This window comes from Pithys albifrons, chromosome 16 (assembly GCF_047495875.1).
Source record: "Pithys albifrons albifrons isolate INPA30051 chromosome 16, PitAlb_v1, whole genome shotgun sequence".
Lineage (NCBI taxonomy): Eukaryota > Metazoa > Chordata > Aves > Passeriformes > Thamnophilidae > Pithys > Pithys albifrons.
The window spans coordinates 8,885,791-8,941,705 of NC_092473.1; the positions used below are offsets into that span (position 1 = coordinate 8,885,791).

The 55,915-nt window shown below is 46.5% G+C and overlaps 2 protein-coding genes across 2 annotated transcripts; both read right to left on the bottom strand.

Annotated features, from left to right (window-relative positions):
* Window positions 1–329: 329 nt before the first annotated feature.
* SYT17 (synaptotagmin 17) lies at window positions 330–35,029 on the bottom strand. Its single transcript, XM_071571057.1, has 8 exons — window positions 34,922–35,029; window positions 31,668–31,685; window positions 30,194–30,342; window positions 24,936–25,084; window positions 23,890–24,509; window positions 14,583–14,703; window positions 13,735–13,890; window positions 330–1,501 (listed from the first exon to the last, which is right to left on the bottom strand). The coding sequence occupies exons 1-8, from the start codon at window positions 34,934–34,936 to the stop codon at window positions 1,305–1,307; spliced, it is 1,425 nt and encodes a 474-aa protein (XP_071427158.1). The 5' UTR covers window positions 34,937–35,029; the 3' UTR covers window positions 330–1,304.
* A 12,281-nt stretch (window positions 35,030–47,310) lies between these two features.
* On the bottom strand, window positions 47,311–52,725 carry ITPRIPL2 (ITPRIP like 2; the record flags this gene model as incomplete). Its single annotated transcript, XM_071571530.1, has 1 exon — window positions 47,311–52,725. A coding segment is annotated over one exon (1,716 nt), but the record flags the coding sequence as incomplete, so codon positions are not given.
* Between the last annotated feature and the right edge of the window lie 3,190 nt (window positions 52,726–55,915).

Below are 55,915 nucleotides of genomic sequence, written 5' to 3' on the forward strand. Positions count from 1 at the left end.
TTTCATTCTGGGCTTCATTTAATTAATAAAGGAGGGAAATGACTGCTGCCCTCCCTGCCACGTGCCAGTTCTGGAGTTTGGCAGGTCCAACCCGCAGCGCATTGGGTGGGCTCTGGGTGGGAACCACCACGGCCAGACCAAGGCATCCAGCTCCCTCTCAAGACCAGCTTCCATCATCAGGTACCCAGTTTCTCTCAAGTTGCTCCCAGTTAACTTGTAGTGAGGAACAAGGGGGAAACCACCAACATTTTGGATTTTCTTCTGCCATAACTGAGGGAGTTCAACCCAAAAATGAATTCTGCCAGCAAGCATCACCTCAGTCTACATGGCACAATTAAATAGAATTTTATTTTCAATAAATATACAATCTGCATCATACCAGACAATATGCTGTGAAAAAATAAAATATACAGAAGCAACCAACAGGACAGCTTGACCATAACTTAAGTTTGCTTGGTGACCTGGAGAACTACTAGGGTTAACACACACAACACAGAAAGAGCCACTGCAGTCTGTAAGAAAATTAAAACTGTGTATTTTGGGTCTTCTTAACTGCAAAAGTCCCTGCAGCAGGTTTCTTTTGCACAGCACAGGTTCAAAAAGATGTGAGCTGTTTTTTCTGGTACAAATGCTATTGGATATGTTTATTTTGCTATATCATCACTGTATCTACTACACAGACTGCTATGGAGAGTGGCAGGTCTCACTGCTGACAGGACATCAGATCCATCTGACGTGGGGGCCGCACAGCCACACGTGTGCCCCAGCACACAAACGCACACACACGCACTGACAGGAGCTTAATTCTGTTGAAACTAGTACAAGGACAAAACTGGAGCCCAAATCGATTTTGCCACAGGTTCTACTGTTTAAAAAATATTCTAGCCTAATTACCACGTTCACCAACGAGAGCACATGAGTACTTGTATCTCTTAGAGGATGAGCCATGGATTTGGATTGGAAGGACAGCAGAGGCAACTCCCCAACTCCTCCACCCGCTCTGTGCTTACCATGGCACCTCTGTATGCAGCCCATGCCACCCGGTCACGCACTCCACCACGTGGGATGCAAACAGCTGAGCAGTGCCACAGGCAAGCAGCGAGAGGTCTGGCCCCAGGGGAACAGCCAGAACCCAGTGGGACATGGCTCAAAGTGGCCAGCACGGCCAGTTGGGTGCTGGCAGCTGCTTCAGTCCAATGGAGCTGCTGTGGGGTGTGTGTGGGGTGTGAGGTGGGGTGTTTCAGTCATTGGTTTATTTTTTATCTTGTTCACCTGCTTGGTCTGGCTGCTGTCAGTCTTCCACCTCATGTCACCTCTAGGGATGCAGGAGAGACACGGTCACACTCCTCCCGGGACCGCAGGCTGTGCCACTGCTCCACAGCTGTCCGGTGTGCGTTGAGCATCCGGCGCCAGTGGTTGGACTCAGGGGCACCTGTCGAGTACTGCCCGATCACGATCCTCCCAATGAAGTCATTGCTGCTCTTCACGTTGTGCCCGTAGACTGGGGAGAGCAGAAACAGAGACCGGTCAAGGCAAAAGCATCACCCACCCACTCAGAGCCCTGTCCCAGGAAACCAAATGCCCCACAAATCTCCCCTCAGACCAACCGTCTGTGCCAGATACCATCATTTTTGGTATGTAACTCAGCATCTCAAAAATGTCAAGAGACCAAACCAGGAGTTTGGAAGGCATAAAATAAGCTGCAATACAGAATAAAATACAATTCAAATAAGCAAGACATAGATCCACAGTTATAATGGAATTTAGCAAAAATAGATGAAATAGAATCATAAAATGGTTTGGGTTAGAAGGGACCTCAACGACAATCCAGTTCCAACCCTCCTGCCATGGGCAGGTATATCATCCACTTGAGCAGATTGCTCAAAGCCCTGTCCCATCTGGCCTTGGAGCGGAATTACATCATGCAAAGAGGTGCCAAAAGCTCTGCCTAGGAATCATGAAATTACGACAGCAACCCAGCAACCTGAGCCTGGGGTAATGCAGAAGCCGCATCTCAACTTCTCCTCCTCTAAATGCACGTGGCTCAAACCACTCCGGTGCAAATCAACAGCCTTCCCAACTGGAAGACAGGAATTACACACATCCAGGCTGTCAGCAGGATGTTTACATGGAAACGATTTGCCATAATTATCACTGCAGCTACTTGTTAGAAGTCCAGGAAAGAAACTGAGGGAGAGACATCAGTCCCACACCCCGTCCTTTGGATTAGCTCAGTCTCCTGGAACAAAAGATCGCACACAGCAGCAAACCCTAATGATGGGCCCAATCCTGGGAAAGGCTGAACACTCCCACCAGACAGAAGCAAAAGCACTTTGTGTGCTGCAGATTGAAACCCTGCCTAGACTTATTAGAAAGTTGAATAAAAAGTCTTTTGCAAGCTGAAGCCGGGATATCCACAGGCAGTGGATGGAATATTAAGGATTAAAAGATCTCCTCAGGAAAGAGAGAGATTTTTAAGAACAGATGTCTGCAGGAGCTCCAAATCCAGCCAGGCTTGCACAGCAAGAGCATGTTCAGCGTGGTGTGGAGCTGTGAGGCCAGCATGGATCTGAGCACTGCCATCGCTGCTCCTGCCAGCACCAGCTCTCCAGGGTTGCCGGAAACCAGCACTGGCAGCAAAGCTACATCTGGCATCCCTCAGGGCAGCACCCCAAGGCTGCACACACCCTCCCAGGCAGGCAGGACACCGAGCACGATGCACTCAACCTCACTTTTAGACAGGCACCTTTGTCATGGCTGCAGATTTCCTATTACCATATACCCCACAACTGAATAGTATTACTTTAATGTGCCACTCTGTCATCTTCACACTCTGCAAAGGATGGTTCCTCACTACTGCACCAGTCTGGAATCTTGCTCTGGGTGACTCAGGCACCACCTGCCAGTGCAGTCCCAAAATCAAGCCATGCAAAGTTACATCTCGCTTTATCCCATTCGACACCTCTGACACACACAGTTTATGGGCAGAGATGCTTTTGCCCACAAAATTACCCATGGTTATTTTAGGTAACAGCAAACCTTCAAGTGGCCAAGTAATTTGTTCAAATAATTGCCCTAAAAACCTACTCTGCAGCTCAGAGCACTGTGTTTATCTTCAGACGACAGTTAGAAAGGATTTGGGGTTCACCACCCCAGCAGGCAGACAGCATCATTTCTGCCCATCCCATCAGTTATCTAGGGGTGATGCCGTCAACCCTCTGAGACCTGCTGCCAAGCAAGTGCCCCTGTCAAGAGGCCAGGCTCATGTTATTTGGAAAAGCCACCTTCTGAAGATGCAGTGAGAAATTTTAGGCCATCCATCTCCAACTAGTACACAACTTGTCATGGTTATTAACGAGTTCTCCTACAAGGCAATGGATCACAAGCATAGCTAGCAGGACTACACTAAGTGTCCTGCTATGATTTATTAGTCTAGAGAAATCAAATATTGTGATAAAACTCCCTAAAAGTACCCTCAAACCAAATTTTTTAACAGGATTTCCTTCCATCTTTATGTTTTTCCATTCTTTTTTTCCAAAATTAAATAAGATGAAGCCTGATCGTGGGAGACAATACCAAGTAATTTAAACCAGGAAGTTTTACAGGCCATCAATTAGTCACAGTATAAATTAACAGTGGGGAAGTACCCCAGGCATATAAATTCTTCAAAAATACTCCATGCCAGGACTGTAAAACAAGCAGGTGTGCTAACTAAGGGGACCTGTTATTTTACTGTTGATCCAAGTATTTTGAATTCTTGTAATGCAACTTGCTTATCTCATCGTGTCAGGTAATTAGCATGCTGAATTCCTTGGGGTATTAATGAGCTAATTATACAAGCATTGTTGCTTCTATCATTAACTAGTGTAGAGAGCACAGAGACTTATTGCTGAAGAACAGGGAAGACATTTTCCAAGGCCAAATGCTCATTCACACATAGACTGTAAGAGATGGCTCCAGATTGACCTCAGGCTGACAAACTCACAGCTTCACCACAGCAGCTTTCTCAAAAGATGAGAGATCTTTGTGTGCCAAAAATGCAGCTTTACTCACCAGTCCATGAGCCTTTTAAACTCAAGGACATGCCTTTCTGGGAGGCTAACTGCTGAATTCCACTCATAAATGGCCAGGATTTGCTGAGCAATTTGCTGATGGCTGAGTTGTACCGAGCTGTGTCCTGGACCTTACCCAGGAGCAGGGTATAGAGTTGGTATTGCAAAAATAAACCCTCTCCTTCGTTCACATTCAGGAGAACAATTTGCCCTGTTGCTGTCACTGGTTCTTTCAAGAACAGCTTGGAAAAGAGAACTGTAGGAGCCCAGAGGCCCAGGAGAGCAGCAGAAAGCAGAGGCTGGCTGTGTCACCAGCACTCATCACATGCCGTGGGCTCCTGTCCTGGCACGAGGAGGGGGAGCAGCTCCCCTGGTCCTCCCTCAGCTGCAGCAGTTATTTCTCAGAGGAGGAACCACTTCCTTGATCATCAACAAGCAAGCACCAGCCACTGCGCTGCACTGCTTACACTCATGTCTGACCCTTCAGCATGCTCCAAATCCCTGCAGAAGAAGTTACCACCACTCTCAATACAAGCCCCTCATGCACCACTCATGGACTGACTAGGACTCCACTCCATGTGCTCAGCCTTGGGAGTCAAAAATCCTGCTTTTTCCTTCCAGCTTCTTCCACAACAGGTAGAGGTTGAGAAGCCCCTGTGGTCCAGCCATGGGCAGGAGTTGGGCACTGCTCCACACTCCAAGCTCAAATGACAGCACAAGTGGACTGAGCTGTGTTCCCTGATGTCTGAGCATCCTCTGACAGAGTTTGAAAGGAGCTCAGAGTAAATTTCAGATTAAATCTGCTCTTGGCCACTAAAAACAGTAACTCCATGGAGCTGCTCAGAAGCAGAAAATGAAGTAATTATCAGACTGACCCAGACTCTAGTTATGAACAGATAGATGCTGCTTTCCATTTAAGAAACCTATTTTCCTGACAAAGTATACACCTGATCTCATGAGCTCTTTTTCCACCATTGTGGTAATTTACACAATAGCAACATCCATTTCTAGGCCAACACAGAGCAAAAAGCAATTAAAGAAGCAGAGGTCAAACTAATTCCTTCCGCAGCTGTTCTTTACCAAGGGATGCATTTAGAAACAGAAAGGCTTCTTAAAAAGAAACTCTTTAAAATAGAAATGCTGAAATACAGAAGAAAATTGTGTTCACTTATATCCATTAAAAGGGCTAAATTCTTGACAAGTTACATGATGTAAATAAAACATTTTCATGTTATATACTTACTGATGCAGTGCTCCTAAATGATTCACATCCAAGTGATGGGGTGCCACATGAAATGTTTATTTGGGGTAGGGGCCCATGTCCCCCACAGGGCTCCTGCACAGGAGGTGTGGCCAAGTGCCCTCCAGCCTGGCTGCCTGCTCCCTGCAGGGCTGAGAGCACAGCGTGGTGGGTGTCAGGCACTGCACAGCCCAGAGCTTCTCCCCAGCAGGACAGTGACTTCCAGGAGATGCGATGACACTTGGAGCTCCAACAACTGGTTCCAGATGCAACTCCAGCCTGAGCTTTCCCTTTTCTCCTACCAGCCTCAGTCACGTGGAATTGCTTTTCACCAGTCAACTGTTCTGCATGTCACCAACCAACTCATGAGGTTGCCTAGGTGGTATCAGCCCTGGCACCAGATCCAGATGAGAAACCCTTTACCTTTACCTTCCCCTTTGCCTCTACATTGAGACTTGGAAAATGACTACCCGTGAAGAGCACAACTGCAAAGCATTTGTCATCTATGAATTATGTGCAATAGTAAAATTTACACTGGCATTTCAGATACTAATTCATGCTCTAATTGAACATATTAGCAGTCTTGAAATGACCAGAGAGGGGCACTAACTCAGAAAATTTCCTTAAGCTAACTTGAAGGTTATCAGTACTATTTATGTGATGGTGACAAGCTTGCACCTTGCAGGTGGGGCCACGAAAACTCTGCATGTCCTGCAAACCCTTTGCCAGATGTGCTCAGCAGTTACTCAGCAGTTAAGGCTGTGCTGCACCACTGAGCACAGCCACACAGCGCCTCTGCTGCTGCCTCTCCGGGAGTAACAGCAGAGGAATCTCAGCATGCTGGAACAGCTGAGAGCTTCAGCACAAATAATTAACTCTTCTTCAGTTATCTACATCATTACCTGCAACACAATTAAAACCATTTAACTCAGAGAAAAGCAAAATAAGCAAAAACATGCCTAAGGTCATACACAGGCAACTGAGGGGCAGAGTCTCCCTGAGGACACATCTCAGAAGGTTCTCTGGTAGAACCACAATGCTGTTGGTACTGACCCATCAACACTTCCTGCACTTCCCACTTCAACCCCAGTGCCTGGCAAGGTCTCAGAAGGTGCCCCCTTTCACACACTTGCCCCACCTGGGTAGGCAATGCCTCACCCCAGCCTTGGCAGGCAGGAGCCTGTGCCCTGGAGCCAGTGCCCAGCCCTATCTGTGCCGACTGCCGAGTGCTGCCACCAGCCAGTGGGGCTGAGCTGTCAGGTTAAGTAGGACTGGAAACTAATTCTGAACTGCTTGACATCAATATTGAAAAGCTGTTTAGCACAAAGAGGTGCTGCAAGGAGCAGTAGCAGCTGTGCTAATGATGCACACTGAGAAGGTCACAGGTATGGACCAAATCCTGCCCTTTGCTCCCTGAACGAGGTCCATCATATTTAGTAGAGAGGAGAGAAAAGCAGAGAAGATGCCATGGTTTCATATTTATCAATTTAATCTCCATCAGGCTGTGATGTGCATGTAAAACTGGCTTCCCAGCCCCTCCTCTGTGAGACTGCTCCCTGCAATGTCTGCACCTGCCCAGCTCCAGAGGGAGCTGGAACTACCGGAGCGCATGGCTGAATCCTGGCACAGCTCCAGCATCCAGCCACTGCTCCTGAGGATGAATGGCAACACACTGAGAAACTCACTTTGGAAAATCATTTCCCTCCAGCAAGGGCAGCTCCTGTGCTCTGGCTGGGGCAGCCAGGGAAGGGGACCCTGCAGATACGCCTTGTGCCAGGAGTTTGGCTGAGCAGGGTCTGGCCTCAGATAGGGAGAGGAAAGTCCTGTGGGAGACAGCAGGGACCCAGGGTACAGGGAAACTGCAAATGCACAACTGTGTCTTGCTGAGATCTCAAGGGCACACAGGGATGACACCTCATGAAATTACCTCATCAGGTGAAACTGGAATAACCGGCTGGATGCATCTTTTGCAGCAGCCTGGAGGATACTGAAAAGGAGTATCTACAGCTGGCTTTTTTCACTTCCAATTCCTCTTTTTTTTTTTTAAATTGCATCTTGATTCTCTGCACTATGAACCCCAGATCCAACAAAGCACATGGTTGGTTTCATGCATATTTACACACATCACACGAAGAGGCTCCAGCACCAAAGCTGTATGACACCTGCAAATGAAGGCGGGGATGGCTGTGAGGGAGAGGCAGCCTCTGCCTGCACAATCATCCATCTCCTCTGATGGCTACAGGGCCAGGCACAGGCATTCCATTTTCAGACACTGCCCTGCCACCCACAGCGGCTCCTGCCACCAAGACTTTTCTTCATTTGATACACAGGGAGATTACAGCCTTGTGAGACGTTTGAACAATTCCTTTCACCGCAGCATGAGCCAAACAAGATGAAGTGCAGAGGTCAGGAGAGGCATGACACTGCTTAAATTAAGGGGCTTGGCAAAAGGAACAAGCACTGATCGGTCTGGAGAGAGGAGGGTTTGCTCGTTTCTTTAGGAGAATAAGATTTCAAAAAGATTCCAGAGAACTCCAGGACAAGCCGTTTCTGCCACGTCTGATGCGGTACATTTTTTAACTAAGTCAGGCCATATGAAGAATCTAATTTTGCCCACTAAGCAAGCAGCAGATTGGCTCAGGAAGTGCCAGCAACTTGTTGCTCTCACCGGGATTAATGGTGTTTCTCTCCTCATTAAAGAAGCCAGTGTGCTGCAAAAAGCCAAATCTACCCATGGAGCATCTTCCCTGAGTGACCCCGGACCAGGATCAGGGCTGCAGGACTCCACTCAGCACCTCTAACCCACCCTCGCTGCCTGCTCTGCTGTCACCTCCTCCAGGCTGACAAACAGCATCTATTATGAAACTGGGACACTGTCAGTCCCCCACAGATGGGAATTGAGCAACAGGGACCTTCCTCCTCCCAAAGGGGATTTGGAGCCTTTGCATCGTACCCTCTGCAGACAGGCTCTGCCAGACAGGGCAGGCTGCAGGAGGCCAATGTCTCCCCCTACCAGCACATGCCACTCTCCTGCCACCCCAAGGGTACTCAGGAGACCTGCTGGGACACCTCATGTGGCCCCAGGACTCAGAGCAAGGTCTGGGATGGTGGGAGGCACCGGCTGGGAATGCACTGCTCTGCCCAGACCTGGGCATGGACCATATGGTGTCTGCTGTATAAATGCATCAACTGTTCTATAACACCAGACACAAAGGCCATATTCTGATCTAAATTAAACAGGTATAAATCCCCAGAAACCCAGTGCTGACATCAATAGGTTTTTTCCATTTTTTCTGCTTTGGCTAATGTAGGATTACACAGGTTTAAGCAAGGATTAGATTTTGCTTCTGAGCTCCAGATATGGGAAATATACAGACAGGCCAGTACTTCAGAAAGACACGTCTAATAGAAAACAAGAAACAATTTTCTAGCAGCAAATTGTCTAATTATCCATCCATCTAAGAGATCTTACAGTGCCCAACATGATAGTGTTTCAAAAGAGAAACCTCTTCTTCCTTCTGCATTCAAGTATGGGAAAAAATCCCAGGTTAATTTTACACATATATTAAAGAAGTTTTTTCCCTCATATATGTGTGCAAAAGACAAAGTGCCTGAATGTTTGGGGGGGGGGTGTGGCAAAGAAAAAGCAACAGGAGAAAGGAGAGATGAGCACCTGAGTTGGCAAATCCAAATGTAGATGTGTGATGACTCCAGACACATGGTGGTTTCCATCTCTGCAAACAGGTATCAAAAGATAGTCCTGGCATCTCAAGGTCAGGCTTCCACACAGCCAGGAAAATCAACCACCAAAAGCATCACCTTGTCTCCAACCACAAATCTGACTACCAGAGCTGATGGTGACAAACAAATACTGTTAAGGGCTAAGGAGCTTCCAATCCTGGCTCAGCCTGCTTCCCTACCCCAGGCAGAGCATCCTGTCCTGCTGAAGTCATGTTCAACTTCCACATGGGAATGGTGCAGTGGGATGAGCCCCATCACCAGTCTCCATCAGACACCATCAGCCCCAGTGTTGTCCTAGCTCCCTCCAGCTACACTCTCCACCAGGTCAGGAGGCAAAACAGGTTTTCCCTCTGCAATTGCACAGACAGTATCCTGAGCATGAAAATGATTTTTCCCTCTTTGGGGACTCTGATCACTTCACAAGCCCTAAAGATCCTGCCATCTAAACACGTACAAGAGCTTTTTTAAATGGAGAAAGACACACACAATCACCACAAGGACCTAGGGGAGATAAATATTCCCTAAATGTGAGTGCTGAAGGTTGTCTCTTTTATGGTAAGGGATCAAAAGATGTTAACAAGTCACCAAGATGCAGTTTGCCCTGGAGTGCTGATGGTTTTTATTGGGCCATCTGGGCTTTACTGCAAGGCAAACAGCATTACTGACGATTGTTATTAACAACATTATAATCATTAACAAAATACTACAGTGTTCAGATTTCAGGTGCCCTCCTGCTACACAGCCCAGGATTTCTGAAGGTTAGGCTGGGATTTAGAGGACAGCCTGTCCAAAATCCAGCAGCAGGTACAGCACAGGGTCTCTAGGAACCCAACATGCAGCTGTCCTGAGCACAGAGGTTGCAGTTGCATCTCAAATAACCTTTTTTCTTCTTGGAAATGACAGCTGAGCCCCTGCTGCCAGGGCCAAACTCCATCTTCCCCTTAGCATTGGACAAAGAGTAACTAACACCTTTGTTCACAAGCGTATACAGTTTGGAGAACACCCTGCCTTTCACAGCCTGCCCCATTTATCTGCAGGAGGTGAGCCCATGAGTTGCCTGCATTCAAGCAGAAGGTGGCACACGGGGGATGTGTGTCAAGTTACCAAAAAAAGACAAAATTGAAAAAGTGCATTTCTGTTATAGTAGGTATATGGCTGCTTATTACCTAGACAACATATTTGATAGAGTAAATGAAAATCAAACATCATCTCCACCAGCTGTTGCCACACTTTTTTTTTTTTTTTTGGTCAGGACATAAGACTTGTTATGAGTAGCAGTGACTTTTCTGGTTTCAGCCTCTTCTGGTGAGAAGTTGTGAAAAGACAATAATTGCAGCAGCAACCCTGACCCTGGATGCCTCCTCTTGGAAAGGACATCTCCACCTGAGCTCAACCCACCTCATTTTAGGCACTAAAATGGGACATGTAAATGTGGAGTGACAGCTCCAGTAAGTATCTGAGGTAGGAACAAAGGGGAAGGCAGAAAGACAGCCTGTACAACATGTACTACACCAATGTGGAAGGAGAAGCATTTTGGTCTGTAAATGCCAATAATTTGCAGTATTGAATGCTTATATGCCTAAGGAGAATGAAAGATCAAAGCACCAGCCCAACCACCACCTTCCTCAGTCTTGGCTAATGCAAAGTTCTCACTGTGCACATCTTGGAGGCACACATTGCCCCTCTCCTAAGCCAGGTGTGCTTCAACCCTCAATTTGGTCTGGAGTCCAGCTCTCCAGAGCACCTCCAGGAAAGCAGAGGGCAGAACGGTGCTTCACTGTCCGTCTGCAATGTTTGCACACACAATCCTTGCTAAATCACAGCAAAATGGTGGAGAAATCCTTACCAGAGTGCACAAACCAGACAGTTTGATTCAAGATGCACAAGAGAAAAACACACAGGGTAAAAAAAATTAATCTTCCTCTGTCTGGGTAGAGCCTCACTTTGCAGTGTGGTATCAGCCTCACCAAGAGCCAGGAGCCCAAGCTGATGGGAACTGGCATGGTTCCATGACTTTCCAGTGAAGCCAAGCCAATGTAAGGACAGCTGCAGACTGGGTCCAAAATATGAAGCCACAAAAAAGGTTCCTCTAAATTATTGAAGACATACTCATTTCTGGCTCCCATGACTGCTTTTACAGCTCTCTCTCTCTCCATTCAAAGCATCATCACCCACCCGTCAAGCAGGATTATTTTCCTTTTCAATTGGACTTTGACTCAACAGCAAATTTAATTAACTGACCTAATGGACTAGAGATGCGTATTGAAAAAAAAAAAAGAAATAAAAAACAACTCCCAACAAAATACACAACAGAAAGAAGCACCACTGCATCAAAAAAGCCCCAACCCAAAACACCTAAGTTAAAAAAAAAAACCCAAAACAAAACTATGCCCCTGCTACACTGACATGCAAAATAAAAAGACCCTTACATTGCAAGGTACAGCTTCTCCATGTTGCCAACTATTTGCTCTTGATTTTCTTTTAACAGAAGATGCCAAAACCCATTACAAGTCCTTAAGCTGTGGTAAAATCTCACAGATGCACACAAGAATAAACCAGTGCTGCACTCCCTGTTGGGGGTACACCTCCACCAACATCTGGAGCAACTCTGCAGTTAAGTGAACACTGAATGTGGCTCAGCATCTTCACCACCACTACATGCCCATAAACAGCTTGTTCCCGTGATGCTGCAGGTGCCTGTGCAGGAGCCCTGATTCACAAATCCTTGTGACAGTGCAGGCACCGAAACAGCAGAAGGCTTAAACACAACAACATGACCAATCCATCTGGCTCCAGCTATATATTGGCTACACAATCCTCACATCTCACACGAGAGTGTCCTAAGCACACCAGGAGCAGCAAGCCCAAGGACACTGGCAGCAGAGCTGTGCCCAAGCTGTGTGTCACCCTTCAGTCCCAGAGTGGCCAGGAGAACCTGGCCCCACCACTCTTCCAAAAAGTTCTGCATGTTCCATTCCAGCATTGGAGCTGCTGGGGATATTTCTGCCCTGGGATTATTTATTGCAACATTCAAAGCAAGCAATATGTCGCTTTGAAAGTTAAGCACCACTTACAAGGCTCACCGCTGAAATCTGATTGCAAGACATACGATGACAAATCAACCAAGTTCCCTTTGGCTTATTTGAGAATACATCCCTTTGCACACAAAAATGTAGCCAGAGATCCACTCATTAATACTGATTTCATCCACCATGGCAAGGAGCAGCATGCTCCCTTCACCCTCCTGACTACACAAAGCTGCTACTCTGTTTGCCTTTTCTGCTACTAGTAGGAAAAGGGGAAAATAGTGTTTCCTGCCTGTCACAAGAACACCTGATGGAAGCTTCCAAGAACAAATTCATCACTGCACCTGCAAGGTACAGTCAGGGTGACATGCATGCAAAGCAGTGATTAATTATAGATGTTTTGCTGAGGAAATTTTTGAGCATGAAGGGCAAAATTTAAATTGCTGATCAGCATCACTTTTGTTCTAACATGTATGGAAACAAACTAATGGGTTGAAATTAACCTCCTTGTACCAGCTTTGACACCTGTATCTGCCATGAAATAAGTAAAATTTTAAAATAGTTTAAAATACCTCCTTTCAGAAGGAGATTCCTTTCTCTTCATCAAAAAATGGTGAGTAATGGGTGGAAAGCTGCCAAAAAAACATGTTTGTGAAGCCTGAGAGCCCAGTTAGGCAAAAGTGTGGGTCCCACCACCCAGGGCCTCTGATCCTCCAGATGGCAAGAAGGTCTGACCCTGCTCCTGACGGTGCCTGAGCTCCACAGCTCCATAGGCTGGGTGAAGTCACGGCATGGGAGGCAAACTCACCCTTCAGAGGGGTCCCTGCAGCCCTGCTCATGACCTCTCCACTGGGAAGGGACAGAGAATGCCACTGAGCACAGAGGGTCCCTTGCCCAGTGCTGGTGCCTAGTCAGGGACCATCCCTGCGTTCTGCCACTCCTGCTCCCAGCAGCACCCCGACTGCCAAGCTCTACTGCCTGTTTTCATGCCTTGAGAACAAAAATAAGAGATTCAGAAATAGTTTAAAAATAAGAATTCCCATCCCAGTCAAACATCTCCAGTGCTACAAAGCTCTCAAGTGAGGTCAGCTCAGGACTGCTCCTGGCCTGTAGCCTGAATGGTCTGTGTCTGGGTCCACCTCAGCTCTGCCATACAAGGTTTGGCACTGAATCCAAGCCCTTTAGAAATAAAGGCACGAACAAGTCTTCTTATAGAATAGGTGAGGTCCATGTGAGACACCTCCAGCTGCATCATCTCACCAGCAAACCATGTCAAATCTTTGCCAGTGCCTGGGCTCTGGGATCATTCACTACTGCCCTCTCATTTTTCTAATTTTTGACTTCATGCCCAAGTTGGCTGTCACTGAGAAGTGCAATTAATGCTCCTCCTCTTCCTCTGCACAAAAGCATTCCAAATGGCACCAATTAAGCACAGGACTGACACAGTGCACTCCCAGCCAGCTCCAGCTGCTGGATGGCAATGCTGGGAACAGCTTCTGCAGAGGACAGAGTGCTAATTAATCTTCCCCGGAGACCTCAGTGATGCCCACCCCTTGCAGGGTGGCTACTGGGACAAACACTGTCCTGCACAGGCTCATTTGCACACACAGCTGATGGTTTGTTCACCTCAGAGCCAACCACGACCATGCTGAGCCAGAAACACCACCACAATTACCTGTAAACACCAGGCTGGCATTCTCCAACTCTTCCTGTGGAACCTTGAAGCTGAAGGACTCATTGTAGAAGGGATCTATCGTGCCCCGCATGCAGGAGGTCTTCTTGGTTTTTGTTAATTTTAACCCATGAACAAGCTGAATTTTCACAAAGGGATCTGGCAAAAAGCACAAAGCACAGGGTCTGCATTACAGGCATCATGAGTCAGTAGCCTGTTCATGAAGGCTGGGCACCACAGAGATGAACCACGCCGAGAAACAGCCTTTGGAAATGGCTGGGACTTGTACCCCTGCACTGCTCCCAGAGATTTGCAGTGGAGATAAAAGTCAGGCAGCTGGATTAAAAATACTCCCTGCCAAAACCACAGTTAATGACAACCTTGATAGAGACCAAGCATACTGTTCTTTTTGGAAAATGCCAATATTCTGGCAGCAGCAGTGGCTGGGTCAGGGAACATGGGGAAAACACCTGCATGAAGACATATGCATGAAGCACTTACCAGCCAGCACGCTCAGAGCCAGCAGGGAGCAATGCCCATGGGTTGTCTTACAGAGTACAAGGGGGGAATATTAAAGCTCCTGGTACCTCACCTCACTCTGGTACAGAGATCTTTACTTTAAATAAGGCAAAGGTATTCACACCCTCCATTGTATCTCAGGGTAAGCACTCCAAATACTGTCATTATTCCTGGTTATACATTATAAGACAAATATCCAGAGCCCTGTATTAATAGGAAGAGAGTGTTCAAATTCCCCTGGGTCCCCCACAATTTGCAGCCTTACCACTGATCTGCTTTAAAGGCACATATAATCTGTGCATGAGTAATGTGAGAAATGCACTGCCCTTTACCTGAACCTTGGCTCATGTCTGTCTGAAGAAGCTGTTTTGCTCTAATGATGTCCACGTTCAGTCTTCCCGCGCTGGGTAGATAGTTTAGGGACAACAGCAGCTCACCCAGCTCCACTTCATTCTGATGGGAAAAGGGAATGTGGAAATTTAGAACAGAGCTTGGAGGGGAAGGGAAGAGAATGAAGAGAAATTAAATAAATCCCATTTGTCTAAGTGCCTGAAAAACGAATTTTAGTCACGCTCTGAACTGCAACCAAGAACCATCTGGTGGTACTTTGTCCTAAGCAGAAGCAAGTAAAAATACTACCCCCAAATGAACATCATTCTTTGATCACTGATCCTTCACCAGATTTTCAGCAGCAGTTCAAAGAGGACCTAAAAGTAGGCAGAAATGCATGGTCAGTAGTTTCTATCTGCTCCATTTTGAATGGTTCCAGGTGGTTCTGATCTTATCAACACGCAGAATACAAAACCACTGGAGAAGACATTCTCTACTTCCCAGCCCCCAAGGACCACACCAGCCACTTAGGAAGCTCAGGCGTGCAGGGGTTAATGTATTCCTGGATCACAAGAAGGCAGTTCAGAGGAGACATTCCCTCAGCATCCAGCCATCTACCCAGAGACCACAGAACAGCTTGACTGTGGCCTTCTGTTCATCAGGCTGCACCACAGCCACAGCTTTGCATCAGTATGGCTGTGCAGCCATTATTTCTTTTCCTTCTACTTAATGATGCTTAAAACTAGTAATTAAAGAGCTGGAATGCTGACATCACTGCTCCTCTCCCACCTCGCATGACCTGGCTCTGATATGCTCTTACTGTCAGATGCAAAATACACACACTGAAACAACTCTGGAGACTGAAAACATACCAGCCAGTCCAGGCAGGACATCCATTCATCTGCCTTGTTTCAGTTCCATGCAGGAGTGAAGAGCTAGTTCTTCATCCCAAATAGTCACAGTTCAAAACCAAACTACATCAGGTGGTCAAAGCCCATTCCCAAGAGGAAAAGCAGTGACAGTGGTATTGCCATCATAGCAAAAGGCTTAAATATCTTCACTGATGCCCCAAATATTAGATTACAGAAACCAGAGACTAAAGGGCTGGGTAGACAACAAAGTAAAAAGCTCTGAGACACAGTGACAGCCTGAACTGACCCAAAGAACCAGGTTCATTAGCAGATGGAGCAGCATACAAGGCACAGTTTCTGGCAAAGACATCAATGGCTCGGCAAAATTGAGGCAGGGGCTGCTGGGAAACCCAAGCAATTAATGACTATTCAGCTGCAAGCAAAAAAGCACAGTTTTTTTACATTAAGATTTGGGATAATTACTTCTGGAGCTGTCTGTTGATGGAACATGCTGACCTTATCCAAGAACTGCAGGAACTAAGGGGTTTCCCTGGGCCAAGGAGGAGTGGTGAAGCTCCGCAAGAGAAGGCAGATCTCCAGGCTTTCAATTAATTTGCATTTATGCTTCATTAAAATAGAAAAAGCCCCATGTCGTGCAGTGACAGTATCAGGCTGGATATGTAACACCCACCAAGGTACACGCAGCAGAACGAGGCATCTGCCCCTACCTGAACCCTCAGCAGCACCATGTCCTGTCACCCCTGCAGAAGTTATGGAAGGAACCACTGCTGCCTAACCCACCAGCCTTCAATAGGTAAAGGTGGAACCTCATTTTCCACAGGACCTAACCTAACAGAGATATTGGTACATCTAGGAAAATTTTTTTGGCTATCTAGGCTTAGATTTGAGTAAGGTGAGAGATAAAATTCTGTGTTTTTTAAGTGTGACCCACTCAAGGCAGTCAACAGACTGCCACCAGCTTTAGTGAGTCTCAGATCAAGCCTGATCTCCCAAAACTCAAGAGAACCTTCTACCCCTTCATGCTTTTCAAGCATGCCCATAATTCAGTTAATTATTTTAAGGGAAGGATCGTTCAGTCCCCACCTCCACAAAGGCCATAGCAGGATGGGTATGCTCACAACCAGCAGGAAAGAGCATCCCCATTCCAGGCAGAGCACCAGCAGCATTTGCAGCAGTAATAGAGGGGTTTTCAGAAGGAAGCCCAGATCCCTGGATAGTTCACCTCCCCAGACAAGTGACTCAGCCTTTTCAAGGCACTTAATTCCAGCAGCAAACTGCCTCTGATATTATAAATGCATTATTTCCAGCTTAGCCACGAGGATCTGGGAAACAAGCTTCAAATTCTGCCCTGGTGCCTGAGGGGATGTCAAGCACTCGAGAAAATGAATCAGTGGCCGAGAAAATGAATCAGTGGCCGTCAGTCACCAGGTTTCCTCCCCCTGCACGCCAGGCTGACACTGCCTCCACTGTGCTGTGCTCCACCATGTTCAGCAGCCTTCTCCTGCAGTAACCTGGCATCATTAGCAAACAAAGAATTCACAGGTCACTCCAAGAAGCAGGAGGTACAAGGCATACCTCCAATACCCATAGAAGATTCTAGTCCCCTATGCTTTCCCCGAAAAGCTCATGCCATGGCTACCTTTGCTGATGTGACAGTCTTGCTCACCCACACCTGGAAACACTGTGTGCTGCCATAACCACTTAACCACTGCCCTTTGTGCCCAGGCATCTTCATCAGCATTAAGGCAACCTAGAAAAAGAAGTGTGGCTCTTGTTCTGTCACACACTGGAGTGTTCCCAAACCCCAGGCTCACGTAAGGGCTGAGCTGAAGAGTTCATACATGAGAGGTGTCATCGGCACACTGTTTATCATAGGGCAAGGAAGTGCCTGAATTTTATGTTTCCTAGGTCTTTTCATCAGGAAACTAAAATGCTGTTGGGTTTGCCTTCAATATTTTGCTCCCAGAAGACAGCGTGCAGAGGTGCCTCTCAGCACCACCGTGCTAAGGCATCATTTCAGTTGCCATTATTATGCTGATGATGTGCTGATTTCTGCCGAGATCCCAGATGACCCTGGAAAAGCAATTTCCTATTTGATGAGATGCCGGAGTGACACCAAGTCTGGGATGTCTGAGACTCTCCTGAAGCTCTGATTAACATTTCACTCCTGGCTGTTCCTCTACACAGCTGTATTACACAGCCAGAATGTATTTACAGCCTTGGGCTCACCTATAGTCCAGAACCTTCTGCCCGGGTTGAACCCAGAAATGTTGAAGACGAATTTTTTTTTCTTTTCTGCCATCTCTGGAACACAAAGAGGCTCCCTCAAAGGAAGATGAGCTTTTAATAAATGCCATTCGCACATCTTGTTTGAACCAGGGTAATTCGTTCCTCACAACCCCCAGACTGTTTGTTGTGCATTGCTACAACACCAGCAAAATTCTGCAGCTGAAACCCTCCCCAGTTCCCGACGGGAACCAGAGCACATTACATCAGCACAGACATCTATGCAACACTCCTAATGAAGTTTCAGATTGATTTTCTTCCTCAAGGTTATCTGTGATGATACCTCCAGGCACATTAGAAAACTGATGGTTTAGAACAGTTTGCTCTAACAGGTTTTCTACAGCATCCTGTGACACACAGCCATCATTTTGGGAGGGCTGAGCTATTAAGGATCAGAACCTGAAAAAAAATACTTACCAATGGATAAGAACAGTGTTTCCTATGTAACAGACACCAACTGAATGTATGCAGAAATGAGTCACAAAATCGCTTCTAAAGTGCAACTGTCTTTGCATCAGTTTGGATGGCCATAAGAAAGCTTCTGTTGTGCAAAAAGCTTTGGGGAGAAGATATCCTCTGGAGAGGTCCCGTCCATGACCCCCACCAACCCCTCCTCTGGGCTCCTCCTCAGCAAAATACACCCCACAGCATCCCAGTCCTCCTGAGAAATGGCAAGGAGTGAACAGCACTGAGGGGACGTGGTGAGGTGACTGAGGATGACAGCTGGAAACAGAAGAGATAGACAAGGATAAAGAGAAAACAATAAAGAAGAAAAATTACTCAGCTTTAAAGACGGAAAAAAGAAAGGGGAGAAAAAAACTACTGAAATCGAAATGGGGGGAAAATAGAGAGTGAAAGAAAAATGGTAGAATGTCATAAGCCAAAATATGAAAACCAACCGATTAAGAGCTAAAAATGTTATCAGGATGGACAAGCATCCATCATGGCATCCTGTCACAGTTCCCACAGCTCCAGTGACCTGCAGGGTAGGAGTATCTGCCAGGCTTTGCCCAGGGCATCTCCCACACTGGCCACAGGTAAGCTGCCAGGCTGGCTTTTAACATCCTGCTGATGAGCAAACAGGGCCCCACACAAACAATTCACATTCACCATCACTGATTCTGCATTATTCCTTCAACTAGGCAGCCACTAAGCTTTAGGATAGCTAATAAATAAACTAAAAAAAAAGAAATAGGGTGAGAAAAAAGAAAAAAATCCTGACAACATTGCTTTCCATATTTAATTTCCCATGACTGTCACAAACCTGGACCCCCACTTCACACTGATGCACACAGCCTTCAGCCAGCTGCTGTACCAAGTCTCAGAACTAAATCTCTGCCTGTCCAGCACTTTCTGCCTGTATGAGAGATGGGGATGGCATTAATCTCAATAATGCACTGTGCTACCAAATGCAAGACATCATCCCTGATCTCCAAGGATGGTTCCTTCTCAGGGCTGCAATGGGCACCAAGAGCAAACCTGGTACATGCACAACCGGGGGCCTCCAAACCACAAGCTATAACCACCTGGCACAACAGATTCCATGTAGCAGCCAAGAGGAATGTTCTGAAATGAGTCACTACCTGAATTTCAAATTCCTTTCTCCCTTTTGCTTCCCAACAACAACAGTTTAGTACTTGTTGTAGGCTTATCCCTGAGATGGGAACCAAAAATTGCAGAGAGCTGCCACGGCAAAGCCACTCTGTTTGTGGAGCACGTACCATCCCGAACATAAGAACTGACAGGTCATTCTAGTGCACTCATAGTATGAAGTTAAAAAAACAAGTTCAATACATACTCCCTCTGCTACAGAAATTCCTTAATTTGAGGGAAGAAGGAATTTCATGCTATTTTCTCACCACAACTAGGCAATTTTTTTTCTCTTGTAGAATGATCTCCAAGCTCTCATTACTGCTGGTCTAAAACATTTATTCCTGCCCACTCAAATCTGCCAAAAGATAAATGAATCATATGTCAATAAAACTTGGGGTCCTGAACATGTGCTTCAGAATTAGTTTTAGCAGTGAAATGTGTGAATCTGAGCCCAGCTACACAGCAAGGCCTGCCAACTTCATTCATGGTAATTAAGCAAAGCCACACACATTTCAGGGGCTATTTAAGGAGCGCAGAGTGTTCCTATGGGGACTGGACTCAAGAGCCTTTCCATGAGCAGCTACTGCACTTTACAAAGGCATTAATTACCCTGCAAGAAAATGCCTCCCAGAACTACCAAAGCAAAAGGATTTGGCAATACCTGCACTGACATTTTCTACCAGGACTAAGTCCTTCTGCTTAGCTGCTGGCTCTGATGATGCATCGGGCAGCAGCTCCCCAGTGCCTCTGCTTTAGACTCAACCCCTCTAAGCACCGAATGTGTGATTCAAACTCAGAGTGCTTATGTGCAGGTACAGTCTTATGCCTGAGGATTGACATCAAGTAGTTTATTGCATTGATGCTTCAGGCTGAGAGGAAAACACACTGCTCACCCATACTCAGGTTCTCTGAGCACCCATTCCTGACATAAGGAGCAGGGCAGTGCTGCACCACCCACCTTGTTACACCCAAAGTTAAGTTCTTTCATTCATTCACAAGCAACTCCATGAGTTGGTAATGAAGATATTCCTCTATTAATGACAACAGGCTTTCACCCACTGAGGAGCTGTACATCCCATCCACAGGCCTAAGGAGATTATCTTGGTCCAGCTCACAGTGAAGTCAATGGAGCCACCGGCTGTAGAAGCTGAACCATGCCTCAGCTGGGAGAAGCTCACTGTCCCTGCTGACTCTGCACACACCACAAGATTCCTGGTATTTCCCACCTTTTCCAGCTCACTGATGCTGGAACAGTCCTGTACTAAGGCAGTGTTCCAGCTCTGGGCTTAATAGGGCTCAGTGTGATGGTGGGACAAGGACTTGGTACCTGACTTTATCAGCACCCTCTATGTCAATGGCTCCTAGGTGGAGACAGCAAGTGTAAAATGGATGTTCTCCTTAGCTGATACCACTTGGACACTTCTCTGCTCTTCCATAAACCCTGCTGCCCTCCCATTCCCACCAGTATGAAAAGAAAACTTTCTCCACAGCTCCTGCCATCTGGATCCACTCTCCTCCCTCTCTCCAGCTCATGATGGTTTTATCTATAAATTCCAGTTAGGAAAAAAAAAAAGAAAAAAGAAAAATTCACATATTTTGTGTCTTTCATCTTTACATACCATGTCTATGACTGTCTGTGTTTCTCTCCTTCCTGTTACTGGTTTTCCAAGCACCTGCTTCAGCATTTTCTCCAACATGATCTTTTATCACTGCAGGGGTGCTGCCAGTTGCTGCTTCGTGTCACAGCCCCGGGGGCAGCCAACCCAGACTGACAAACTTTCCCTGACTAACAACGAGAACAGTGGCTTTGTGCTGCTCTCCAGAATCCAAGGACACCTTCTGCAAAATAAAATGCTACTGCACATATTTTATTTTCTTTTGTCTCCATCTATCATGATCTCACAATACAAAGCACACTTCAGCAGGCTCGGGTTCAATCCAACAAGACACTGATAAAAGCTGTCTGTCCCTCAGCTAATCAAGCAAAAAAGTGAGAAGTATAAAAAAATGTCAACATGTCAAATATATCATTCCACAGGCAGAAGTTGCAACTATTCATTGAAAACCCTCAAAAATTTCTAGCACTAGCATCACTGTTATCAAAAGACATTAAAATGCATTTTTTCAAAGCAATAAGCTATATTGTTTTACTTCTTTCAGGATTTATTTTAACCCTTTGATCAATTAATTTAACTCTAATTACCACTAAGATGAAATCTACCTTACTCAATGAAAATCTTATCATTGAGAAAACATGGGAAGATGACACCAACCATCCTCCCAGGATGTCCTGTATGAGCACTGTTGCTCCCTTTGCAGTTGCAGTCTGCCAGTTGAGATAAAAAGAACAAAGAGGTAAGAAAGGACTGAACCAAGGCACTTTACCAATCAAGAAGTAGAGGACTTCGCTTAAGTTTTTCCATATGATAGCAAGGAAATAAATGTAAAAGGCTTCTAAGGTTAGGCCTGCCCATTCAAACAGAGTTTTCTTTCTCCTTCCATTTATAAATATCAGAAATGCCAACTTCTGCATAAATAATTTATCTTGAATGCTGGTGAAGCAGACAGCACTGCTGAAAACAGCAGCAGCTTTCAATGAAACTTTGGAGAGGGGAAAGGAAGAGCTGGCTCTGAGCTTGGCACACAAAGGCAGAGATGATCTTGTCTAATCAAGGTCTGTATTAGCTGTGGAATGAGTCCATGTTACTCATAGAGAGATACATAACACAGAGAAGTATTTATCATGCAAAAGTAGAGGGTGGCAGGGAGAAGCAAAACTGGATGTTGGGAATAACAGGAGGATAACAGGATGCAAAGAGGAGAGCTCTGTCCTCAGATACACAAGACAGAGCCTGTGATGAACTGCTAGCACCAAAAAAAGGGGAAAAGTGTTGCAAGCATTTGTAAACAAACATTTCGGGAAAAGGTTCAGTGAGGGGATATGGATTAGTGGTGATCTTGGCAGTGCTGGGTTAACAGTCAGACTTGATGGTCTTAAAGGTGTTTTCCAACCCAAACAATTCTGTGATTCTATGATTTTCCTTAGGAACCACTTCATAACACAACTGGCCCCTTGCCCTTCACTGCCACTCTACCAAGCAAAGCAGATCTCACTGGCACAAAGACATGCCCTACACACAGACATGTTCAGGGACCCCATGATTTTGACTTGTGCATAACTTTCAAAACTTTTCTTTTTTGCCTGAACATCTTTCAAGCAAATCCCACAATGCTCCTATGCCTATTACACCAAATCCAGTTGGCTTTCCTGCAGTTACCTGGAGCGTTGATCTTCCATCCCCTTACATGATACAGCAGGTCTGAGAAAGAGGTAAAAGCACTCACAGCCCCTCTACACACACAGGGCAAAGCAGAGTCAGAGCCTGAGCTGGCTTCACTTATAAACACTGCTCAGGGGATTTCACTTCCACAAGTGCCTCATCACAAGTTTCTACTCTAAATCAGACTCTCAGACTCACACTGCAAATCAGCAGTGAGGCAAATGATTTACTGTTCATCTCATCTAATACTTTTGGCTATGCCACCCTTTAGTGAACACACAAAAATCAATGCAAATGTGAACCATCCAACTTCACACAGGGCTTTATTCAGCAAGGGCTCTAAATCTTAAAAATTGCAATCCCAGAGCAGGCAAGGAATTGGGTGAGGCAACTTTGTTACACCAGCCTTGTGTAAAACTCCTATTCCTAACACAAATATTTGAGATGCTGCTCACACCATGCTCTTCATTTGGCTTTTTACAGGGTTCTGTGCCTCTAGCTATGTGGGTGACACTGCTAATGGCAAATTCGGTAGCTAACCATTATTTCTGGCTGCAAAGCTCAGATCTTTCCATTGAACAGGCCTTTACCTGGCTGGCAAGGAGGTGACCCTTTCCTGAGAACAAAGGTGGAAGCACACAGACCCCCTGCATCTCCTCTTCCCTTCCCACTGCATGGCTGAATCAAGTCCAAAATGCATCCAACATGCCACTTGCACCAGACAAATATTTACAGCAAGTTCATTTCTTTCAGGGACATGATGAAAATAATTCTACCACTCCTGTGCAAATTTTAGTCATCCATTATGCTACAAGTCTCTTCATCTTCTATATGCTTTATTGAATCAAATCATTACTGACCTGGCATCAGTGGTGCCCCTTTTGACCTCAAAGCACAGTCATGTTAACAATCACAGGAATGTCCTGGGTGTGACAGTGTCACTGCAGTGGCTGGGAATGGATGCAGGTCACTGCAGCAACAAGAAACACCTTCCCAAAGGCACAGACCTCCAAAGCAGTCTTGAGGTGTTCTCATTTAAGCTGACATAGGACCTTTGGTCAGGCCATCTCCTTTGGATATTAAAGACAGCTCTTCTACCTCACACTGTGAGTTATAAAACCAGTCATAGGCCCACATTCTTCCAACCCAACAGATTTTGTAGTAACAAGATGACAATGACTAATTAGAAACTGCATTACTTGCCAACAGGCAAAGGAACTCTACAAAAAAAAAAACAGTGAGAAAAATTGCATCAATAATCTGATAAATTCTGTTACCTGAGAACTAGGCACAAGGGCTTTCCACCAGTGTCCACCTTTCACAAGGTCTACATCACTCAAGGGCATTGACACTTTGCCAATAACACAATGGCGTGAGAATTTGTCAAAATCCACTACGGTTAAAAGCAGAGTTCTTCTCTGGGCTTCTAAAAAGGGGATTTCAAATGTGTACCTCTCCTCAAACACTGGGTTCTGTGTTTTGCGTTTTACTCCAGTCTGCTTGGAGTTCTTCTGATCTGGAAGAAGGCAGATCTTCACATAGGGGTTGGAGTGAGCCATGTCTTGCCTTGAACCATCATAAGAAATTGGAGGAGGCAGATCTTTAGCCTCAATGACTCGCACTATTAGATAATTATGCAACAGATCATACTGTGTGCTAAAATGCAGCATACCCAGCTGATACTTCGACAAGATCTCCTCATCTGTCAAGGAGTCCATATCATCACTGTTTGAGTCAAGAGAGTACAGTCTTGGTTCAAATTTTCTAAAATAGTCATCTGGGGTGTAGGTTTTTCGCAGGATAGTTGGCTGAACTATTTCTTTCTTAGCTCCAATTATTCCAAACTCGATAGGCTTAATGTCAATTAGTGGAGAACTTGGCCTCCTCGACTCTAGACCTAAACAAGAGAAATGCACAAACACAACTGTTAGAAACTCAGCTGAAGCAATTACAGGTGCACATGAACTTTGGGTGCTTCTTTGAGTACAGCTGTTCTGTGTCTGTGCAATGCAGGATCCACAGTGGGACTTCTCCTCATTGCACTTCCAGCAATTAACAGCACCCTTCGCTACACCAAAGCACAAGCTCGCCTACACTTTTCCCTCCCGGTCCATGTTCACATGCAATTACCACACAAATACTTCAGCAAGAAAAACAGGGCTGGTCCCTTCCCCTTCCACTGTGTTCCTGCAGAACAGGACGATATTTTAATCAATGTACCTTCATCTTGACTTGATTCCCTGTCTAAAAGATGAAAGAGCAAGCATACAGTTTGATTTTGTTCCCCATAAGAATTACATTAATGTTGGAAGGACGACCTTACTTGAAATCCGCCGCGTGAGGCTGTAAGTGGACCGTGATGTATCTGACGACGACCGCCTTCTGTCAGGGGAAACATCCTGAAGAGTGGGAGGCAGCTCACTGATTGTATTATCAGAGTCTCCATCTTTGTCCTCATTTTGGCTGCTTATCCTGTTATAACGAGAGACCTTTGGATGATTCAACCCAGTACAAGGAGTATATACAGAATAACAATGTGTTCTGGCATTCTGGGGCTAATCTAGGGTGCTCATCCCTGGATGCTGTGGGATATCTCCTGATCTATCAGGTAAGCAAAAGGCTGAGCAACTGACTTCAAACCTATGTAAAAAACAGATTCTTTATCCTTCTGCCTGTCTTTCAAACAGAGTTTTATCAATATTATATGACAACACAGGCCACAAAGGCACATGTAACTCAGATCTTGATGAGAAATATTATACTTGTCTCTAAGGAAAAAGAAAGAAAAAACACAACCCCACAAACCTCAAGCTAGCTTACTGCTGTAATTGTCAGCTATGCTTTGGAAAAAAAACTTTACAAAGAATGTACCAGCATGGCAAAACCTCCATGCTCAGATATCCCAAACCTACCACACAGCTCTCAGTAAAATACTGGTTTGCAGTTATGCCAGAAAAGTTTCAAAACTCGATCTTACAGTACAATTCATTAAGAGCTATTTATTGACATGCCTTTTTAAATAATTGGCTGCTTTTTATCTACTTTTTATAAACCAGACACAATTCTCACCAGACAGTAATTTTACTGCTCAGGGGTCTTGGTGGGAGCAGGGAAGTTGGCAGGATCTAAATGACAATGCAAGTTTTGATGAGAGTTGTAGCATTTTTGAGAAGATTCAACAGAAGACTGGCATCATAGAGAAGTACACATGTAACTCCCATTTCAGTTTGTTTAAATATATATACATACCCACACACACAAGTTGTTTTCACATATAAAACCATTCTGGTTTAAAACCTCAAATTGTCACAGCTGTAGTCACTCCCAAAGGCAGTGAGGGCCCCTCAACTCGACTGAAAGAGGGCAAAGGCAGACAGTAATAACTACAGAAGATAAAGTCTCCAACTGCCTGCTCAGAAGGGAGTGCTGCCGATGGAAATGAAATCACACAATGGTACTTGATGTGTACTGCATCGTGCAAAATAGCAAATCCATGAGACAGAAAATAGCAGCAGATCACAGGGAACGAGTCAGTGCGAAATTAGCAAAGCAAAGGAGAATTCTGTTGGAGTTTTTCTTCCAATTCACCCTTTCTAGGTGAATGGCTCAGCTGGGTATAAATGAAGTAAGTTGATATTATCATTAGTAACCAGTGACTGGAGTAGAGCAATTCATATATTCTGCGAAAAGCAGAAAACTTGCAGAAAAGTCCCCTCAAATACAAAAATACACCCCCATAACCAAACTCCAAAAACCAACTGGAAATTCTTATCCAAATCCACAAAGTTCACAGCAGAATTTATGCCAGTCTCACCAATTAAGATTCACACAACTCATCCAATTAAAAAAGAAATTCTTTTAATAATCAAACCCAAACCCTATGCTGAAAGGGGCCTACAGTATTTGCACAGTTCTGCAGCCCATTAAAGGCAGTCCAAATCATGCAGTTTGATTTATAATCGGCACTTGGAACACAAATAGCTTTTTCATGCATAAATGCAGGTCTACACAATCACAGGTGGCATTTGGATATGCTGTGTTTGAGAAGCAAAGGCACAGAAAGAGGCGAAGGCAGGGTGAAAAGGGAATCAGGAAGAGAGGCATTAAGGATGTTCTACAATGGGTAAACGTAATAGTGAGTTAATAACATACAGATGACCTTTAGTAAGGAAATTGCTACTGAGCCACAATAATTTTTCCTCAAATAAACTTTGGCTCTGGTTAAAGCAGCTCTGCTTCTGTTTAATCCAAACCTTTGGAAAGAAGAATCGTGTCCTGATTTCAATTCAGTCTCACAGTGTGCACTGTTTATCTTTGGAGTTTCTGTAGAATATTTCCTAACAGGCAACTCCAACATAAACCCTCATTCCCAGCCCATTTCTGCAAAGACCACGATGTAAGTGCTTCTCATGAAATAACAAGAAGCTACCAGGCACTCAGGTCAATACAACTGGACTCCCTGCAGGAAGGGTTTTTTCCCCTAAGCTCTCACTGTAAGAAATTCAGAAGGTGAGAAAAATCCATAGTCTCCCACAAAGAAGGGTTTAAACTTGCAGCTTTAACATTCCCTCCTGAATTTCCAGGACAATGAGGTGTCTCAGAGCTGCCAAAGGGAAAACCTACAGGCAGAAAATAAAGGAAGGGTCATTAAGCACAGGCATTCAGATGTTTGCTAGTTGGACAGTGAGAACCATAAAAGCAGTTTTCCCCAGGGGAGTGGATAGGAAAAGTGAGGAAGGAACAAATTGCATTCTGCATTACATCAATGTCCTGGGCCCCTGAAGAAGTGGCAAGATAGAAAGATCTAAGCTGAAAACTTAGATCTATTTTTACAACACTTTCAGGCTGCAAGCAGGGAATACAATAAATTGATTTTTTCCCAAATTCAACACACGCATCTAAATGCAATATATGGTGATGTCAAATCCACTTTTCATTGTAGGGGTTTCCACTAAATCCAAAATCCCCTTTTTCAAAAATAAGAGAGGAAAAAAAGAATGAGGGGTCAACTGGCATACACTGAGCACTTAAAAACATGCCCTATTAAACACCTTATTCTAAAACAAAGTCCAAATTCTAACCCTGCTCACACATCTAACTCCATATATCCTTCCCTACCTCCAAAGACACACATGGAGATTTAAGACCACAAAATCAACACAGTGAAAACAGAAATCTTCTTTGGCTTCTGAACTCTATGCCAACAGAAGCTGCATGGGATCATTTCCACCTTAAACTTGCACACAAAAAGTTTGGCCCTCCCACTCATAAGCAAGGAAATTACACCAAATCTGGCTCCCGCCTCTTGCTCTCTTTTCCTCTTTGTCTTACAGACTATTGCTCCTCTACAGGCTCATTTTTTCCCTCTCCTCTCGTTACAGCCCCTTGACTCCTTTAACTCTCCACATCTCCTCTGCTCTCTTTGTCCTCCTCACTTAAATAATTTCTAGGTTCCCTCACCATTTCCCAACAAAATCACCCTGGAAGCATAAAGCATTGTCACATTCCCTGGCATCACCCTGGGTCCATCTCAGCTCAAGAAGAGGAGCCCATAGACTTTTTAAGCAAGCAAAGCCTGATCTCCAGCTTCTAAATCAATGTGTGTTAACAGGAATCCTGGAGATCACAGGATTTGCAACAGTGCCACAGGAGATGGTGACCTCAGCGATCCCAAGGCATGGCAGCATCCCTGTCCCCTTGAAAAGCAAAACTACCTCACTCCTGTGTCCACCGTTTTTGGTGCCTGCTGCCCCTCTCAGGCATTACCTCTGGGAACTCACCTTCTCTCAGCACTAGAGCAGAAGAGGGAGACCCTGACTGCACCAAATCACCTGAAGCCGGATGGAAAGATGGATATGTGGCCTGGGCTGTGGTCCCAGGGACTCTTCCTGAGGCTGTAAGCATCCACAGGTGAAGAATAAAGTGCAATATGGTTGAAGAACTGGGTTGATTTTTCCAGAGCATGTTGTCTTCTGCCTATGACCATCACAGTAAATTACTGTAGGGGCTTTCAAGTGGAGCAGGACTGGGGCAAACAATACAGGCTGGAGGGAACATTTTATGAGTCCAAAGGTCTCCATGTTTTCTTCTTGGGGCAAAGTCCAACTCATCTGCAAAGCCACCATATATCTGAGTTTTGAGATAACAAGAATGGAGCTTCAGTGCTCACAACATCCTTCTAGCCAGAGAGAAGGATCCAGGAGTCAGAAACAAAACCATGGTACAAACACCCCTCACGTCCAAACACACAAGATGTCCCTTCTGCTACCCAGCACACCAGACAAACTCTGAATCACCCTCTCACTACAAGCCCAGCTACTTGTTCCCAAGATGTAATTGCTCCTGTACCAATCTTTCCATGTCCAATACTGCAACCTCATCACTGTGCTCTCCTGTGCGAGATGCTTTCCTATTTAGCATTGATTTTGTTTCCATTCCCCATTAATTGCAGGTGAATCCATTTCTGGGTGTATATCAGACTCTTAAATATGCTGCTTCACATTTAAAAACCACTCTAACACATCTTGAACAGCTCTATTTTTATTGCTTCGGTATTAATTACCATCCTATTCTACCTGGATTCAAAAGAGTACATGGACAAGACTGCAATTTAAATATGAGACAATTTATTTCATGCAGCACCAAGACATGAACCTTCCAGCCCTGACATAGAGTAACAGCAGGTACTCAGAGGAGCAGATAAAATTACCTGAATGTCTCAGTGCCCTGAGCACCATATGATGCACTAAATAAGCCTCTCCTGTGCCACAAGTTTTGGACACACTGAAACTGTGTCCATCAAACAGTCTGCTCCCACAGAAGATAGCTCATCACAGATGACAACACAGCCACTAAAACACTGGAGAGCTCTGCTCCCTTCTTGGTTTCATTAATGCCTCCACAGGGTCACCTCTGTGCCGCAGATTCCCAACTGAGAGGGAGTAAAGCAGTGAAAACCTCAGACTTCCTTTGCAATGGATTTGTAAATACACTAATCAAAGCTCCAGATAAAACCTGGAGCTGGTGCTGTGGTTCCTTAATGATTTGAGAGGAAATCTTGAAAAGTATTAAGGTGACGCAGGAGATCAAGTCCTGCTAAATGAAACTTTAAATGAATTTCCCCTTCAGAGCACGTATGAGCTACACCTTTCATCTGCCTATATGATAACCACCTTCACGCTAGGATAAGAAAGTATTTCAAAACAACCTCATCAGCATTTCAGCTGAGTTGAAGTGCTCCAAAGGGCTGGTCCATTTGAAGAGGAAATAGGACTGAAGATGAAAGGCACCTTTAGAAAAGGGTGCGCAGCTAAACCAGTTCGCAGCTTGCTATGCCAGCTAAAAAACAACTTCTGTCTTACCCATCAGAAAAGGTTTTTGCAAAGACTAACCTTGCTATTGGAGTTAACAGAGCTGCCCTTTTTCACCTTGCTGTGAGCAGCCTGTGTTCCCACCCTCAGGAAGTTCCTCCTTTCTAAGAGGTACCCTCAACGTCCCACTGCATTTCATACCTATACTTTCATCATAGCCGAGCAGTCCTACTCCTTGGTTAAAGCCAGGAAATTGAGCATCTAAACTTACAGCCAGGCTGGAGTTTGAGCAGGAAAAGGTCCCAAGATTTCAACTTCATCTTCATTTGTTTGACAACAGCTACAGTCGAAACACTTCTGACAACAATTTCTACAAGTCCACCGGCACAGCAAGAGATCCGAGATTCTAGCGAGCAGCCCCTGAAGCCATTGGAAACCAAAGTACAACATTACAACCCATCAACAGCTATTGAGAAAAAACATTCAGCTGTATTTATGTTTGTGTTTTGTGCAATAGAACATTAAGAACTTTATTTATTTCAGCTATACCAACAGACAAGTGCTATACAGTTACCAGCCCAAGCCCACCAATGCCGTAACAAGGCAGGAAAATAAGCATTGTCTGCAGGTATTTTCCCTCCAGCAGGGAAGTGTTATTATGTAGGTTGGCAAGAGGGTGATTTACAAAACACTATGGCATAGCAATATGCTAGAGTAGAAACATATGTATTCCTTCATGCACACCAATAAATTAATATATCAGCAAACACGCATGAGAAGGAATTAAAAACAGAAGGTAAGTGAAAGCCCCAGTTTAATCCAACAAGAACCTCTTTAATCAACACAGCAATTTTTAACATACCTTGTCCCTGTAGATATACAAGTATATAATACCTATATGATCCACACAAATGTAGCATTATAGCCCAAGAAACCCAACACTAAAATGGATTAACCAAAGCACATTATGTCTCCCCTCTGCTATGATGATTAATTTAATGAGGAACCATCAATGGTATTTTTAAAAGAAAGTTAGTTGACCCAGAAGAATACTTCATTTCAGGTTTTCATGGTGGCAGGAGCAGCACCACCTGTAAGACTGCTCCTCTGCTGGGACAACCACAGGGTCTGAGCTCCATGTGGCCTGTGGCCCCACTTCCACACCATTCCTACAGCCTTCTCCCTCTGCTGCAAAGATCTGCTTGCTTTGAGAGGAGCAGAGAGATAAACCTTAGCCCATTTCCCACCCACATCAGCTCCAAGTCCTGCAGTTCATGCAAAGGCTCATTAAGCAGCAAAAGGACAATGCTAGGAAAGGGCAGTGCTCCATAGACACAGCACCTGAATCCAGGGGCAAACTGTTATACAATTGTATGTGACCTTGAAATGTTCCTAAGAAGCTGAACAAATAAAGCATATGATATCTCCCCAAAATTCTCAAGCCATTTGCAGTATTCATGAGTGCACAGATACAAGGGCACCACCACACCACACAGAGGAGGGGTTTCCTTGGAGGAACTCTGATCTGCAGAGAAGAGTCCTCAGAAACATTTCTTTTTGCTCCCGTAAAACACATGGTTTTTTCCATAAACAAAATCTGGGCATTGGAAAACAAGAATTACCAGCCCAAAATGCAGTGCATTACTTATATCTAGGAGATCAGTAAAGAGTCAGAAAATACGAGACAATCCCCTCAGGACGGTGCGAGGAGACAGAGCGGGGAGTGAATCATCAGATTAACTCACCTCATTTATTGGTTCCAACTGTCCTTTTAGACATCCAGGATGAAGCAAAGGGGAACAAAATGAAAAAGACAAAAAGAGGTTAGTAATGCTCAAATAACTTTAAATTTTCTGCCATGATATACCCCAGACTAGGATGAGCTTGAATTTCTGGCAAGACAGTCTGTAAATGTTAGAGGAAGGAGAAGTCTCCTGACCGGGTATCACTTTCTGCTGTTTCCAGTCCTTCTTCAGGAAGCTCCCTCGGCTCCTCCTTTCCCAGGAGCAAAATTCCCAAACCCATCCTGGAGCATGAAAATCCTACCCATTTCTCCTCACTAATGAGGTATCACAAGCAATGCTTTCTTTTCTTTTCTTTAGTAACCTGTCTGTAACTGCAGAAACTACTTGCTGCTGACAGCAAACTACATCAAAATTCTTCAGTGGAAAAAAAAAGGCTTTTCTCCAGATTGAGCCATCAATGCAGTTTCAATGCCAACTTTTACTCAACAATGCTAAGAAGGGGTATAGACCGAACACTCTCCATTATGTACACATCACTGGGCACCTTCAGCCTCATCCTCAGATGTGACTTAAGGAATACAAAAGATAGAAGTTAACTGCTTGAGCTACACACTCCAAAAATCCATGCTGCAGCCACCTGCCCCAAATCACAGAGAAAATCTACAGCAAAGAAGTCATCACAAACCTGTGTTTTACTCACAAACCAACCTTTGGAACATTATACTTCACCCATTTCATTTATAGTTGTAGACTCAGTAGCATTTCTGATGCCTGCTGCAATGTCACTCCTATTGCATTCCCTTGATAACATCTAAAAGTTTCCTAATTATCCTGGCTGCCTTTCTGTAGGTGAAATCTCTAAATAACAAACCCAAATAACAAAAAACCACAGAACAAAACAAACAAGAAATCCCCAAACTTCATTCTACTCTTCCACATGTAGAAATTGGTTCCTAGTTTTATGCTCATGACAGGGGCAAGAGCAGTTTTTTTAGGAAGAAGCTGGGACGTAGAAGTTGCCTTTAGTTCCAAGAACTCTCCTGTGGACCACATTTCAGTGCAGGTCTCCCTTTTAAACTTCTTGGAAGCCATTGCTTGGTAAACAGCTCACCACTTGTTAGAAGTACAAACTAAAATACTAGAAAAGGTGCAATATGACAAGACAGCAATTACAGATAACCATGGATCAACTGTTTAAGAAAATTCTAAATAGTTTACAGGGCTTTATACTTCCTTATTAATGCAAAGTTGCAGTCAAAGCTACAGTGGTTCAGCAAAGCTGCAAGGAAAGTATTTAAATTGCTCTAAAAGGAAGCAGCTGGATCCATGCCACTCAATTGAATGCCCTAGCACGTGCCATGAGAAGAAAGTGGCTTTTCCAAATGGCCCACTGGGACACATGGCAGGCTCGTGTTAAACAGCCCTGCCAGTCACCATTGGCTCACTAGTGCTGTCAACCCTCTGTGTGCCACCAGCCCAAGGGCACATGCAGCAGTTCCACAGGTACCATGATAACGTGAGCCTCTGACCACCCACAAACCTCCTCCAGGAAACAGGTGGGCAGGGATAAGAACTAAATACTATAGTGCTGAAGAGGTAAACAAGTCACCAGCACCCTATAGAGCTGAAATGCAGGGCCCATGAAAGGAAAGCAAACACGACCACCTGTTCATCCACCTCGCTCGCACCAGGCAGGAGGGTCAGGGCTGGGGAAGGGCAGGGCTTTAGGGGAAGATGCAGCAGCAAGCTGGTGCTGGGGGATCCCTGGGAACGCAAAGGCTGCAATGTGCTCAGCAAGCCCCGGAGAAGGGCTCAGCCTTCAGGGTCGGGAAGGCACCGACAAGCCCTGCCACGTCATCCCAAGCTGGCTGAGCAGGGAACAACCCAGATGGGAGTCTCCAGCCACAAGTGAACCCTCATGGAGGGTCAGGTGCATCTCTCTGGCGCGTCTGAGCGCAAGGCAGGCTTCATCTCCACACCCTGCTGCAGGTCCCACAGTCAGCCTGGGCCTGAATGGGGGTCACCTGCTCCAAGTCAGCACAGGCACCAGTCCCAACCGGGTCCACAGACCAGTGACAACAAGCCACCATGGCAGTGTCTCTGGGGATGCTGCAGCAGGGTGGGGTCCCCACTGGTGACAGACTGTATTGTGCCCCTGCAGTTACACCCCAGAAAAGACTCCATTGCAGTGGACACCACAGCCCGGGGACAGTACGGTTCCCTTACCCACACACCGGTGGGTGGCCCCCCATCATGACTGACACCCTAGTGTGGGGATAACGGGGTGTTGCTGCTGTTCGCGTACCCATCCGGGTAGCCCACCTTGTATCCGCGGGCCCCCGACGGCCGTGCTGCCGGAGGGCAGCGCCGTGTCCGGCCCCATTCGAGACCCCCGCCGAGCCGGAGCGGCCCGGGAGCCCCGAAGGACATCTCCGGCGGGGTCCTCTCGCAGCCGTTCCAACTCGTCCCGGCGGGGCAGCTCCCTCGGCATCCCAGCTCCCACCCGCCGGGCGCGGCAGCGGCTCGGCGCCGAACGGGAGGGCGCCGTGGGGGAACGGCGAGGGGGTGGAGGGGGCCGAGGACCCGCGGAACGGGGATCCCGAGTGGCGTCGGCAGCGGGGTCTGTAGCGGCGCCCCAGCGCCCCGCCGGCCCGCGAGGCTGGAGATGCCACGGTCGGGTTCATTGCGACCTGGGTGGCTGCGCTGGCAGATACGGCTGGGAAACGGGCGGCTCGAGGGTCGCTCAGGGTCTGGACAAGCCCAACAATAATTCAGCCCCTAAACGCTGGGTGAGCACATCCATCAGCCCGCGGCTCCACGCAGACCAGGGCGCCGGTGTCCCCCACCCCACCAGACTGTGCCCAGACTAGAGGAGGTTCAGCATCCTCTTCCCTCCAATAAGTCCTTGTGCAAATCGGGACGGGCTCCCGGGGCCATCCCGCTTCCCTAGCAGAGAGAGGTCCGAGGACCGCTCGCCAACCCCGCGGGGATCCGCTCCCGCCCCGGCGCCTTGGGAGCAACAGCTGCCGGTTCCGCTCCTGCCCCGGCCCCGCCTGGCCCCTCGCCGGGAGCCGCTGTCGCCGCCGGGAACTCCTCCCCAGAAGTTAACCCGAAGTTGCGCACCCGCAGCGCGCATGGAGCACAGGGGGGGACCTCGCCGCGGTACCGCACCCGTCCCGCAGACACCCCAAACACCCCCCCGATCCCCAGGGATCACCCCCTCTCGCAGCGCCGTCGCTCCGCTCCGCACCCACCTGGATATACGCCATGGCTCCGCGGGGCTCCGCGGGCGCGCTCGGCGCCTCCCGCCGCGCGGCTCCACCCGCGCCCGCCGCGCCGCAGCGGCACCGGCACCGCCCCGGGCGGGGGCACCGGGGGGCGGCCCCCGCGGGCAGGAGCGGCCCCGCGCCCGCGCAGCCACCGCCGGCACCGGGGGGCGGGGGGACCCGCCACCCCCGCGGGGGCGCAGGGAGGGAGCGGAGCTGGCGCTCCGAGCACACCGGCAGGTCCCGCCCGGCCCGGCCCGGCCCTGCCCGCGGAGCCTCCGCGGGGCCGCAACAGGTCCGCCGCAGCGCGGGCGAACACTGACCTCCAGAGGGCCCGGCGCGGAAATTCAGGGATGCGAACCCCTGCTGGCCCCCGGGACGCGGCGCGGGAGGTGCCGGTGGGAGCTGGGCACGGCTGGGCAGGTGCGAGCGCTGGCCGTGGCTGATAAAGTGGTTTCGCAGCAGCGTTTTCCCAGCACAGAGTTCGGTGTGTGAGAGGATGCCACGGACACACCTGAGTTTCAGCACGGATGCAGTTGTTTCGTGAGCTTGAATGAACAAAATCAAAACGTTCAAACACCTTCCCCAGCAGAGATGAGAAGCTGGAACAAGGAGTGAACTTGTAACCCACAGACCTCAATGCACTTACGTATTGGGTCCAGCCAGAGGCAGAGTGAGAAGGAATGTGGTCCAGCAATGGGCAAGTCCCACCACGTGGGTGGTTGGACCTGGAGAACTCAAGTAGCAAAGGGCTCTTTGGGTCAAACTCTTGAAAGCGAAAGCATGGGAAAGGTGATGATTTGGGGCTGTTCTCCTGAGCACCACTCTGATGCCACACAAGTTGGAGTCTTTCCAGCATCCTGGTGTAAAAAAGGGCTTCTGCCCTCGGTTTTGGAGGAACCTCTGAGGCTATGCTTCTGGCAGCGATTTACAGCTCAGCCCAGTTGGACGGTTGGCAGTTGCTACAGGCCTGGGTCACCACAGCCCTGACTCACCATATTTCAGTTTACCGTGGTGAATGGCAAAAGCATCTCCTGCTCTGGAGAAGAGGATACTACAGCTTCAAATGTTGGCCAGCCTAAGAACGCTGGTGACTGCTGCTCCTTGTGGTTAGGAGGGAGTACACGGGGGCAGGATGTCTTTGGAAAGCTCTTGAATTACTGATCTCATTTAATGGCCCATTTAAGTTCTCCTTGAATTCAATGAAAACTCCTATTGACTTCCGTGGGAAGGGCCATACTCTGAATTAAAAAACAAAAAATTATTTTTTTCCCCTGGGAGAGCAGCTACTGCTTTAGAAGAATAATTACCACAGTGAAGATAAGCAAGGAAAAAAAGCCTGTAATGCTCCCTTGTTTCAGGCTGTTTTGAGCTTATGATTAAACTGTGGTACAAGTTGTTTGTCAATTTTTGCTCTGCAATTCTTTTTAATTCCACTTCTTTCCAAGTGCCAGTGTTTAAAATGTCAGCCTTTGCTTTGAATATTGTTGCTCTTTTCACCACTGCCTTCATGCAGCTTGCAATAACTGAACACAGATTTTCTTTTTTTTTCTCGTATTGCAACATAATGGAGAGAGGTATAAGCTTTTCAGACAGATTTTTTGACTCCTTAAAAGCAGAATGCTGTGAGTCACAAAACTGTAGCATGCACTACACCAACATTATGTGCAGGTTTGTACTTATTCCTTTAAAAATGTTTGGGGCAGAAAAAGATCAAATGCTGCAGCACTTGTCACTGCCTTTTTTGGCTGACACATATGAGCAGAAGGAACCAAAAAAAGGAGAGCAAAAGAAGTTTTATAGTTTTATATGGGCACTTGCCAATACTATTGATTTTTACACGAAAAAATGCCCTTCCCCCTGCCCCCCCATGCTTTAGTAGCAGATTGTAGCACAAAGCCATGAGATGGATGTGCTTCCCTTGCACACTCATACATGCATTTCAGTGCCTTTCACACTGTTGCATGGAGGCTTTTAGATGGCATTCTCCCAGCACACATATTCACAAAGCAAACACAGCTCCAGTCCAAGGAATATGATGGATTTGAAACAGTAGACAGGTGGTTATTGTAAAATCTAATTTCAAATCTGCATATGGCTGATGCTCTGATTAAGCTCTGCTTCTACAGCACTCAGAATAAACAGACCCATTTGACATGATGACAACATAACCTTTGGATGTCCTTTGCTGTGCACGCTCTGTGTCTGATAAGACACATTCCGTACTTCCTACATGTAATGGCTGTGATGCAGATGGTGAGGCTTGCAAATGCTGAATTTCTGAGCAGAAAACAAGGAAATGAATACTGCTTTTGCAGAATATGATTTTATGAAGGATTTCTATTCTTACTGGTATTAGCACACACTCGGAATAACATCACCTACACCCAAAGCATGCACTCAAATAATTACAACCAGCCCAGCAAGTAGCAAAATCTACCTCCAACACAGCAAATCAGTTCAGCAGCTTCTCAGACAACCAGAATGAGGGCTGTTGGTATTCAAAATGCTATGCCATCCCCAAGCCTAGCCAAAGACTTTCAACTTCTCCGTGCCTTAAAGTTAAGAGAGAAGAGCATCACACTGAAAAGTAGAGAGAAAGGAAAGGAAGGCAATCAGATGGCTATTTCAAAGGATTTTCATTTGAATCCTCTTAAAGCAATTGACAGTGCTTTCTGCTGCAAGGGGGAAGCAAAGAGAAAAGTGGTGATGCAAGGTAAGATGAGGTGTCTTCCTCTGCTGTTCATATGCCAAATCCTTACAATCATCACTTGTTGGAATAGCCAGCTACCCCTTTGCCTAGAAATAAGCTCCTTATCTCCAGATGTTTTTGTAAATGGCAAGCCACTGTAGCTGGTGCTTCCCCACTGCTGTTGGTAGCCCATAAAAGTTCAGCTTCTTGTCTTCACAGAATCAGCTCCATTTCCCCACAGAATCATCCCTCTAATAAAGGCATCTTCATTTCACTCTTCCAGAACCATCTCTAGTAACGTTTGCCTCCTTGCAGTTTCATGTAAATGCAGTTTCTTTCCCTCTGTGGTTTTTCAGGCATTTTTCTGCAATGAGCTTGTATCATGAAGGGGCAAGTCCATGAGGTTTTATTCAAGAATTTCTGGGCAACCAGGAGCAGGAAGGACTGTTCCCTACAACCCGCACCCAGGAGAGACAAAGGGTTGGTGGGCACTGCACAGAGATGCCCAGCAGCGGAGTGATGCACAAGGGAGAGAACAGGGTAAATACCCCTCTTTGGGAGTGCAGGCCAGGCTCTGAGAAGATCTATCTCAGCTGCAGAAATAGGAAGCAGCAAACTCCTCACCTTTACCCTCAGCTGCCCCTCTGCAGAGCCCTGACACACAGTGTAGGGCTGAGGGATGGTTTGCTCTAGGGCAGGACAGCTCTGCCTCGCTGGCCCCACACCTCTTTCACACAGTCTTTCAGCAACAAGGATTAGCTTTGAATTTGCCAGAGGGGCTTGTATTTATTCTAGCTTTAGGAGTGGCTCAGTGTTAGGGGCTATGTCAGAAAATGCCTGAAGTGACCCGCTTCCTGCTGAAGACACAGGTGCAAACTCAACCCCACCAGCTGCCTCCCAAGCTCATGTGCTGGTCCCTTCAGTATTTTCTCCCAAATTCCCACCTGGCATTGTGCCCAGACAGCTTTGTTCAGAATAGGGAAAGGTCCTCCTAGATCATTCCTGGTGCACTCCAGGGTTCAGCAATAAGCCTGAGCTCCAGTGCCTCTCTCCCAGGCTGTGGTCCCTTAAGGCATGACAGGGTCAAATCAAGGGATCTGTGCCAGTGATGATGCAATTTCCAGCAGGATGAGGCTGATATCAGTGTGACAGACAGAGATTCCAGCTAGGGACAAAAGGGGAAGGTGCTACAACCCATTTCCATGACTCATCCAGCCTTTGGTCTGAACTGCCTCTAAATCAGCCCATCAACACCATGGCCTCCTGTGAATCTGCCTGATTTGAAGTGAAGATACCATTTCCCAGGCTTCTGCATTTTCAGCAACCAACTGTTCTTTATATTCTATTGCATTTCCCTAATTCTTCTCTGCAAATAAGCTCTTGTCCCTTTCTGGTTTGGCATTACCTACAGGATTTCACTCTTGTCACATCTCCAGGACCCAGCTCACATCTGTAGCCAGGAGGAACCAGACAGTGGTTGTGCACTGGGAAGTTCTCCTCTGCTTCACTTCAAAAACAGCCTCTGCTGATGCTGCATCTTGCAGCACATCTGGGTTATTAACGGGCCACCTGGCAGCTCCCTAATTGGCAATATCAGTAAAAGCACATTTTTCTCTTTTCTTAAGTCTCCAAATAAAGGGGTTAAATTTGATCTAAAATCCTCAGATCCCCATTGCCTCATATAATTTGTAATGGCCTTGCTTATGCCATAAAAATTACAGCTACTTCCTTGCTCTCACACACTTTTTGGTTTGTCTTTAACATAGACTCCTGGCAGGGAACCGAATGACACAGCATAATCTGCTAAAGCTATTTCTATAGTAAACAGAGATAAAATCCACAGCCAAAGGGCACGCAGCCTTCAAGGAGGTAAGCACCGCGTATTATTGTGTCCAGCACTGCAATCCAAGTTCCTGCTCAAAGGAAACCTGTCCCCAGGGGGAGCCGTCACCGCCCGGTGCAGTCGTGCTCCATCCAACACTGAGCACGTCTCAGCACGAGTCCGGCACCGCGGAGCCCTTGGTGGCTTCACGCAGTGTCACTCGTGTGAGCCGAGTGTCATCAGCTGCCCGTGTTGAAGGGGAATGGTGTCTGCAAGGTCACAAGTGTAAATATGAATTTGAGGTCATGTTCTTTCAACAACCTGATTTTGCAATAAAGGCAGGACCTCTGTGACCTTGTGACTCACTCTCTCGCAGAGTGTCCCGAGTCGGTGCAGCTTCGGAAGTGCCACAAGGCACAGCGCCACCGAGACTCTTCTGCTTTGGAACTCACTCCCTGCACCGAGGCCAAAAAAGCTTGGATACCGTAGGCTTTGGGTCATGCTAAAAAGGCTAGAGTATTTTCAGACTTCCGAGGAGAGAACGTTGTATTTATAGGGAAGTTTAGGTTTTCAGTTGCTTTTGTAATTCGTTTTGTTTATAACTGCTTTATTCAAGCTGTAGGGATGAGGAGTTAGCTGCTAGATTTCTTTTCCAGGCTCACATTTCTAACTGTTTGCAGACATAGGACAGAGTTATTTTTGTAATATAAATCATTACAGAGAGAATATCTCACAGTCCCCACTGAAGCAAATTCCTAAGGAAGCAAGCTCTATTTTTAAAGTAAATTTCTACTTCACATTTGTTTTAATCTTATGACTGAGAAACGAGCCACATCAGCCTGTCTGAGGCTGAGCATTACCCCCATTTCTCAGGAAGATAAATTCAACAGAATGAGAGTCACTCCTACCAAGAGGAGCTGGGTGGGAGCTGCAGAAGTGGCTTCCCAAGTGCCCAGGGATTGGGTGTTATCCTGGCAAAGGGGTAGAACAAATTGTGGACAGAACTGCAGCCTTCAAAGTGACACAATTTTAGAGATAAAGATACTCAAGGTACTTTCAGCACCCACCTTAAAAAATAAGACAGTATCTTCTGAAAAGGCCAGAATGTAAGATTTTACAGAAACTCAGTATCAACATCATCACTCTGAGACTCAAGGATAGAATTGTAAGATAAATGCTGAGAGATTTGGTTGTGTTACAGACTCATGGATGACATATTTTAGAAGAGTCTCATCCCCTGGAAGTTGTTTGAATAACTGTGCTGTGACTCTTCCCATTTGATTCACACTAATTTAAATAAGCCACAATTCCTATTCATAGGAGCATTAAAAATCATATCAAACCTAGAAAGTGGTCAGGAAGGAACTGGTATTTCCAGGTTTCTCCTTTCCAGCAGTGGCTTAAAGAGGTAAGTTAACAGAGGAGCAGATGTGGTCAAGCACACTTTCTCCAACTGAATCACCAAGGCTTTATAACAGCCCAGGGCCATGCAGCTGTAAAACATAGCAAAAGTCATCCAAACCCATTTAAATCTGGCTGGTAAGAGAAAAGCTTTTAGATTATGAAACAAATGACCAAAACAGAAAAATAGAGATTGTTTGAAGCTTTTGGAAGAAAACAACATCAACAGCAATAAAATCCACTTCCAAGCTATGAAGAAACAGCTACAGGAATGAGTTCACAATCATTTAGCTCCAAATACCAAACCATCATTTGCAAAAACATGCCCAAGTCAGCTTCAAAATTCAACAGGTTCAGAAGGGCATGACTATTTTTATGACAAAAGGTTCTGGTTCCAATCAATCCCTCACAGCAGCAGAGACTGTTACATCTGGTTTTCCCATTTTGCACATCTCATTAAGCAGATGTGCAAAATACTGTATCACTCAGTAGAGCTAAACTTGGTGGGTTAAAGGGGCAATTTGCATTCTAAAGCACTGCAGTGCTGTAGCTGAGAAATAAATGCAATTCTTGAATATTTCTGCCTTGAAGGACCTCGATTTCACCTGTCTGTTTCTCCTTTTTCTGTTCCATTCTTTTCCCTCCCCCTAATCCTGTGCATTTACCCTGAGCCACCTTCAGTAGGACACAGCTCTGCTGAAGAGTGAGGCTACAATCCAGCTAAATGCAACCAGTATAAATGAACTGAATCCTTTCTGAATTAAAATTTCCTTTTCACAAGGAATGTCTTCTCTGGACACTAATGGAAACCAAAATCACTACACACAGCAACATGCACCATGCTCTCCAACACTCAGAGCTGAACCTGGAAGGCAAACCTGTCTTCATCACAGACTGAACCAACCTCATGCAAAAGTCTGCTAAAATCCAGGTGATAACATTACACCTTGCTGCTGGGCATTCCCCAGGGAGTCTGACTGAAAACACTGTTCTTACAGATCAGATAGTAACATGCTTGATCTCAGGTTGCTCCCCCTATGGTCCTGTGCAGGGTTAAGAGCTGGACTCGATGTTTGTGAGTCCCTTCCAATGCAGGATATTCTGTGATTCTACGGCTACACAGGTAGCAGCACATTATAATCCTCCCCCACTATGTGCCCAGTAACTTTCAGTTGATCGAGTGATGCTGTCAGGGAATGAGATGCTGTCCTTGTTGCTGAGCAATGTCCTCGTGTGTGTCCAGCCCCATCTACTACCTCATCCCGCTGTGCCAACAGCTCAGCCTGTGTCACCTGCCATATGGGTGACAAACTGCATTCCCATTGGTCTCAGAAAAGCAGTTCATCTGAGTCCAGGACTGTATTAGCCCTTTCCCAAGGGAGGAAGTTTGTTTGTCCTTCTCCCCGAAGCAAGCCTTTTACAGCATTGAAATGGGGACCTCGTTAGCAACACAAATAAGTTTCCAAGCAGAAAAGGGAAAAAAGTAAATCTGATCTCATCCTGGCTTCCTCCCCCACTGGAAGAAATGGAGCAGCAGTGGCCAGCATGTGATCACCATCTTGTCCCCATTCCGCAGGGATGCCATTAAAAGGTTATGAAAATAACTGTGCGGGAGGGAGAAGGGATGTATCTGTCTGTTCCCTTCCCTGCAAGGGCCTGCGCCCTCTGCACGTCTGGGCCCATCACAGGGAGGGGAAATTTGCAGAAAACAAACCCTCGAGGGGCAAAGATGTGCCAGAGCAGCCAGAACAGCATATCCCAGGAGGTGCAGGGTCCTGTGTTCAGAGAAGCACATTATTCACCCAAAATTAACCTTCTGCTCTACAACTCAAAAGTTTGTGGGGCAGCTTTTTGCCAACCACTGAGAGTGAGCAGTTTTATACAAATAAAATACCTGTGCACTTCACATACAGCTACACCAGTGGCAATCAGGCAAATAGATACTCAAACTGTTGCCCTGGCAGAGTCCTTTGATATGGAAGTCTCATTACTAAGGTCTTTATCAGCCAGAGATAAATTTCACCACTGAAATGACCCTTTTGCAGAGTCTCTCCAGCTGCCAGCTGACATTTCAGCAGGCAGGAAGCAGTACTCACACCACATCTTCTTCTACAAGAGATACAAGCCCTGAAAGCTTTGGCTGAAGAATTTCATGCAAATCCACTGGTTATCCCTCAGAAAAGCTGTCACATTTTTCATTGAGGGCTGGCTCTTCAGAGGACCATCCAGGTAGTTACCATCTCCTCCAAAGGGATGCACCTGACTGCCCTTAGAGTGTAGCTGCTGCCTTCCCTACTTACACCTTTCTCCGACCATCTTCTCTTTCTACTTATCTATGTGGATGTTTCTGTTGTCACTCTAAGTCAGATACTAATCTCATCCAACAGCATCTCATTATAATTAGCTCTTAATTGCCACTTAACACACGGATCGTTTTGGAAGACCATAACAATTCTTCCTTGAGGAATTATTTGAGTGTTAAAAGCTCATTATGTGCCCCTATAGGCATTTTTGGTAATTAGAATGATTTCAAGAGGCAAATTTAAAACATCACTGTGCACACAAGCTCTGCACACAAGATTTATATGGTTTCTTGGAGCACTAGTAGCATTTCAAGTAACAAACCACAGAAGTCAGTGTGTTTTGTTACCAGCCTGTCTCCCTCACACACCCACCCCATCTTTATACTGAAAGTGGGAACATTTTAAGAAGCACCCATAAAATGTGATGGGTAAATGTCACAGTAAAGTTACATTGCTACTGCTCTGCTGGAATTGGTGCCCTCAACCAGGTGCAGGCCATCATAAAGACTGCACTTCAAGGCAGGAGGCACACAAGGAGCCAAGAGATAAGCAGACTGTTAGAAGGAACTTGGGCGTATACAAAGCTTTGGCCAAGACTTCTTTGTTCCTGAGCAAGTCAGACTCCTGAGAGATTTGAAAATGGACAATTTGACAAATTCTTACCAAGATCTCCAGCGTTCTCATAGCAGAAGCTACAACTGAGTGCCAGTCTGCTTTATTTAGTCATCTACCTGTCAGGGCAGCAGTGAGGAGACAGAGAGACCTGGTGCCCCATCCAACCATGCCAACAGGCAGTTTATTGTCTGTTTGCAGCACTCTGAAAAACACTGCACTGAAAAAAAGGGGAGAAATGAGCCAATTGGTTTCTCAGAGTCTACTGGTGCTGTTCTCCTCTCAATTTCCCTTTCTTTTACTATTCAGGATATTTCATTAATTTTGGTAGGGTCTGAATGGCTGCTGAGCTCAAGTAACTTCTGGGAAAACATACAGGCTCTGTACAGAACTCTTTTTTTGGAGAAGTGCCCGTGATTCACAATCCTTAGGACTAGCAAGTTTCTCCTTTTTGAAACACACTTAAACAAGCCTCCAAGGGCACATGACAAAAAGACATGCTCAGAAGACACACTCATAGACCCCATAAAACCACCTCTTGAGTAGCAGCCCCTCTGTCAGCAATCGGACCTGGAGCTGAGAACTGCATGGAATACCAGCTCCAGGAAGGAGCCAAACAACCCTCCCTGCTGAAGCCAAGCCTGCACAACTGAACTAAATGAAGTAAAAGTCTGTAAGTGTCTGTTAATTTGCTGATTTTTTTTTTTTATGCCTAAACGTGGTCCTAGGAGGAGAACTTCCAAGAAGCAGTAGGAATATATTCCTAAATGCATTGCACAGCACAGAGAAGTCTTTTGCAACAGAAATAGAGGAATGACTCATTTCCTCTGTAGCGGCTGCTCTGGTGTTTCACTTGCACAGGCACTGGAGCAGCTCCCTGTGCCATGCCAGGAGGAACTGGGAAACTCCAGAGCAGTTTCCAGCACACACAAACCTAACTGAATTTCGACAAGGACTTGTCTTAAAAGCAGTGGTCCCTGATTGTCTTCTGGTGCAGCACAGGAAATAGATTCACAAACTGAGCCCCAACACTCACTCCCTCAATGGGAGTTTTGTACTTCAGCATTTTAATTTTGCACAGGATTAAACCTTGAAAGGACAAGGCAAGAGTTGCCCTCTCCATTGTCCTCCCCTGAAGCAGGGCTGATAAGCACAAGGATTTGTCAGTGAATTCAGCTCCAAGTTTCTCTTCTCCCCTACTTGAAACTGGAAAGGAGCGGATTCAAATCTCAGTGGAGAAGTGAGCTATTAGTTGGACTTTGTTGCAGTTCTTCCTCCATTCCTACAGCTATTGGGTTTCTGCCATCATAGTGAGACTTTTAGAAGCAACTCTTCCCCTTTCTCTACTATGAATCTATTGTAAGGGTAATTTTTCTTCTTTAATTTGCTAACTAATAACCTTCACAGCACAATCTCCATCAACCCTGTCTTCTTGATTCCTTACATTCTCCTTTCTTTCCCCTGCCCAGATTATTGTATAGACTCTGTGGAAGGGATAAAAGCCAAGAGATGATCAGAGTATCACGAAAACACTGGCAAACTGTTATTACATCCAGCCCAGTCCAGAGAGCTGAGTATCCTCTCTGCAGCTTTGGTCCCATTTTTCTGGGGGGTGGGGGAAACTCACAGGGGTCTCAAGAAAAGCAGCCTGTAATTTGAGCAGACAGAAATTTTCCCAGTCTCTGAATCGGCACTGCTGTGCTTTAAAAGGTAAAAAAACAAGGCTTCCTTAGCACAGAGACTGGTACATGCTGACATTTGTCGCACATGTTTGTAACAACCTTTAAGCATTTTGCAGTTATGTGGATCCACAGCCTGTTTACAGACCCAGAACATACATTACCTACAGCTCTGTTGCTGATCGAGTGTTATGGTGCTTTGAACCTCTCACAAAGCAGTTGCAAACATGCCAATTCTTCATTGCCTATTTAAAACAGGTCACTGCAGGCACATGCACAAGACCAGAGGTAGTCTTCTACCTGAGCATCCCACGTGTTTGAGAAACCTAGGCAGATCTATCCATGGTCAGCCCTCCATATCCTGCTTAAAGTTGGGAGCTACTCCAACCCATCAAGTAAACACAGCACTGCTCCAAAACATCAGCAAACACTGAAGGCAAATCTTGTGCTTTAAGGAGTGTTAGTTCTTGCCCCTGCATTGACCACCGGCTTCCTAGTGCTGTTGGCCCAGTGAAAGTGGGACGGCTGCTCTTCTGCCAGCTACTCAGAAGTGTCACTGCAGGGAAGACTCAACAGGCATGTGTTTAAAGAGGTGACACAGGAAACAAACCAGCCTGAAACAGCAAATCTCTCATGTCTAAACTCTTTTGGAGCCTCATGAAAATGGGATGCACAAATAAGAGTCCCTTCCCTTCCAGGCAGCTTTAACTTGCATTTGTGGTATTTAATCAGCAACTCACTACTGACCTTGGCTGCATTACAAGGGAGGTATTTGTACAGGGATGGAAAGATTTTAAACAATTTATCCAAAGAGCTGGATGCAACAGACTTTTCTTTAAACAACAAGCATGCAAGTCCTTAGACCAGTTAATTTTTTGTTAACAGATTTATCATGAAATAACCCTGTGTTTCTTTTAATGATTTTTGCTGAATAGAAACTGAAGCTTCAAACACAGAAATATTTCAGAGCAAGGAATGAATGGAGACCAGAGGATGGTTATTGCTTTTAAAGGAAGCCATTAATAAGTGATAATGTTATTAGAGGTAAGGTTCTACACACATTTCCCCCACGCTGATTTGGGTGGCTGAGTGTTGACACTAAAGGAATGACACTTTTCCAGTCTTTGCCAGTGAGAAGTGCTGGGCTGCCTCTGTACTGTGCCAGCAGCTGCTGCTCCTCACAGAAGCAACTCCCTGTGAGATAAAGGCAGGTACACAAAGACCTGGAGACAGTTATTTCCAGCCTGCTTTGAATCAATTATTAAAAACCTCAGGGTCTTGCTGTTATTTCATTCTTTAATAGTGAACATCAGCACAAGCTGTGAGTGTATAGTTCTACCATCTTACCAAAGACTAATAAAGGACAGGTAACTTGCTGGCCCATACACAAAATTGCTGCTGGCTTCAGCAGGACTTTTTCCATATTTAATAAAGTGTGACCTACACGGTTTGGAACGGAGACGTGTCTGTACATGCCATGCTGAAAGATCACAGATGCTGTGAAATCAAGTCCCAGCTTTTCATTAAGCACCAGGAAAAGCAGATTTGCAGCAATCTAAAACTGGAGCCAGGGAAACAAGGACTGAATCCTTCTTCACCTCTGAGCAGGACAACCACAAACCCCAACATGCTCCATTTCAAGAGTCAGTAACACCACAGATGGTGCCAGCCACGCTTTCATCCCTCTTCTGGCTCTCTTCCCATGTCCCTCTGCACAATTCCCAAGGTGTGGACTTCCTGCTTTCCTGTGGTTTTTCTACTTTAGTAGTCTCCTCCTAAAGAGCACACAAACCTGCCACAGTTCTGTGGCTGCAGTTATCTTTTACTAAAAAAAAAGATAACAAGGAATTTAAATCTCGAGGCATAGATGCTTTAACACAGCTTTTTATTACTACAGTGAAATAGTCAAACAAAACCACCAACTTTTTATGGAAACAATAAAAGTGCAAACGTATTTTGGCATTAAATAGGAAATGAATTTATAAACATTTCATTAAAACGGGCTGACACTTTGAGCCTATAAACACTTAAAAAAACCCCACAATAGCAGCTGAACACTTCAGTTTAATCTTTGGTCTTATGATTAACCAGCAAAAAATAGTTGTACCAAGAATGTCCATTACAGACACTTAAAATTTACATTACTCTGTAGAGATTCAAAATCAAAAAAGGAATGTTTGCAAGATATTTGGTCAGATAAAATATAATAATGTCTTTGAGAAATACACAGCATTTTTCAATACAAAATGAAATCACATATATAAATTTTGGTACTGTAAATAAATTCTTCTTCTCTTGCACCTGCAACTTCTTTTTCCAATTAATGTTCAAGGAAAACAACTTCATTTGCACAGTCTTTGCAAAATGATGTTGCAGGTAAGAGAACCAAGGACCCAGATTAGGGTTAAATAACATGCTCTTTCTTCTGTGTTTGTGTTTCAGTTTACACACACAGAGGAAACCATTCTGCATCTATGGTACATTGTAACAGCTACAACCTTAATAAATAGGTATTCATAACCTTGTTCTGTGTACAGTAACCATGGCCTAGGAGAGGAGGAAGAAGGTAAAACACCCACAGGATTACTCATGTGGTCAAGTTCCCTGTACAGCTCCTTGCAGATAAGGCCCTCTAACAGCTCCAGCACGCTGCAGGTACCAGTGCTGTCACATCTGCTGGGAGGCAAGATAATACTCTAACAGAACCCAACTTTTACCATTGCCTTTAGCCAACCGTATTCATGAATGGATGCTTTATAGCAGACAAGAAAAATACATTTAATAACTCAATTGTACCACTGAGACACAAGTTCATCTAACCTAAGAGATGTTCTCAGACCTCTCATCACCCCAACAGACATTGCCTTATGGCAGGAGGCCCCCTCACTTTGACAAGCCTAAGGTGAAAACAAACACATCATGCGCATTTTATTTCATGACAAGCCATCACAAACTCAAATATGCCTTGTTGAGCAAAAACTCACACTCAAGATGTGCCTGCATGGCTAATAAACTGTGGGTTTGCCTCATTTTTCACCTTGACGGATTCAACTGCTTTGGAAACATTGTCAAAGCAAAACCCACTTACATCTCTTTTCCCTACCCTCCAAATCTGCTTGCTTTCAATAGCTCTCCTCCAATTTTACCCCATGTCCTTTGGCTTGTTTGCAGCACATCTTCACCAAGAGTTTACCTTCATCCTCACTTACTCCTCAGTCCAACTTCCATTTTCTAAACTATTTACTTTCTCCAACATCTCTCCTTGTCATGCTTTTTCCAATTCAACTCTCTTTTCCTGGCCTTACTCCATTTTAGTGTGAAAGTCCTTACCAAGTCTATTAGAGATTTCCCTGTGTTGTGGCAATACTGAACAAGTGTGCATCCCTTTTCAGAAAGAGAGAGGGATGCAGTGATAAAAACACACAGACAGCTGACTGAAGTGGTCATGATGACAGAATTAACAGCTAAAGGGTTTTCTTATGCCATGAATTCAGACAGCCACAACACCCTGGGCTGGCTGGCTGGGTCTTGGTTTTGGGCAGAAGATTCAATGGCTTCGATTGCAGAACCGCATTTTATTTTAAATACCAAGTAACACAAGTCTAGAAAAATAGAACATATCATGGTCTACTACCAAAAAAACCCTCGGAAATACCAAGGTAGCTGACTTAGTCTTAAATACCATGTGCAAAGAACATTTGATCAATACTACCTATAAATATACTATTTGTATTTGTAGAAAGAAGCACGGTGCTTCGAATACAAAAATAACCCAGCTTGCTGGTGTGACCTAGGCTATAATTACCTGAAAATAAGACTGCAAGAGCAGTTAAAAAAATAGACTGAAGTAGGCAAACATATGCCCAGGGAGTGTTTCCATTTAGAAAAATACATTTTTATAAAGCTTCATAGATTTTGAAAATGTTTGTTTTGTGCTCTGATGCACAGAACTGTGAATAAGGCACATTGGTACATCAGGGAGAGGAGGAGCAGACTAGTAACTTCAAGTTATCTTAAAGCTTCCCAGAAGTTACATTTGGTCCTTTCTAATTCACTTAAATGCTCATTTAGGACACAGTAAATTGTAATTAGGCACACGCTCAGCTTTCCAAGCACCAGCAATTCAGCAACACACTTTAGGCCTTAATACATCAAATACTTGAGCAGGTGACTAAATAAACCAAGGATTTGAAATTCTGAATTTGCCAAAACCCTGGCTCACAGCAGGTTCCTGTACAGCAAGTACCTGCACTGTGAGCTAAGGACACTTGCAAAGCTGGCTGCATTACAACTCTATAGGTTATTACAGCACCTGGGACATAACCAGACAAGAAGTGAGAATTATCTGCCTGATGTTTATACAGAATCCATAGCCTGAGACTGCCACTGTACCATGAATCAGTGCTAAATAATCTCCAAGTACCCTGAAATAGTTTGCTTCCTCCTCCCCATAATAAAATAATAAAATAATGATTTACTATAACATAGCACTAGAAAATCCCATTGGGTTATTTGGTTCAAACACTGACACAATCAGACAACAGGTTAGTCAATCATTGAAAAACTCCACCAAACTCCTACCAGGGAGCAGGAGGGTGCAGCAGTCAGCTTTGGCACTGAGATTTGGACTGGTTTAAGGTTTGTTCCAAAAAATAATACAAAATTTCTTAGTTTTGTCATAGGTCCTTGAGGTAAAGCAAATTCTAAGAAAATAATACTTGAATTCAGGAACAAATAATAAAACTCAACTAAAACCCACAAATGAAACTCAAGAGTATTTCTTTAAAAGTTTTTTCTTGGGATGATTCAAACACTGCTCCTTTAACAAAATACCAATGCCTCCTCCATAACAATATTTAGTGCAGCCAATTACCCTAAAAATAAGGCCTTTGTGAAAATAAAGTGCTCTTTGTTTCCTTTTATCTGTATTTTAATCCTTTGATACAACCTTCACTTGAACGATGTGCAACTATGTTTCTTCATACTGTTATCAGAGAGGCTTCTCTTCTTCTCTCAATTTTACATTAATGTGTTGTATTTCTATTTGGCACAATGTGCTCGATTACACAGGAAATTTAAAGCATTGCACTGAGCATTTCAAACTGTGATCCACATCCATGCTCTAGTGCTCATCACATTTTAAGAGCATCTTGGTACATTGAAGGGGGGTTGTTTGCACTTATGGGATTTTTAAATCCCAAATGGATTTTGTGTCACAAAAAAAGCAAATCTCAAGAAAAGGTCAATTTTGCCACCAAGACAAAAACTTAACATGGATTTCTAAAAATGTCATTTGAACCTGTTAGTTTGCAAACAGTTAACTGAACACAACACTTCTCCACTAAGGCATTTACCCAGAAATCTCATGATTTTCCCACATACAACCAATGAGATCAAAAAACAAGAATCACAATTTCAGTAAGTCTTGGCCTCCGGTTTCCAAGGTTTCTCATGTCAGGGACAAAACCACAGGACCACATTTATCGGGTCCCACCATCCTCAGGCTGTTGAAGGACCAGTGGGCTGGGAGTGTGCGTTGCCCTGGAGGGTCCATGGGTGACCCTGGCTCACTCTGCCAGCGGCTCCTTCTTGGCCTCAGCAACGTGCCGGCACGAGGTGGGCGCTGGTCGCCAGTACCGGGGACTGCTGTACATCCTGATGATGTGTGGGGCCTGGATCCAGGTGCTGATCAGCTGGAAGGCCACCAGGTCCAGCATGGGCCCGTCGAAGGCGGCCAGCAAGTTCACAGGGGCGGCTTCCTTGAGGAACCGGGGCAGCGCCACGGCCTCGGGGATGCTGGTGTTGCCCAGGAAGAAATCCATCAGCTCCTGCTTGCGCAGGCAGTCCCGCAGGTAGAGCACCAGGTCCTCCAGCCGCTCCACCAGGAACTGCTCATCCCAGGCCTCCAAGGGCCCCCGCAGCAGCAGGGAGAAGAGGGCCGTCTTCAGCACGTAGGAGGAGAGCACCGTGCCCCACTGGGAGCAGAAGGGCTCCTCCAGGCCCTGCCCGCGGAGGTCCCGCAGGCCCTTGAGGATCTGCAGGCACTTGAGGTGGCAGGAGGCGGCCGGGGCCTGCTCCTTCAGCCAGCCCAGCAGCCGCTGCTCGTGCCGCGACGCGTTCAGGCCCCAGAGCGCTTCGGGGGCCGGGGTGCCCTGGGGCGGCAGGGCCGTGAGGTAGAGCGCGTCGCCGAGCGGGATGGCCGGGATGAGGCGCACGGCCATGGAGATGTGGCAGCACACGTAGTCGGAGCAGGGCACGATGTGCAGCGTGGGCGGGTGGCCGGCGCAGGCCGAGAGGCTGATGCGGCAGCGCTCCTGCAGCCGGTACCGCACGGCGCCCAGGCAGCGCTGCAGGTGGCCCTGGAACCAGCGCAGCACCAGACCCGGGGAGAGGTGGCTGCGGCCCTGCAGCTCCACGCAGAAGCCCTCTGCGAAGGGCCGGCAGCGCCGGGACCAGCCGTCCCTAGCCCGCAGGCCGCACACGAAGGCGCCGCGCGGCCCCAGCCCGTCGGCACAGCGCGGCTGCGGCTCCAGGTGCGGCGGCAGCCGCAGCGGCACCAGGATGTCGAAGCAGTCGGGGCTGCGCACCTTGTGCTGCTCGTAGGCGCTGCCGATGCGCACGAAGTCCCCGCGGAGGCTGAGGGCGAGCGGGCCGGGCTGCAGCCCCTGCGCCTTGGCGGCGCGGACCAGCTCGGCCACCACCCGCCCGACGTGCGCCTTGCTGTGCCCCAGCACGTGCGGGGACACCCGCAGCTGCCGCGCGTGGAACCGCTCCAGGGTTCCGCGCCGCGCCCCCGCCGCGCCCCGCGCCCCTCCGCGCCCGGCACCGCCGCCCGCCGCGCCGCAGCACCGCGCCAGCAGGCAGCCCAGCACCAGCAGAGCCGAGCCCTTCAGCAGCGGCGCCCCGGGGCCCGCCGCCTCCTCCGCCCCGTCCGCCCCGTCCCCCCCGCCCTCGCCGGCCGCGCCGCCGCGCAGCGCCTGGTAGAGGCAGAGGAGCGCGGTGCAGAGCGCGGTGAGCAGCGGCCAGAAACCCCGCACGCCGAGGGGGGAGGCGGGCAGGGCGCGGCGGGGCCTCGGGCCGCGGGGGGAGCCGCCGCCCGGCCCCGCGGGCGGGGAGCGCCCGGCCCCGCCGGCCCCCTCCTCCTCCGCCCCGGCCGCCCCCAGCGCGGGCCGCGCCGCCGCTGCTGCCCCCGGCCCCGCCGCGCCCCGGCCTGCCCGACCGCCGCTCCGCTGCCGGCCTTCCTCTTCCGACGGACACGGCTCCGCGTCAGCCGCCGGCTGAGCTCAGAGGAAATGCCGCGGGCGGCGGCCCGAGGGCCGGGGGCGTTGTCCGACGGGGGCCGGCCCGGGGCGGGGAGCGGCGCCGCCCGCGATGTCGAGATGTCGCGATTTCCCGCCCTCTCTCCGAGGGAGCCGCGGAGCGCCCGGGGCCGATCGCGCCAAGCCCCCTCTGCCCCCGGACACAGCCCCACCCCAGCCCTGCCCGCGCCGGTGCCGGAGCCCCCGACACGCGGTAACAACGTGGTGTGCGGGTGTTCCCTGGGTGTTTCTGTGCCACGGGGAGCGATGCTGCCCGCGCTCGATGCCGGGTCTCGAGCTCTACGTCGCACGTTTTTCCTCAAATAAAAGTGCTACAGGCCCGTCCCGCCACAGGGGAGTCCCTCCGGTTCGCGGCTCTTCCTGGGGCATTCGATGCCAAAGGGACGGCAAAGCTATCGCTGCCAGTGCACCAGGACGTGTATGGGCTGCAGCTTCACTAACAGCTGCTTGCTGTTGGAAACATTCGAAAGCCTCGGAACATTTACGCTGTGCCCAAATTATTCAGACATTAACAAACTAAGAGGGAAGAAACAGCCCTAGGATATATCTGCACGGATACTTGAGGTCATTTTTAAACACACATTTTGCTGGAAGTATGTCCAACTCCTCAGTTTTGATGGGGACAGCATCATCATCCACAACTTCTGGTTAGTTAATAAATATTTACTGAGTTTTGAAGCTGTTTGCTGAATTTTAAGGACCATCTGTGTAAGCATTCTCCTGTGGTTTAATTTCAGGTGATTCTTTGCTGCATTACTGAAACTTGCTGCATCTGCTCAGTGTAAAGGTAAGAAACTGTAAGCAATTTTACAACATCACAACCAGCGCGATATTCCATGCCCTGCAGCCAAAAGCATGTTTTCTGACAGCTGCAGGCAGCCAAGTCCACAGCCTTGTTACTCAGAAATATCATGCCACAACAGCCACATCTTGGAAAAAAAACCCCAGGAAGTGAAAAGCATCTTTCTTTCCCTCTCCTTGTTTCATGTTTTCCTATATTTCTTCACAAAGCTGAATAAGGGGACAATAGCATTCATTGTGCTGCTTATTGCCTGTGACCCCTCACTTCACTTTGTTCTGCACCCTCAAACCCCCAAACTGTTTAAAAAACACAGCTGTGCTGCTATTCAACCAATCCTTCAAGTTATTTCTTTGGAAAATACTGTTGAACTCTGTGAACCCCTGGCCCACGCATTCAATTTTTACTATCCTGTGCTTTTTACACCCTCAGGCCCAGCATGTTTCACATTCCTCCAGGCCTTGCTGCAGGCATACTGATTTTTGAAGACAGCCTGCACTCTTTTCATGAAGGGTTGATTGGATTAGCTGCACTGCCAAGCTCAGGAGACAGACAGCTACATCTGCAGGAGCTGGCATGGCCCTTGGTGCCTGCCCACGGGGTGACCTAGAGCTGAGCAGCACAGTGGGACCTGCATACGGGGGAATGCCGCAGATCCCAGCCAGCCATGGGCCCCACAGGCTGGAGGAAATGCAGATGTCACTCCAGCCAGTGGGACAGGCCCAGGGCCCAGCTGGCCAAAAGCGTGGGACCAGTCACACCAGGCCTGCCAGTGCAAACACCAGCTCAGCACAGGCTCCTACGTGCCCAGATGGTGCTGGGGCAGTCTCTCTTAGGCTGCAGATTAATGGCTTGTACACTTATAACCGTGACCTTAAAATCAACCAAAATGAATCCACAACACTGAGTTTTACTACTGCTGTTTAAATTACCAGCGAGTCCTTTCTCACTTCCTCAGCCAGATGCAGCATGAGAGCTGTAGAACCTGAGGCTGATAAAGAAGGCCAACAGCCTGTTTTCTGGGACCTTGGCTGCTTCAGGACTCCCTGAGCACAGGGTGGGTCTCTGGTCAAAATGCTGAATACATCAGAGGTGGGAGATGTCACAGAGGTGCTCAGCTTTATGAAGTTTTTAATAGCAATTGTGTACTCAAGAAAAATAATAGGTTGTACACTAATAACAATGACCTCAAAATTGTGACCAGAGAGAATTCATAACATCAATTTTTACTACCATTGTTGAAATCACCCATTGTTTAAATTGATGTTATCTAAACACTCCCTTCAGAATGTCCCATATGCAGGATATCCTGTTCACTAAATAAGGAATAATGTTATTCTCAAACAAGTCTAAGCTAAAAATAGATATCCCAGTATATACAATCTGCATGATAGCTCCGAGGCAGATTTGCAGAGGCAGAAGAAAGCATTGGGTTGGAGCATCCACTGAAGTTTCTTCACAGCTGGCAATATTTCATACATCTGCGTGACTGATCTGTCCAAGCCACAGTGTGCCAGACATTGTCAGATGTAGGCAGAGCAGACTGCACAGCGAGCTCACCATCTGAGTAGGTAGAAGAAAGTGGCAGAAAGATAGAAGGTAAGGACAGGTGATGACATTTATCTGGTGCTTTTATGATCTACGTGAGACACAAGCCTTAGACTTACTCCCAGCTATTTCAGGTTGGAACCTGCCCCAGTGAACCAAAGCTGCACATATTCTATTGCAGGTGCAGGAGGACATACCTGGGGATCGCTTCCTGCACCAGTGATGTACAGCTGCTCTTCGACAGCAAGTGGGTTATACCTCCAGCTTCTTACAATGCACTATTAAATGGTCTACAGCAGAAAAGTACAATAATTGGAAAAAAATACAAGTCTGAAAGATCTGTCACTCAACTTCATGCACCAGTCATTACTCTTCTAATTATTTCCTCTGAAAGCAAAGCTGCCAGCACATTTCTCCTCCAGCCCACTGGGTGGTCCTGCCAGGAAGATGCCGTGATCATAATAAACATCCTTTGCCTGCCTTTTGTCTGACTCTCAGGTTTTATGGGACACTATTAACTACCATACAAACCAGCATCAGGCAGATATTAATCCATTTTTAATTGTGGACTAATGAATCTCTACAAGTCACAGCAGCAGAGGATGGGAAAACAAGAGAGGGTGTCTTGCTACCACAAACAGATGAGGAGACTCAGCAACCCAGGACTGTGGAGAGCCAAATGTCCAGAGCACGTGCATGGACATGGAGGAGTTTTGGGGTTAGGGGTGTTAGTGCACATTCCCTCTTAAAATATTTTCTGTTTAATAAGTGGGATGTTCTTGCCACCTTTGCCAGTCTGTTTGCTCA

Coding starts and splice junctions, on each gene's coding strand:
- SYT17 (XM_071571057.1), bottom strand. Junction 24,510..24,935: donor CCTCACGCGGCGGATTTCAA/GTAAGGTCGTCC, acceptor TCTCTTGTTTAG/GTCTAGAGTCGAGGAGGCCA. Junction 1,502..13,734: donor TGCCAGCCTGGTGTTTACAG/GTAATTGTGGTG, acceptor TGCTCTCCCCAG/TCTACGGGCACAACGTGAAG.